Raw genomic sequence first — 72,089 nt, 5'->3', positions numbered from 1 at the left:
AGCTCTGTAGCTCCCCTCCATTTTGGTTCCATTGCTAGGACCGACGAAATTGAGCCTTGAGCGCCATGCGCATCGAATCGAGCATAGTAGTAGGGTTTGCAGCCTGAACCGGTGCTCGAGATAGTTAGGAGATTTAGGAGGTTTTAATCCCTGGAGCAAGTAAGCATTGAGAAAATATTATGCTAAACTTTCTAGTTAGGGGAGAACCATGCAAGAGTAGGTATCATTGATTGCGATCTCATATAGAAGAAGACTTGGATGATTAGCAAATCAAGTTTAATAGAATTGTTAATGAACATTTTTGAAAGCTTATAATTGTTTTGTTTTAGTTTTTCTTCAAAATTATACTCAACATTATTTTAATTTGTGTCTAAGTTGGCTAACATGAAGTTTACTTTGTTTATTTAAACATTGTCTCTCCACTATGAGTTTTGATTTTAAAAATTAAATACGTGTGAGAAAGTTTAAATTTAGAATGAGTTTAATAGTTTTTTGGTTGAAAATGGCATACGTAGGTAGCTTACATGCAGCTACACTCCATAGCAGAAACTGAGCACTAGAAAGCACGAAGCACAAGTTGTGGATAAGATTGACGACGACTGCTTCCAATAACAAGGAGCTCATTAGGAAACATAATAACATCAAGGAACCCACTGCTAGGAGAAGATCCCAAAACATACCTGGCTACTAGAAAGCCCCATCAGTAGGACCCTAAGAGGACACGAAGATCCGGAAGGCAACAACATAGAGGACCGGACGCTGCCAGAGTTACTCAAATTGATCGATGACCTTGTGGAGTTGGAAGTGGGAGCAATGTCAGGATCACGAGGTGGACAAGGAGAGGACTGACTGGACTTGGGAGAATTCCTAGTCATAGTGCAGGAGTTAGTCAATGAGTATGACTTGTTGACTAGGACGGTAGTTCAAGGTAGGCCAGTAGAGGAAGTGGTAGCAACCCTAGAAGAGGAAAGAAAGGCGATCAAAAGGGCACTAGAGAGCATGATTTCCTATAACGATGAGCAAAAGGCTAGGAAACTCCAACAAGATGTAGACATGTACAAGGCCCTGTGCTAGCCCTAGCTGGAGCAACCAAAGCAGGACCAAATGCAGAGAGAGAGCAAGTAGTAGAGGCCGACTTATCATTGAGTGAACTTATAGCCAGGTGGCTCATGGACAACATGTCCGCTGAGCAGAGTGCAACCACCTTAGCCACAACATTACTCTCGGGATTAGGGGTCACGCAAGGGGCAAAGGGGCAATCTAGGATCCCTGTTGTAGCAAAGCAACTAGACAAGTATGAACCTAGCAATGACCCATATAACTTTGTGGAGTAGTTTGAACAAGTTTGCGAAGTAAACGGTCTCACGGACCTTGCACAATGCTCTCAAGCCTTCGGGCTGTGTTTAGGTGATAAGGGGAGAATTTGATACACTAGTCTAGATGCAGCCGAGCGCACGAACTTTGCTCGCCGTCTTAAAGACCATTTTATCAAGAAGTTCTCTAAGGCAGGGTACTCTGACAACCTCATCATCCAGTTGATGAATGTCAGTCTCAGAGGGAAAAGGAAGACGTAAGAGACTACGTCACTCATGTGCGTAGCCTCTTCAAGAGGATCCCGACCAATGAGCGACCTAATAAGAAGGTTGTGTCTATCGTGTTTATAAATGGAATCCAAAGCAAGGAGCTCTACAAGGCCTTGGCTAGTAACTCCACCCTACACAGAGACTTGTTAGCTAGATTTTTTGAAGAGGCAATAAGGGTGGATGATCAACTTAGGGAGCGAAGCATGAGGAACTCCAGTCGGGACAGTACAAGCCAGAGAGCTTCAAAGTGGACAACGGCGTTAGGAGAGAAAGAGAACTCTAGCATACAGGATAAATGAAAGGGTGTTGACCAAGGCCAGGAGCTGGCTAAGGTAAGAATGGAGCTTGCACGATTGCAAGAATAGATGAGGAAGCCTGCGGAGACTCACATGCAGTGTATACACTGTGGTGGAAACCACCTCCCAGTCGAGTGTCAAGATCCTAGATCTAGGCCGTGTTCGAACTGTGGTAGGTTCGGTCATGATGTGTTGCACTACAGATTGCCCAAGAGGTTCCCATATGCGCAACAATACAACCCTTCATACTTAGGCAACATGCCACCTAACTTCTTTGGTAGGGGAGCCCAGCTGGCGCTTCTAGGCCCAAATGATGCAAGACCAGCCATTCCTAGGCTAGAAATGAACCCAACATGCATACCCAGACCACCAAGACTCTATGTAACCCAACCACCGAGTGACGCTCCTGTTCACTATGTGGAAGAACCTAGTGAAGAGGAAAGCTATGTGAACCCATACATCTCTTATGATGAGACGAGGAAGGCAATCTAGTCCATTAGACTATCGACGGGTACCGGTGATGGCGTTGGGCAGAGGAAGAGGTAGAGGCCTTGAAGGACTAAGTCAAGATCCAATCTCATACTGAACTTGCGGTCATCCAAGCCATATTTCATCACGCTGCTCGGAAAGGGAACATGCAAACCAGGACAAAGCTAACCTTCGATGCACCGAGTGTGGGATCACACACCTATTTCTTGACAGTCCTAGATGGAAGCCATCAACTAGTTCTGCCAAGGTGCCCTCCATGCCCTTGGGACTATTCAGTGTGTGGAGACCTTTGGCAGGGAGGATACGCCCATCCCACTGCACGAGAGCTTAGACAAAATGAATAGGCATCTCGTTGCCTGGGCCAAGTAACCTACATGCAGCCTCATTGGGAAAGAAAAGCCAAAGGAAAAGGAGAAAGAGAATAGACACAAAGATTACCCTTAAGACTAAGGAAGCTACAACCTTAGTGGTAGGAAAGGGGGTCACTGATGCCGAGACAGAGACCTCAGCTCCTAAGATAGCAGAACTAGGAAGTGCCAAGGTAGGGGAATACCCCCATCCCAGACGGCAACTCGAGGCTATAGCCAAAGTTAAGGAGTGGGTCAAGGATGCCCAGGAACACCTTAAAGATGTAGAGCCCATACTATAAGACCAAATGAAAGACTTTTCTAGTGTGAGCACACCCGTTTCACCATCACAACCTCAATCGGGGAACGCACCCACACCACGAGAGATGCCACAGAGGCAAGACCAAGGAGAAGCTTGTCAACAAGCTAACCAGGACATATGGCCAAAGAATGGTGACCAAGGAGGAAGCCAACCACCCACCAACCTCCTCACCACTTTAGTAACCACCCCAGTAACCGTGAGCCTGGGAGATTTTCTTAGGCAGCACCCTCCATTATAGCAAGAATTAAGGCACTGGATGGAGGGAAAGGGGGAGCATACTGCCGTTGACTTGCAAGAGCAGGATGCAGTCACGCAAATTCCAAGTCTAACGTTGCACTCAACTCCAAGGTCACTGCACATCAACACTTTATGGGAAGGCACGGAGATGCATGCAGTCCTACCTATCTTACCCTTGGGGGACGCAACACGAAAAGGAATCGTAGACACTGGCGCCAAGATCAATGTCTTGATCCACGCAGTTCTACAGGCCTGGGGAAACCCACCTGTGGAAGCGGCTAGGTTCATTGTTACATTGGCCAACGGAATGAAGGTCAGTCCATTCGGGGTCCTAAAGAACTGGCCAGTGAAGATTGCAGGAGTGCAGTTTTTCGTAAACTTCATTGTAATGAAGGGTGTGGACTACGACATACTGCTAGGCCGACCCTGGATGAGAAACGCGCGAGTTATTGAAGATTAGGGAAACAACCTCATCTTCTTGGGGAATAGGACGGAAGCGGTAAGGGTTGAGATGGACACCTAGAAGACTACCCCATCCGACCTCGATGCTATCTCGACCATGCTAAAAGGTGATGCCCAGGCAAGCAAACCCTATGGGTCATTGACCAAGTACATCCCCTGCCCTGAGGACGAGAGGGATTGGATGCATGTCTTGGCAATCGTTGACCTACCATTCTCAGATGAGGAAGAGCTGTATAAGCAAGCTGCTAAATTACCAAGCATGCCAGCAAAGGAGCCCATTGTGCCACTCTGCATGATGGCAAGAAGCTCATATGACCCAAGGAGACCGGTCTCGTTCCATATCCCCACCAACAAGCTCCAGCTTCAAGAAATCGTAGAGTGCTTTTGACCGATAAACTGAAAGGCAACAAGGCGCCTAATCTAAAACCCATAAGTGATCTCTTGGCTCGGCGTGAGTGGAAATGGACCAAAATTCACGATCTTAACCTATTATACAATTGGGCTTTGGTCACCGACGAAGAGGAGATTGGAGAGAAAAACCTAGGGGATGATGAACAGTCAAAGGGGCAAGATTCTGATTATGAGGGGTACGAGCACTCTTGCTCTAAGGCGGACGAGAGTGAAGAGGAGTTAGACACGATAGAATATGACACTGAAGGGAGAGCAATCGAACAAATTAAGGCAGACTCTAGGCCTAGAAGGGAAAGGGTAGGCTAGAATGAAAAAGGAGTCATGCTGATGGATAGGACCTGGCTGGAGCACATGGGAGCCATGGATTACGAGCAAGCAGGGGTGGCGCAGTCACTGGTAGCTCCAGTACTAAAGACGGATTCACCTACTTCAAGCAAGGGATGTGAGGGATGTGAGTTTAACTCAGAGTTTGAAGTCAATACAGAGAGTGATCCTAAAATACCCCAACCCTCTAAGGTCAGATGCACCAAAGGGGACTTGCCAATCCACCTAAGGCGCAGACGGTTAAGAGAGGAGGCCAGGAAGCAAACTAAAGACTCAGAAGCAGAGAGGAAAAAAAAGCCCTCCCCAAATGCTTCACAAATTTTAAGAAGGGTGATAGGGTGGTGGTTTTGCTAGGAGCAAAGAGACAAGGGCAAGCCAGTGAACAAATTGAGGGACCCGCCAGGGTCAAGGAAGTCGTCCTGGCAAGGGAAGGCAAGAAGCCTCGACCTTTGTTCATCGCTGACAACCTGACTAAGGATGAGGAGGCGAGACTTGTTGCTCTCCTGAAAGAGTATGTCAATGTGTTTGCCTGGTCCTTGGAGGAACTTAGAGGAGTCAATCCTAGAGTTGTGACCCATAATATTCCAATGGGTCCAGATGCGGTGCCAACAAAGTAGCGACCTTACCCTATGAATCCCAAACATGCCCAGGCAGTGAAGGAAGAAATCGATAAGCTCATGAAGGCAAGATTTATATATGAGATTGAGCACACGGATTGGGTATCGCCCATAGTGATCGTTATGAAAAAGAATGGTAAAATTCAGGTGTGGGTGAATTACAAGAAGGTCAATGCCGCTACAAAGAGGGATAACTACCCCTTACCGTATACTGAGCACATGCTGGAGAGGGTGGCAGGCAAAGAAGCTTACAGCTTCTTGGATGGTTTCTCTGGCTATAATCAAGTGCAAGTGCACCCTGACGATAGGCACAAGATTGCCTTTGCCATGGAATGGGGCGTATTCTCCTACATCGTTATGCCCTTTGGGCTGATGAATGCACCTGCAACTTTCCAACGATTAATGTGCGCCATCTTCAAGGATATGCTACGATGCGAGTTAGAGGTGTTCGTAGACGACTTGTGCATACACTCTAATTGGGCCGAAAGAACACTTAAAGAGGTTGAGAGCAGTCTTTGAACGATGTCGGTTATACAAACTCTCGTTGAACCCCTTGAAGTGCCAGTTCTGGATGAATCACAGATGCATCCTAGGGCACGTAGTGGCAACGAATGGCATTGCCACCGACTTCTCAAAAGTCAGGGTCACTGTCGACCTACCACCACCCATTAACTACAAGGGTGTTTAGTGTTTCTTAGGCCATACGGGATACTACCGACGCTTTGTACTGAGCTACGCACTGATTGCTAGACCGTTGTGCAAGCTGCTGATCGTATTTGAGTGGACTGAGGAATGCCAGTGTGCGTATGAACAGTTAAAGAAGGCTCTCACTATTGCACCAATCTTACAAGCCCCAGACTAGAGTATGACATTCCATGTACACATAGATGCCTCTAAGGTTTCTATCGGAGCTCTTCTATGCCAGCCTGGTGAACATAATCTTGATTACCCTCTGAGCTTTGCTAGTAGGCAACTCACCAAAATAGAGATGAACTATTCCACTACAAAAAGGGAAGGGCTTGTCAAGATTGTGGGAGAGAAGAAAGGAGTCTCACTTGTAGCTTTCTTGCTTGCACAATGGGGGAATACACACAAAGATGGAGGCTGAAAAAAAAAATTTTCTCTTCTTAGTTGTGTAAGCCAAAAAGAACTCTCATACAAAGAAATAGAAGAACCCTATATATGGGTCTCAAACCAAACTCAACTAACTAAGGTGGCATACTAACTGAGCCACGAACTAGAGTAGATAAGGATAGCTATCATCTAGCTATTATTCATGGGTGGTGTACCAACCGCATTTGCAAACTGACAAGTCGGTGACATAAATGCACAACAGTCACCCTGGCATATCACGAGTGGAGCTCGATATCTCAACACTCCCCCTCGAGCTCAATCCCAATTCCTGCACACCAAGCAGGTCTCTGAACTTGCGCAGCTTCTTTGCGCCCAATGCCTTTGTAAATATGTCAGCTACCTGATCCTCTGTGCTAACATAAACTAGATCAATAAGACCTAGTAAAACCCTCTCCTGCACATAGTGATAATGCACCTCAATGTGCTTTGTTCTAGCATGATAGACTGGGTTATTTGCCAAGTGTATACTACTCATGTTGTCACAATAAATGACAACTGGCCCATCTGTAGACTGATACATATCATAAAATAGCTTATGCAACCAAGCTACCTCACATGCAGCCATTGCTGCGCCCATATACTCAGCCTCTGTGCTCGACAAGGCAACTGTAAGATGTTTCTTGCTGCTCCAAGTGACTGCAGCACTCCCAAAAGAGAACACATATCCACTGGTAGATCGTCTATCAGAAATACTACGAGCCCAATCAACATTAGTGTATCCATGCAACTGTATCTGAACCCCAGTCTCATAAAGTAGTCCATACTGCAATGTGGACTTAACATACCTGAGTATGCGTCTAGCCGCATCCAAATGCGGTTTCCTTGGAGACTGCATAAACTGACTTACCAATCCAACAGCATAGCTCAAATCTAGCCTGGTAATAGTCATATAAATCAAACTTCCTACTATGCATCTATACATAGTAGGGTCTTCCAAAAGCTCACCTGCATCTGCGCGCTCAGCTTCACATTCTACTCCAAAGGAACTGAAATAGGCTTACAGCCTATCATCCCATATTTGGACAGCATGTCCAATCCATACTGCCTCTACAGGAGCCGTATCCCACTTGGTGATCTAATCACCTCAATGCCCAAGAAATAACGCAGCTCTCCCAAATCCTTCATCTCAAACTTCTGCTTCAATAGCATTTTCACATGAAGGATATCTTCATCACTGTCACCTGTCATAATCAAATCATCAACATAAATGACAAGTAGCATAATACCTTTCTCTGTTTTTCTCACATAAAGTGAAAATTTTGCCTTGGAAATCTGAAAGCCAATAGTGACAAGATACTATCCTATCTTTTCAAACCATGCTCTAGGTGCTTGCTTCAAGCCATATAAGGCTTTCTTCAACCTGCAAACAAACTCAAGATGAACAGCATGCACATAACCTGGTGGCTGCTCCATATAGACCTCTTCTTGCAAATCACCATGCAAGAAGGCATTCTTTACATCCATCTGATGTAAAGACCATCCCTTTGATGTAGCCATAGCAATGACTGCTCTTACGGTTGCCATCCTTGCAACCAGACTGAATGTTTCTTCATAATCAATGCCATATGTTTGTGCATACACCTTGACTACTAATCTTGCCTTGTATCTATTCACAGAACCATCTGTATTGTGCTTCACCTTATAAACCCACTTACAACCAATTGCATTCTTATCTTTAGGCAAAGGTACCAATTCCCATGTAGCATTTGCTTTCAAGGCATCCATTTCTTCATCCATGGCTTTCTCCCATTTTTATTTTCCCATGGCTTGCTCAAAAGAAGTGGGTTCTGGTTCCTGTATCACTTTGACCATATAGGCATAGCGAATGGCTGTAAATCCATCATATTTCAGCCTATCCACAGGATACCTAGCTCTGGTAGACTTGCGCAAAGTAGGTTCACTCCTAGGTGCTCTCAAAACATCCCTGGTCTTCCTTACTCCAGGTGTAACAATAGAAGGAATATCCAACTCATCATCAATGCTCTATTCTGAGCCACTGGATTCACCATCCACATAAGAGTGACCTGCATTCACATCAAGCATGGGTTGATCTACCTTCTCTTTTCCTTTTTGTGATACCTGAATACCACTATCTACATTGCTTTGAGAAGATTCTCATGATCTCAATCTGCCTATCCATGGCGAAGAATGTAAACCACTGCTAGAGGACGCTGCAGGTCCACTAATATTTTGTGATTGCTGCTGTGAATTTTGTGCAGCATTACCATTTTGTGCATCTACATCATCAATCACATTTATTGGTTTATACCAGCTACTCATCTCATCAAAAACAACATCTCTACTCACTGTAAACTTACGAGTAGAAGGGTTATAGCATCTATACCCTTTCTGCCCCTGTAGAGAGTAACCAATAAAGATGCACTTCTCAGCTTTTGGATCCAACTTGGATCTCAACTCATCTGGCACATGAACATAGGCAATGCAACCAAAAATCTTCAAATGAGAAATATCTGGTTTCCTACCAGTATACCTCTCCTCTGGAGTCATCCCATATATTGCTGCAGTGGGAGTCCTGTTCATTATGTAGACTGCTGTAGCAACTACCTCAGCCCAGTAAAAATCTGGCAAGTCTTTTTCATTGAGCATGGCACGAGATACCTCTCCAATATGCATGTTTTTTCTTTTTGCAATTCCATTTTGTTGTGGGGTATGACTGCATGAATATTGCTGATTTATGCCATGCTCCTACAGGAACCTTGCAAACTCATTTGAGAGGTACTCTCCCCCTCCATCTGACCTTAGGCATTTTATTTGCAGGCCTGTTTCTTTTTCAACCATAGCTTTAAGAGTTTTGAAATGCCCAAACACTTCACTTTTCTTTTTCATAAAATACACCCAAACTTTTCTGCTATGGTCATCAATAAAAGTGACAAAATAATGATAGCCTCTAAGAGATGCAGCTTTAGTAGTCCACACATCAGAGTGGATTAATTCCAATGGCTTCTTACTCTCTTGAACATGTCTAGGAAATGGTTTCCTTGCCTGTTTTCCAAACTGACAGGCTTCACATACCTTATACATTTCTGCAACCTTGAATTTAGGCAATCTTGCAACAATATTTTGGGCCTGCATTGATTTAAGTTGTTGTACATTAACATGACCAACGCGTTTATGTTAGATATCAATATCTGCAACTACACCAGTCCCATGTGCAAACATTGCTGCACTCAATTCAGGCATGTTTGCATCCAACGTAAACATTCTGCCCTTCTTCTTTCCTTTTGCTATCAAGCGACCTTTATTTTTCATATCCCGCATCCATGAGGATTAAATCTGACCTGCAAGCCCTGCTCAACCATTTGACCGACAGAAACCAGATTCTTGGTGATATTCGGGACATGAAATACATCGGACAGGTATTTCTTTTTCCCATCCTGCATAGACAAGGGAATTTTTCCAATCTGCACAATAGGATGTGCAGTATCATCACCAGTCTCCACAAATCCTGGTTTTTCCATTTTCCTTGCATCCTCCATCCATTCTGCATGACCTGTCATGTGGTTTGATGTACCTGAGTCAACATACCATACATCATTGCTTTCTTCTGCACTTGTCACAGAATTGTTCATGTGCTGCACCATGAACAAATGTTCATTTCTGTCATCACCCTGTCTATTAGAAGATGCATAATTCCCTTGTTGCAGTTTTCCATTCATGATGTCATTCTGCTTTTTATAGCAGTCTTTAGCCATATGACCCATTTTACCACAGTAGTAGCATTCAACATTACTGTTTGCATTTTGACCTCTTTGCCATCCACCGCGACCTCTTTGGCTCCCCCTGCCTCTAGAGTTACCATGTCCTCCTCCATAGGACTGGTTTTCTTGAGTTTGCTGCATATTCTGATTTCTACCACGGCCTCCAAATCGGCCTCCTCTACCTCTGCCTCTACCTCTTCCAGCATTTGAGTAGAAGACAGCTTCTTTTGAAGTTCCTCCTGAAGAAGATGCACCACCATTTCTCTGTTCCTCAGAAATTAGAAGAGCAATCAACTCCTCAAAATCAGGAAATCTTTCGCGGACGGAAACGGATGTTCGAAACTGTGCATAATCCTTTCCTAGACCATTCAAGGTCAGAGAAACTAAATCATCATCTTCCACTGGCGACCCAATGGAAGCAAGTGCATCTGCAATCTTCTTCACCTTCATGTGGTAGTCATTGATGCTCATATTTTCTCTTTGCACATTGTGCAACTCTTGCTTGAGCTGCATTTTCCTGGCTTGCGTATTTGTGCTGTACATTTTTGACAAAGTATCCCATGCCTCCTTTGGCGTACTTGCATCTTGAATATGCACAATCATAGAGTCTGAAATGCTGATAGACAGTCAGTACATAACTTTCTTGGCTCTCTCATGCCATGCTTTAAATGCCTGCATTTGCTGTTCATTGGGAACATCAAGAAGAACTGGTTCTTCTTCATTTCCTGCAACGAATTCCCAATATCCTTTTCCCATAAGGAAATTTGTCATTCTAAACTTCCATTCTTGGAAGTTGTTCTTGTCAAGCTTTTCAGTGACAATCTGTGAAAGAGAATCAGACGCCATTACAGAACACTGCAAAAAATTCTGTCACTACAAAAAACACAACTTCAATCTCACAAGGGCAAATCTACAAAATTGACAAAAGTGGTATTTGACTACATAGTCACTTCCTAGTGATGATTTTGCATCAACAGGCAACAAGGATGATTCTATAACTCCCAATGTCTCTGCGCACAGGCATACGATGCAATTTCTACAGTAATTTTTCACCGACCTGTAGAACAGTGGTCGCACAGCATAAAACTGGGCCTTTTCTTGAGTGCGTGCAGAAAACTTCCGCCTCCAAAACAGGCCCCGAAATGGCCTCAAATCAAAAAAACAGAGCATATACTGCCCTCTTGCTACATCGCGAAGGGCGTCTCAATCTGAGACAATGCACTCTTGCACTTCTCGGCTGTGCTACCTCTGCAGAGACTTGCTCCCAAAACAGAAAAATGAAAGCAACACTGGTCCTCTTACCAGAACACCGCGAACTTCGTTTGCTTTCTTGAGCTCCTTACCACGAACAAGGCTCTCATACCATGTCAAGATTGTGGGAGAGAAGGAAGGAGTCTCACGTGTAGCTTTCTTGCTTGCACAATGGGGGAATATACACAAAGGTGGAGGCTGAAAACAATTTTTTTCTCTTCTTAGTTGTGTAAGCCAAAAAGAACTCTCATACAAAGAAATAGAAGAACCCTATATATGGGTCTCAAACCAAACTCAACTAACTAAGGTGGCATACTAACTGAGCCACGAACTAGAGTAGATAAGGATAGCTGTCATCTAGCTATTATTCATGGGCGGTGTACCAACTGCATCTGCAACTGACAAGTCGGTGACATAAATGCACAACAGTCACCCTGGCATATCACGAGTGGAGCTCGATATCTCAACAGGGCTAGCCATGGTGTTTGATGTAAAGAAATTTAGGCATTATCTGTTGGCCACACCCTTCGTCTTTTTCATTGACCATCAAGCCCTGCTGTATCTTGTGAATAAGCCGTGCGCTACAGGTCGCATAGCTAGATGATTACTTCTCATGTTGGAGTTTGATTTCTTTGTGGTTGTTTGTAAGGGAAAGCAGCACTACATGGCGGATCACATGTCCCGCATACCCACAGGGGAAGCTGTTGGACAAGGCATACCTGATGACTTACCAGACACTCATCTCTTTGGCATGTCTAGCAAAGGAGACTTGTTTAGGGCTGATTTGACACCATATTGGGCCAACGATTTAGTCCAAGTGCTAGAGAACGGTTTGCCTGAGAGACCTATTGAGAAAGCCAAGCTAAGGAGACTTATCTTAAAAATCCAACCATATCAACTGATCGTTGGCCAACTCTATAGGTTGGGGTAGGACGATTTGTTGCATAAGTGTGTGTGCGAGCATGAGATGCATGATGTATTGAGAGAGGCACGTGGCGGGATAGCTAGCGGGCACTTTAGTGGGGATACGACCGCCCGTAAGGTGCTACAATCCCAACTATGGTGGCCCACCCTATTCCGTGATGCTGCTAAGTTTGTCAAACACTGCGATGAGTGCCAAAGGACTAAGGTGCCCATGTGCAAATATAAGATGGAGTTGACCCCCGTAATAGCGCGATAGCCCTTCGAAAAATGGGACATTGACTTCATTGGACCTATCAGTCCTATGGTGCAATACTCCCATGCATGCTACATCATTGTGGCAACGAATTACCTGACGAAGTGGGCGAAGGCAAGAGCCATTAGAAAGAAAGATGCTAGAACCACTGCGAAGTTCCTGTGGGAGCAGGTCTTTTCACCATTTGGTTGTCCAATCGAACTAGTGAGTGATCAGGGCACACACTTCATTAATGAAGTGATATCCCACCTACTCTCAACCTTCCTAATCATTCATAGAAGGTCCTCTCCCTACTACCCTCAAGAAAATGGCCAAGCGGAGTCCACAAATAAAATCCTAGTCAACGTGCTTACTAAGATAGTATCCACATCACAAAGAGACTGAGATAATAAATTGATGGCGGCCTTGTGGGCCTATCGAATAGCTTATAAGACGGCTATCAGACAAACGCCCTTTAGGCTGACCTACGAAACGGAAGCCATTATACCTTTAGAGTTCTTTGTCCCTAGCTTAAGAATAGCAGCTCAGGAGCATTGGGAGGGAAGAGAAGCTTGGACTGACCGCTTAATGGAGTTAGAGCGTCTCACGAAGACTCGACTTTTAGCCACCCACGCTCTGATTTGTGAGAAGGCACGACGAAAGATGTGGTTTAACAAGCATGTCAACCAGTGTACCTTTGATCAAGGAGACCTTGTCCTACTCTATTCGATGAAATGTCACAAACAGAAAATGAAATTTCGAGGACTGGGACCTTTTCGGGTGCATGCAATTAGTAGAACGGGCAATGTCGAGTTGGAGATGCTCGAAGGGGAAGGAATAGGCTTCTTCAATGGCAGTCGCATGAAAAAGTACTATCCTCCTTCCCATCCATTGCACGAGCCACCTATGTGTGAGGCTCCTGTCAACGTCTGTGTGGCCACAATTACTGAACTAATAGATCAAGATTAAGAAGCAGTAGCACCCGCCTACCTATGAATCATGGTCACCGTAGAACGGACGTATTCTTTTGATGCCCTGATCGACAAAGGTGTCGACCGTAATATCTTTACGCATGACCATTGGACATGCATCGGTCAGCCTAAATTATAGCCCACAAATGCGAAACTTAGCCCATTTGGGGGCAACACTTACTCTCTTTTAGAAAAATGCCAAGTGGCTGTCTTCGTCGAGTCTAAAAGCGTCCCAGTCGTCTTTTATGTGTTACCAAATACTAAGATGGCCGGTGATAAATCACTACTAGGCTGCACTTTCAAAAAGCAGACAAACTGCAATGTGGACTACAACCTAGATCGCATCCATCTTGCTATAGGCAATGTGCACATAGTAACTACTTTCAGCAAGGGCCATCTTGCGCCTCCTACAACTGCAGAGCCACCGATAGAGATCCCCATGACCAAGCCTAAGGAGAAGGGCATGGATATCTCACCCCGTGCTCCAACTGCGAAAATCAAACCCACCCAAGCCATTCACATGGCCAAAGAGCCCGCGCGCATATGGTGCCAAAACGGCGAGGGCCACCTCCTGGTAGACCGTAGAAACATGCTTCTAAATGCAAAAAAAATCAGTCGCAACCTAAGAGGCAACCCAGATGCTATCGACATAGGTGCATTGCCACGCCACGATGGATATCGAAAGATCTCCTACGAGCACAAGGATACTATGATGGCAACCCCTGAATATGGGTGCCTAAGGGTGGACACTCAAGAAGCTCAACTCTGAGCAACCCCACTCCAGCTGGACAGGCTGGCATATACAAAGCACAAGTCACAAAGAATGCCGAACTAGCACCAATGATGATTAAGGACCCCCAACACATTCATTGTCCCAAGCTAGATGCCCCAGCACCATCCAGGTTAGAGGAGTTGTGCACCCCTATGCCGGCTCGAATAGAATGTAGCACGCCTCCTATGCCACGGAAGCCCACTATAGCATCTCCAAATGCTCTAGAGTGCAAAGTCCCATTTGTGACACCAACAATGGAGTCACCACTATCCAACCCAATTGTGCCATCACCACCAACAGGTCTTAAGCCTTCGTACGAAAGATGATCTTTCCTTTCAGTGTGGCCAAGAATCTCGCTGAGACCTCGAGGAATGATGTAGTAGCATGCATCAAGGAGTTGGATGACACCTTCACTACATTCACTAGGAGCTATGAGAGGCTTGACCTAGGACTTCTTGATGAACCCCTTGCTTCTGATGTTCGCGAGTTGCCGTGCACCTGGGAAGACTACGAGTTTATGACCATCAAATTTTCCAAAATTGTGGCCGATGCCAATCGCTAATGGAGAAATCTCAAAGGTGCAAGCTGTTCTCAGACGACTAGTCACCTCTTATCGCAAGCCTGCTCGCTCTACACCTGAACGAGAACTGGAGGAGCTCACACAACTTGCCAGCTCTACTTCTCTATTCTTACAACTATGGTATGCCTTATGACTCCAATGGGAGAAAAAAGGCCGTCGTATCATGATCAATGCTAAGCAAAGGAGGGCAATCAAAACGATTGAGTGCGACCCTACTTATGTGGCACCTCTTTCATTTAGAGTTTTAGCCATTACACGCAACATACACTTAGATGATCAGGTATTGGCCCACCCGTACATTGGCTAGTTCCTCACGGAAGAGGAGTTTCACATTGCTAGTCGCCTCAACTCCGAGGACATCTTTCATGATGTCTTGACCTGCATCACTCAAGCTTCCATACAATCATGTGAACTTGATCGTCATGCCCAGTTTGAATATAACCATAACCTTTAAACTTGGCTGTTGGCCAAGTAGCTCGCCCCACATAGCCCATGCAAGCCTTCCTCCTCCCCTCGCAAATCCTAAAAAGGATTCCCTTAACACTTGGGAAAAAGGGGGGGGGGGGGGAGGGGGAAGGGCGAATGACAACAAGTGACGAACTAGGTGATGTAGCAAATAGTATAAAAGTTGAAAGTGATCAACTAATTTCAAATAGGAAAGAATGCAAGGAGGAAATAGATGTTGGTTGTGAATTATTTCTAAGTTTCATTCCTCTGAATTCGCAAGGCAAACTGTCACACACATTCTTTCTTGGGTTTTGTTAGGAATGAATCAAGTTATAACTCTAACGTTGACTTGGGTGATGACATGCACCTACCATGGTAGGACAGGGTAGACTCCCATTCACTAAAGCAGAGCTGATGAAGTATGGAATCAGCATCAAGACCCGTGGATTTAGCCAATTCACATTCAAGCATACCATGAATCTAGATGAAGCCATCTTGGAAGAGCCAGCCATGAGAGAGCTGGTGGACAAATGTAACCTCCAAAAGTACATAGAGAAGGTCGGACAGGCAGTAAACTACAGCATGTGCGCGGATTTCTTAACAAGCTTCGATGAAGGACGAAGCTATGGCATGGTCACATTGAGGGCAAGTGATCAAGAAAGAAGGGTGCAAGTGCCCCTTAACGCAGACATTGTCGAGAGAGCCCTGGGGCTTGTGCCCAAAAAAGAAAGACGCCCAAAAAGAGATGTGTATGCCATGCTGGGAGTCAGAAAAGAGGACGTGCACACGGTCGATGGAATCAGTCTGGCTAACATTCCAGACCCTGCGACGAGGATGCAAGCTAAGATGATCCACGCTCTTTTCTCGGGCCACAGATACAACACATTCATGAATAGAATCAGCATGCCACTGCTGGAAAGCATTGTGGTAGGAGTTCCGGAGGAGGTGGAATGGAATGGCTTTGTCCAGAAGACTATCAGGAGTTCAGCCTCCCTTCTAGATCCAGCCGCAGCACTAGCTTGTGGGGAATCTCCGGCCTCTACCGCATGATCCACAAGAAAGAAACCTGCCACAAAAGCTTCTACAGTCAAATATGGAGGTGTCCTCACTGCAATCATTGACGAGGCTATCAAGGATGTCGGCGTGGAGGAAGAGCAAGTTAAGCACCAAAGCTCACCACACCATGAGGAAGAAGGCTTGAGCGAAAAGATGGCAAGTGACAAAGGAGAGCCTGAAATACCACCCACTCAAATGGCTGAGCTACAGAAGCAAATGAAGACTGGCAAGAGCCAGAAAAAGAAGGAGGAGAGGCTGAGCAAAGAGGAGCAGGCCGAGGTGAAGAGGGCTCGAAGAGAGTCAAGGAGGGTGGAGGAGCAACGACAGAAGAAGGAGGAAGAACTCGAAAGAGTTAGAGAAGAGTCAAAAAAGGCAAAGGAGGAAAGGCAAAGAAGGGCAAAGGAGGAAGCCAACAAGCTGAGGATGAAAGAACTGGCTGAGTTGGTAGCCACTCGCAGATCTGTTGAGGAAACTCATGGAAGAGGAGAGATCAACCCCTTGAATCCCCACCATGAGGCTGAAGCAAGTGGCAACGCAAGAGCAACCCCAGTGATCGTAGGCAAGGGAAGTCACTGTTACACCCCCTACCTTCCTCCTTCGTGCCGGTGCCAACTGACACCACAACTGCCCCGCAACCCACGCCCTCTCTAGACATGGCCAAGCTGATGAGCATGATACAGATGCTCGTCAATAAAGTGACTGAGATTGTCCCAAAGACTAGAGTGAAAAGACCCGCCACTATGGATGTTGAGTCCAGGAAAGACCCAAAATGGAAAAAGCTAGAAGTGTCAACCACCACAGCTCCTATTCCCATGCCACCTGGTGCGGACTACAATGATTACGTGGTTGAGCTCCTGGCATAGTTGGATAAAGCAAAGGAAGAAAAGAAGATGTCCCTGTTGAGCCGGAAAAGGAAAGGGAAACTTCAGCTACCTTGAGGCTCGAAGTTTCAAGGCAAGGAGCCAACCGAAACAGGGAGGTGAAAGTGTTGCAAGGTCAACTGGAGGCAAAAATGAAAGATGCCTAGGATAACAAAAGCCGCCTGAGACAGAGGCTAGAGGACAAAGAGCAAAACATGGTGGTCGAGTAGCAGAGCTTAAAGTTGCTAGTGCAGCAATATGCTGACTTGGAATAGAGAATAGCTAGACTAGAAGAGTATGGACAGTTGGCAGCTCAAGAGGGCGAGCGGCAGGAGAATACCATTGCAAAGCTACAATATGAACTCGAGGAACAAGATAGGCTAGAGAGAGAGATAGAGTTCCTAGCATGGGAAAGGCCGGAAACCCTCGCAACAGAAGCACAAGGGTAGCAACAAGAGACACAACGACTGCAAGGTGCGTTGAAAGTTGCCAAGGAAGACACAGAGGCCCTCATGGCCATGGCCTTCACGCAACGAAGACTGGACCTTGCGGAGATCCAAAGCCACGAGCAGCTAGCGCAAGAAAAGTCAGAACTAATCGCTAAGGCAAAACAAAGGTTCAATATTGCAAATCAAGTGAAAGAAATCACCGAAGAACAGCTGGCTCGGAAATCCAGGGAGTGGCACCAACTCTGGGTCTTAACAAATGAACAGCAGCAGTAGGTGGTAACCACATTAGCAAGTGAGCTGGAAGAGGGAAGGAGAAAGATAGATGAAAGAGCCAATGCGTGGGAAGAGAAAAACTTTGAAAGAATCAGGCAGTTAACGGAGCGCTTAGCAGTGGCCGAGTGCGAGAGAGTGCTTGCCAAATCCAGGGCTGAAGCAGCCGATGTATGCACCAACGCACAGAGGCAAGACTGTCTCAACACCGTGCTACATGTCACCCAAGTAGAGGGCGATGATTCAGTGGAGAGGGTGAGAAGGAAGCTGGAGTTGAGTACCCGAGCGCTAAGATATGGCCTTCAGGAACAGGAACTTCCCACCGGCATGGGAATCACCAAGGAGCAGCAATTCCACTACCTGCGCCGTGCCGGCCTCTCCACCGTTGAGCTCAAGGAACTAGGGTTCAAAGAATAGGACTGTCAGAAGTGGAGCAGCGGTGGAAGCATAAACATGTGCTGAAATAAACTACTGAAACACAAGACAAAAAGAGAAAAGAAAGAACACGATATAGATGAGAACTCAGATGTATGCACGGGAAATGGAATCCATATATCTGAACACGAGACAGTCGCATACAACAGTGAGTCACTGGTTGCGTGGGCACTGGCACTGGATACCATGGATACCCAAGCAGTGGGTGATCAAGCCACCACCAAGGTGCCTCGAAGAGAACCTGATGTCGATGTCGATCGTACCAAACACCTGAAAATAGAGAAGATCATAGCATGTCTCTGTGTCCATCATCAATGTCTCGCAGTAGCATACAAGACCATCCTGTCAAAAATGCCTCTGAACATAGGTGACCATGGATTCCCCACCTTTGGCCAGACCACCAAAGTGTCCTCTCATGTGAGCTCCAGACGAAAACCTCCCGCTCTCTGTCAGATGACCAGCTCATCATGAACCTGGATGTCAATCCTAGCTCCAGGATTTGATTCCACCAGACTGAAGTCGATGCGTCAGGGACGTCCCTCTCTAGAACCTGTGCACCTGTATAAAAGTATAGATGAGGCGTGGCTGCCCCATCTGAACACCCGCTCACACTTCCTCTTTGGCACAAGAGAGTCGTGAGGGATGACCTCATTACCACCACTAAAAAGCAGCCGAGGAAGGGGCCACCAAGCCCTTCCCGCGATCCGAAGAAGAGGATCCCTTCCGCGCCTTGGACTTCACCTTGGTCGGAGGATCGGAGTCGGAGTCTGATGAAGGAGAGGACTCATCGGTAGAGTCAGCATCCCGCTTCGTCTTCTGCTCCTTCTTCCTGGAAGCCACTAACTTCTTGCAGTCCTTCCGCAAATGTCCCTTCTTGCCACAGTGGTAACACTGGGCCTTCGACTTCTTCTTCCCATCACCCCTCTCTGAAGCTACATAAGCCTCACCTCCATAATGTGCCGGAAGCCACCCCTGTAATCTCAAGGATGCCTCATGCTCAAGAAGCATCGAGGTCATATGTGTAAAACTGACAGGAGTCGATGATGTCTGCGCCCGCAAAGCATTGGCTACTCCATCAAACTCCGGGGGGAGCTTGTAGAGGACCGTCCCGACAAGATGCACCTCGGGAAGAGCAGATTGCATGTGCCGAAGCTGGTCCTGTACCTGCATAACACGAAGAAGAAAAGACTGAATAGTATCTTTCGGCTCAAACTTCATCTGCTGGAGCTGGCCATAAAGTGTGATGGCCCGCATGGTGGAAGGTGCCTCGTACATCTACTGCAACTTCTGCCATACTTCAGGAGACATCCTACAGGAGGTAACTGTAAAATATTACACGGCGCAGCGAACAGAATCTGAGAAAGAGATAGAGAGTACACAACAGATAAGAGGAGAATCAGTAAATTCTTTAACTCCAAACAACTGATACAAAGATGCCTCTGTCCACCCGTGCGCTTCCACTGTGTGAAGCTTAGATGGCGATCTAGACAGAAGATAGGTGAAGAGTTTAAGGCTAGCTGGAACAACAACTCTGACTGGGTGAAAGATGAGTGAGTGATGGCTGCGAAGGGGTTTAGCTTTTATAGCCCGCGAAGGTCGTTAGGTCGGCCTGCTGACCGACCTACCATATGAGCCTCCACTAGTCGGCCAGGGAATATTCCAGGGAATATTCCCTTTACCATCGGGCCAGGGGCGTTGCCCCCGGACCCCCAAGCCAGGGGCCGCTTCCGCAGCCCTCGAACCCCACAATAGGGGCCCCTTTTAACTCCCTTACCACGCAACTCAATGCAATGTGCCTCGAGTTGCTACCAGCTTAACCACTCCGTCTAACCCAAAGATTAGACCCACAACAGTTACCTTTTTGCCATCCGGTCACATAGACCTCATCTGATATACAAGCCAGGACTCAACCAATGTTCGGGCTCACATTTGGCTTCTCCTCATAATGGGGGCCTTACAACTTTGAGCACCATGGATCATTGGTAGCACCTAATGAGGGTGGGGCATTGATCATATCTAACAATAACCGCCGGTAAGACCATTTTAGAAATACACCGAAGCAACACCGAGTAAGCACGGGCATCGTCCGAGTCCCATGTGAGCACCGCTTCCTCATGGTTGTCCTCATCAAAGGCTTCAAGAAGAGGAAAAGGACGGAGAGGTCGAGCAAGAGCTCCACAGACGATGTACCATAGCCGCTTCTACACAAACCAAGGTTTCATGACAGCACTCCATGTGAGATAATTAGGTCCATGCAACTTATCATCAGTGGAAGTGCACGGAGGAGCCATATGGAGAGGATAGGAAGAGAAGTAGAGAAGAGATGGAAGTTAGAGAGGAAACACAGTCAAAACACAAGCACAGGCTGTAGAAAATGAGAGTTCACATGCAATAGAACCCAAAATTTGATCAATAGAAGACAAAATGTGCTGCAGAAAGGCAAAAAATCAGTGAAAAACTGCCAAAAACAGCAAAAACGGCCTGAAGTAACAGTCACCCAGCCACAAGAGACGCTGAATCAGCAAAACGCAGGCTATAAACTGGAGAAAAGCAGGTAGGTAACTATCGCCAGCAGCTGCAGATGAAAAACCCAGGCAGTAGAGGATGCATAGGCAGCAGGCGATGGCAAAACTGCAAAAAACGCAGGCTGAAAATAGCCCCAAAACAGGTCGCCTGGCTGCGACAGCAGTCGTCTGATCAGCAGGGGTACAAAACAGTCCTGAAATCAGCAAGAAAACACAGCAGAAACACAAATCCTGAAAACTAATACCATGTCAAAAGTGGAGCAGTGGTGGAAGCATAAACATGTGCTGAAATAAACTGCTGAAACACAAGACAAAAAGAGAAAAGAAAGAATACGATACAGATGAGAACTCAGATGTATGCACGGGAAATGGAATCCATATATCTGAACACGAGACAGTCGCATACAACAGTGAGTCACTGGCTGCGTGGGCATTGGCACTGGCTCCTCTCTCCACAGAGTCTGCAGATGGTGAAGATGATGTGACTGACTAAGGAGGAGCCACTGAGTATAAATAGGCTGAAAAAGTGGGGAGCAATAATGCTGGTCGGACAGCATTAATGCTGGCCGACTGGTGCATAAAATGTCCCACTGGCATAAAATGCCACACTAGAAAAATACCTAAAATACCTAATAAAAATGCCCAGCCCAGATCAAGCTCAGACTCACACATGAGCTGACAAATACTCTGCTAACAGGAGCAGCCCGCACCACCACCACAAGTGACCCCGCCAGTGACCGAGCAAAATGTCGAAGAGGGCCCGGACTTGGAGCAAGATGCCGAAGAAGAACAACGAAGAACGCCCAATCCGCCTCTACCAAACCTCCCACAGAAGACCCCGAAGATGCCCACATGCTTGAGCACATTGTGGCAACTAGAAGAAGAAGGCAGGAATTGGCAGAGGACGCACAACACAAAGCACAGTCACCATCCAAACAATTCCCTGACGAGCCGGTGCCACTACGAGGGGATCCCAACCCTATTGATTGGCCGTAGGAATTGATCATATGGCATGACCAGGAGTTCCAGACAAGACCATTTAAGTTGTCAATTGCCTATCCACGCTTGCTGGACCGTGCATTGCCTCTAGGCATCCTATCCAAGATCAAGGACCTGGCGAACAGATGGATAGAAGAGAGGAGCCTTATTATAACTAGGTGGAGGCAAGAGCCTGTAGATTACTGGCAAGACAAGGTGAACCGGGTTTAGCCGAAGTGGCAGAGGAGGATTTGGGATGCCAATTTTGACGCCTGGACCGCCTTCTGCAGCTCACTTCTCGAAGAACGTAACGACCCCACCTACATGCCCTACCCCCGTAGGCATGGAGTTGATTATGACCGCACTATTCAAGGGGATTTTGATTTTCCTAGAATATATAATGCAAATGCCCGAACTCTCGAGGAATGCCTAGTTTTTAGAGTAGAGGATCTCCTTCCATCCATCAACCGCTTCCTCGCAGACTTTTCTTCTTGCTCGGATCCCACCTTCCTAACCACCTGCAATTATCTTAGGCTGATCAAATTCCTATTAATGCAGAGGCCTACAGCCGAGGAAGCCCACCTTCCCCCCCTCTTTTTTGACATCAATCTAGGAATAGATAGTAGGGCTATGACTAGATTAATGATGAGGGAAACCCTACTTTCCTCCTTTTGCCTAGAACTCTTAAAGAATATAAATGGCACCCGCTTCATGAGGTGTAACCATACTTTTTTGTCATCCACACCTCTGAAGGCCTGGGCTGCTATTAAAGAATACCTACAAAGCCGCACCTTTCTATCCCAATGCTTGTGACCACCCCGTGCTTCGGCTGAAGGTGATAGGCACTAGCCAAAACGCCTTCTATGTATACAATCTCCAAAAAAAAAAAAAAAAAAAAAGAAAAATGCACGAAGCTTCACTTTGCTCACCACACCTAGGGTTCACTCCTAGCCCCTCTCCCCACTTCACGCTTAGGGCACGTCAAGGGCAAGACTTCCAGACCTGTCACGCTAAGCTCTGCACTGCATTTCCAACAACACACAAACTGGGTCCTCAAGTGTGGGACATTACTGAGGGCGTGCCCAAGGTTAGACCCATCTCCAAATTCCACTGCACATGCACTTACACCACACCGTGAGACACACACACCCCTTAGGGAGTGCATAAATTTCTCTTGTAGGCTGTTTGTAACTCAGATGGGACCCACCATTGGCATAGATCTTGGAACCACGTGTTCTTTAACTAATTACAGAGCCCTAGTTTTGACAATCATCGCAGAAGAAAATTTCCAACTATGAGACAAAGGCTGAGCATCTTCATGAAGATCAAAGCACGCCGGAATCTCTCCAAATCATCAGGAGTCAACACCCCATCATCTCTCATTCACAACACCACCTTTTTTATTGTGGTCATCTACCCGCCAATTCCACTTAGCACCAACCCCAACTACCTTGATGCTCCCCACCCTAGTGCCATGGGACTGACACTCCACTAGGAGAGGGGTAATGTTTACCATAGCACAGAGGAACGGAAAATGGAGCAGAAGTGTAGGAAAAATGGAAGAAGGAGATAACCAAAAAGGCATAGGATAAAGGAAGGAAAAGGTGCCCTAGATGGAGGTTAGACCATGAATATTTGAATGATGATGTCACCTCTAGGAAAGAAAAGAGTAAAAGCGCGCCATTAAATATGAAGGCGCTCCTGAATCCTTGTAAAAAGAGCACCGGGCTCACTCCTGTGCAAATTGTATGCATTAGTGGGAACGGGATAAGTTAGAATGGTGGGAAATAGGAAAAGAGGGCCTAGGCTAATGGACGGCCATGTAAAAAGTGGGGATGACCATCCAAAAAGTAGGGCATGTATATAAAGTTCAAAAGGAAATGAGAAGTTCATTCTTGTGTATGGCCAAAGCTTCTTCTTCTTCTTCTCTTATTCTTGCTTTCTTGCTTGTGCTTGAGTGAGGGATTGAGGGAGTGTGAGGGAGTGAGGGAGTGAGTGTGTGTGAGAGTGAGGGATCGTGGAGAAGAAGCTCCCCATCTTCTCTCTCAATCTTCTCTTCTTCTCTTCTCTTGCACGGCTATGGAGGATGGAGCTTGACGGAGGGGGCTTGAGCTTACTTGAGCTTGCCACAAGGATCGTGGAGCTACCGAGTGCAAGAGAGAGGAGGGAACTCGATCGAGCATCAAGGTAAGCTCACTACACCCGTAAGGTAGGCATTGCGCGTCGGCTATGTGAGAGGTAGCCATGGCCACTCGACTTGAAACGCTTGATCAATAAGCAGTCCGTAGGTCTCGGGGTAGAGCTCTGTAGCTCCCCTCCACATTCTCAGCTTCCCTTCAACTCCCCACCCCCATTGGGTCTCCTTCCCGATAGCCATAGCTCATTCTCTTGATCTCCCGTCACTCCCCGCCTTCCCGAGCTTCTTCCTAGCCTATTGAGGCATCATCAGGACATTGACATTGAGGTATTGCTTCATTATTTCAAAGATTTATTTCAGTCCATAAGTCTAGGTAAACAGGGCAGCCACCATTGAAGCTTCCAATCTTCATATCTCTTTGCCACTGGTTATGGGTTGTTAGAGGCTTGTTCCAAGGCCTCTTTGGCTCATGTTTGAGCCCTCCAATCTCTCCAGACCTGCCATGTGGACCAGCAGGAGCAGCAGCATCATCACACAAATCTGCGCTTGATTCTAGATAGCCACCATTCAGCCACTTCAGCTCCAGCTCTAGCTTGGCATTAAGCACTTGTTTGGGCTCCATTTCGGGCTTTTTGCACATGTATTGATACTTGGCATTGATCCTTTGAGATTAGGCATTGGTTTTGGTGGTTGAAAACAATGTTTCAAGACTATTATAAACAGACTACAGACATTTGATGCTAGTGCTACATTCACAGTTTATGTCTATGCTTGTTTGGGCATGACTACATAACCGGTTTGATGCCTATTGCATCCCGATTAATTGGGGGATTGAAGCTACATGTCATGCTATGATTTTGGCCTGATTGTGGGGCTAGAAATTCACACTTTATAATAGTAAATGCATGCTGAATACTCTTGGGTTGAAGCTATCTTTCATGCTTTGACATATGCCTATTGTTTCCGGGTGTATGTCTTGGGTTATGCTATGATGTATTGATCATTGAGGGACAACTTCGAGCTTGTCATTGGATCTGGATGCTTTTGGAAGCTTGAGCTTATTTTAGTCCGCACTTATTGACATCGGTCTATGCTTGACAGTGGTCAGTGCTTTGACAATTATATGCTCTTTCGATCAGTGCTTTGACATCGGTCTTGGCAGTAGCTTTAGTGCTCTCTGAAGACTTGGCTTGGATTCTCATTTGCTATTCCAGAATTTTGTATTGGATGTCATTTTGGTTGTCAGAGATCTTTATTGGGATGTATGTCTTGCTCATGGATGCTACCTACAGTTGCTTTGTAGCCGTCATGCTCTTGGGATGCTATTGAGGCATTGTCTTGGTTACCTATCTTTGGTACTTTGACTTGGTTTGATTGAGCTATTGAGCTCATTTATCCGCCTTTGGTACCGGTGGGAGCATCTTGTATGCTTGACTGACATTGAGCAGGAGGTTTATGCTACTTGAGCATTTTGCAGATACTTGAGACTTTGGGATCTCTTACACTTAAATGTTGCATGGTTCATGCATTGATATCTTGGAGTTGCTTTTGACTTGAGCTTGGGCTTTGCACTCTTGTGAGCATAAACCTAGTGGTGTCAAGTCTTGCCAGTGTTATGTATACTTTGCCCTACTGTCCAAGGGGTATACCTACTCGCTAACGGATGCTTTGGTGACATGTTTGGGTGTTTGCTCAGGGTCTTGATGTGACTATTTGGTGTTGATTTATGCCCGTTTATGGCTTGAAGCAAGCACCTAGGAGTGGTATCAGAAGTTTGATGCCTTTATGTAGTCACAGGGCTACAGTAGGAGTGCTATGGATTCGTGTCTTTACACGAAGAAAGCTCATGATGGTTCTTTATTGATTTTGGCACTCTATGTGGATGATATGCTGATAGCAGGGAAAGCTCATGATGAGCTAGATGCTCTTAAGGCTCAGCTCAAGAAGAGCTTTGAGATGAAAGATTTGGGATAGGCCTCTCACATACTTGGTATGCGCATTAGACGTGGCAGGTATCAAGGACTCCTCTACTTGTCATAGAGGGAGTACATTCATAAAGTCCTTGAGCACTTCCGCATGCACGACATAAAGTCTATTAGATGTCCATTGCCTTCTTATGTGAAGGTATCATAGGCTGATTGTCCACAAACAGATGAGCAGAGGGCCGAGATGGCCAAGATTCCCTATGCATCCGCAGTGGGCAGTCTTATATATGCTATGATAGCCACTTGTCCAGATATTGCCTTTGCAGTAGGTGTTGTGGCACACTATATGGCTACACCTAACAAGAAGCATTGGGATGCAGTGAAGGGTATCATGAGGTACCTGAAGGGCACTACAGATATGTGCATATGCTATGGCAACTAGGATACAGGAGTCATAGGGTACATTGACTCTGATTATGCAGGACATGCAGATAGTAGGAAATCCACTTCCGGCTATGCATTCACCTATGCTAGAGGTGCTGTTTCTTGGATGTCCAGGGTGTAGAAATGCACGGCCCTTTCTACTACAGAGGCCAAGTATGTTGCAGCCCACTAAGGCTTGCAAGGAGGCCGTTTGATTGGGTCGTTTGGTTGCTGACCTTGGTATTGATGATATCCCTACCCTGCATTCGGATTCTATGAGTGTTATTCAGTTAGCCAAGAATCCGGTCTTCCATGCGAAGACGAAACACATTGAGGTGAGGTATCACTTCATACCTGGGGTCATTGAGGACAAGTCTGTTGACCTTGTCAAGATATCGATTGACCAGAATCCTGCAGATCTGCTCAGAAAAACCTCTCTACAGAGTGCTTTGCCTTCCTCAGGAGGTTGATGGGCGTGGGATGAGATGACGTCTTTCCTCATCCTGTTGTACATGTGTACATGTTGTACTGTCATTTTTCCTTTTTTCTTTTCACTCCTCAATAGGGCAGATTCACCTTTAAGTGGGAGGTTGTTGGGTGTAAAGGCGCCTCCGCCTAGCCGCTCGTGTATTACTACACTGATAGTCACCGCCACTGCACACTACAGGTGGCGGGCACCCTCACCCTCACCGTCACTTTATTCTTTATTCTTTTAGTGACAGTTTGAATAAAGGAAGGCCCGATCACACATTGTGACTGTTGGAGTTTCCATTTCTTGTCTCTCTCTTTCTTGCTCTTGCTCTCCCGCCATAGCTCTCGCGTGCAAGCTTCGATCCTTCTCACCTTGTTGTTGGGGGTAAAGGCGCCTCCGCCTAGCCATCCATGTATTACTACACTGACAGTCACAGCCACTGCACACTACAGGTGGCGGGCGCCCGTCACCGTCACTTTATTCTTTATTCTTTTAGTGAAAATTTGAGTAAAGGAAGGCCCGGTCACACATTGTGACTATTGGAGTTCCCATTTCTTGTCTCTCTCTTTCTTGCTCTTGCTCTCCCGCCATAGCTCTCGCGTGCAAGCTTCGATCCTTCTCACTTTCAATGGGGCCACAATGATAAGTTGGGGGTGATCCCTTTGTTTGTGCTACAAGGGGCTAGACACTGATGTATTTGGGTACTCCAATTTCTTGAATTCAAGAAGGACATCACGTTGGACTACAATCTAGAGATGTTATCTATAAACGCATTCTTTGGATAAATTAGTTCATAGTATCTATACACTCCTAGCCACAAGGCCGTGGAGTTGTGTAGGTGAGTTTAGGAGGCCTAGCTAGAGCCCTTGAGCCCATTTTTGGTCCTGACACACATTGAATTAATTGACATTTGTTTTTGTTTGTGGCATAGGTCATCACACTTGACTACAAGACCATCATGACCCGGCAATATATAGATAAGGAGTTCAATGAGTTTTTTGCATATACGTTTCTTGATTAGATTGGCTTGCTTCACAAATAGAGTAGATATTGAATTATCTCCTCTGATGTCATGACATTTTGCCTTGGTACATTCAAAAGTTTTGGTCTCCAATAGGAATAGCCAATGCTCTCGCAGGCTATAGAGGGTGCCTCAAGCACACCTTACTCTATTGGTGGAGGTGGTAACTCTAATGGATGCTGTGGAGACACAGACATTGTGACTCTAGCACTCTTCGCTTTGCTATAGGTGGCTCTACGGGGTGCTATGAAGATGTGGATGCTATGACTCCGCAACCCCTTGGTACTCCTTGCTCTCATCAAAGTGCTAAGGAGGGTGGTTGCGGTGGATACTGTAGGGACATAGATGTTGTGATCCCTTCTCATTGATCAAGTGGATGAACATTGCCACTTCGGCCACATCTGTAGATATTGCCTTCCTTAAGACACCTAGATTTAAATTTACTTAATTGTTTGCAATTGCCACTCCTATGTGTAAACCTCTTGCACAAAGCTCTCTTGGATATACTTCACAATGTACTCCTAGGTGGGAGAGGTCTCATGCTAGACCTTGCCCACTAGGCTACTCTTACTTAGTGGGAGTAAACCTCTTGCACAAAGCTCTCCTGGATATACTTCACAATGTACTCCTAGGTGGGAGAGGTCTCATACTAGACCTTGCCCACTAGGCTACTCTTACTTGGAAGATAGTACCATTGGTGTGAACTTGATGAATGATGAGAGGAAGAGGCTCATATCACATATGCATGGGTTGTGTCTGCAGGTATCTCGACACAATATCTTAGATAAAGTAAGAATGTGCCACATAATAACAAGGCTTACATGATAGAGCCTTTGCATTATGAGTTCCCTCCTATCGTTTTGCTGTAGATCAAATCTCCAATGGGTGGATAATTGAGTAGATTCATGCTTATATATCACATAGATGACCTAATGCATGCAAATCATTAAAGAATGATCGAGGAAGTTTGAGTCATTCAATAAGGAGGACTAAAATAGGATGAGGGAGGAGGCTATGTCCCTTTTATAGAGATGCAAATAGGAATAGAGGGGGATAGTGAGGGCACAATTGGAGGTAGGAGTTGTGCATCAACTTGGCTATGAATTGGCTAGTACCGACCCTACTTAGAGGAATTTGTAAGTTCTCTGGATCTAATATTCAAGATTTACTATTTTCTATGTTGTTTATAGTATGAACATGATTCTAACAATGCTAGTTCATATTCTTTGATATAACGTTTTTTACTATCAATGAGGTGGTATGTTGATGGACACCATGCTTGAATTGGACTAAGGAGGATACCTATATGGGATGCACATGAACATAAGAAGAGTTCTTGACATGGATGTTTTGGCATGTGGATCTGAGCTTGGATGCATGGGTTGGTACATGGTTCCCTTAAATGTAAGGATGTGACATATATGGGAACCATAAGGATGAGCATACAAATCCACAACTCTAATAGTAGCTCATGCGGGTTAAGTATTTGTAAGAGAGAGCCAATAATATACATGGGATACCTATAGATGGAAATACCCATGATGACAAGGAAAGATAGTCCAAAATGCTTGGTGTAGTGGATAGAGGCCTTTTGCCAACACGATTGGTTAGATAAAGCATTCATCTCATCGTGGATATGGCGCCAATTATGGTGAGGTGGTGTGGAGTTAAAACTAGTTGAGAGGTTGTGACCAGCCTGATTGTGTGGGTAGACAATGATGAACTTGCAACGTGTATGACAACATGGAGTGAGAATCAATGTGAAATCTAGGAGCATCGCGATGTGGGTAACTCACATGAAGTCATTGGCTAATTCAAGGAGACACATGGAGAGGATGCTTTTATTAACGCTTATTCAAATGGAGCATTAAGGTCAACTTTTGGTAAAGCAGTAGTTTATCTCCCACTTTAGCAAGTACAAGAGATTGAAGTGGCTAACTTTAAGGGTGACATATTTGGAGCATGAGAACACCATGTGCACAAAGGAAGCCAAAGAGACCTACATAAGGGAGGGCCTTACATAACATAAGGTGCTATTTTGGAGGAGGGGACTCACATTGCATAGTGGGCAACATATTGTGGAGGAGAATGGTATGTTTGAAGGACATAAAGAACTCTATGTAGGAGAGAGTGAATGCTAAAGAGTTTATATGCCTATGGGGCTATTTTTGGAGATTATGTAATGGAGGGTACCAAGTGAGTGGGGACAAGAGGAGTATGGAAGAGAGATGAAGGTGCTAAATGCAAAGATGGGAGAGGATGATTTGAGTTTGAAAGAAGAGAGGAGGGAAGTGGTTGATATGAGGGAGTTATTATGTCCTCCAAAGAGGGCATGCTTGTTTTCCATCCCCAATGACATGTCTTCCCCCATGTACTTCCCTCATGGAGTAAAGAGCATCGCCTACTTAGCTGAATAACTGATACAAAAACTTACCCTTATATTCCAAATTTGTCATTTAGTGATCAATAAAATAATTTGATGCTCTTAGACAATTCATGAGCTTCAAGGGGCTTAGATACTTTGGTATCAATTTACGATCATACCTATTTCCACTCAAATATTTGGAGGTGGCTCTATTGTCTTTTATAGTTTCTTGCCTTTGTTTTGGATAGAGTAGCACAATGGGTAGTGCTAAGAGCTAACAAAGGAACTTGTGAGATCTAGGAAGAAAATTGCAATTTTGAACATACCCATTTCCACATATATCTTGAGGTGGTTCTCTTAGCTTGTATAATTTCTTGGTTTTTTTAAAGATAGAGTACCACAATGGTTAGCGCTAAGAGCTAACATAGGAACTTGCAAGATCCAGGAAAACAATTTCTGAGGTTGAGGGTTTTTGTATCATGTCATTGAAGAATCTACCAAATTTAGAAGAACTTGCCAGTTACTTTAAAAAATATGCACAATTGAGAAATGAAAGACTAATTATGTCACATGAAGACCATGCTTTAAAAAAAAGAAAAAAATTAAATTGGTAGTTCTAATAAAAATTTCAGAAGAAAAAAAAGACATTTTCCAGCATAAAAACAATGTATAGTTAGAGATGTAATGGATTTGGGCTTGAATGCATGGGCTAGTACATGGTTCTCTGTACGAAAGGATGTGACACATTTGATGATTATGGGCTAAGCATATTGCTTCACAACTATAACATCAACTCATGTGGGTTAAGTACTTGCAAGAGAGAGCCTATGCATTTGGCCAACATGATTGGCTGGATAAAACATTGATCTTGTCATGGATGTGGCTCCAATTATGCTGAATTGGTGTGGAGTTAACAAGGATGAAAGGGTGTGACCCACCTAATTATGCGGGTAGAAAACAATGAACTTTGCAATGTGTATGACAACATGGAGTGAAGATCCGTGTGAAATCTAGAAGTATCTTGATGTGGATAACTTGCATAAAGGCATTGACTAATGCAATGAGATACGTGGAGAGGCTGCTTTTATTAAGGACTTATTCAAGCTAAACATAAAGGTTAGATTTTGGCAAATACAAGAGATTGACATGACTAGTATTAAAGGTAACATACCAAAAGGATGAGAGCACCTTGCATGAATGGAGCCAAGGACACCTAAGTTAGAAAGGGCCCTACATAAGACATGGTGCTATTTTGGAGAAGAGGGGACACATATTGCATAGTGGGCAACATATAGTGGAGGAGAACAATATTTTTGGATGGGATAAACGGTTTCATGTAGGATAAAGTAGATGCCAAAGAGTTTATAGGTCTATGGATGCCAAAGAGGTGGTTCTATTGTCTTCTATAATTTATTGGCGTTGTTTTGGATACAATAGCACAATAGATAGTGCTAAGAACTAACATAGGAAATTGCGCGATCTAAGAAAACAATTTGTGAGGTTGAGGGTTTTTGTATCATCTCATTGAAAAAGCTGCAAAATTTAAAAGAACTTGCAAATTACTTTTAAAAATCTACAAAAATATGGAAATTAGAGAGTACTTGTCTCACTTGAAGACCATGAAAAAAAGAAGGAGAAATCAATTTGGTACATCTAATAAACTTTTCCCAAGAAAAAAAAAGGAGATTTTCTAGCACAAAAACGATGTATAGCTGCACATGTTTCCCTTGTATGTAAGGATGTGACATATATGGTGGCTATGGGGTTGAGCATATACAGCTCCACAACTATAAGAACAACCCATGTGGATTAGTACTTGCAAGAGAAAGCCTATGATCTACATGGGATACCTATAAAATTCAATACCCATGATGACAAGAACAATAGTCAAAAACGGTTGGTGCAGTGGATAGAGGCATCTGGCCAATATGGCTACCTAGATGAAGCATTGATCTTGTCGTGGATATGGTGCCAATTATGGTGAGATGGTGTGGAGTTAAAACTGGATGAGAGGCTATGATGAGCCTGATTATATGGGTAGACAACAATGAGCTTGCAATGTGTATAGCAACATGGAGTTAGGATCAATGTCAAATCTCGAAGCATCTTGACATGGATAACTCACATAAAGACATTGGCTACCATAATGAGATACTAGAGAGGTTGCTTTTATTAGTAGCTATTCAAGCCAAGCATAAAGGTTAGCTTTTGGTAAAGCAATAGTTTATCACCTACTTTAGCAATATAAAAGTGATTTTCATGACTAACTTTAAGGGTAACATACCAAAAGCATGAGAGAACCATGCATGAAGCGAGCCAAAGACACCTATATAAGAGAGGGCCCTACATAAGAGAGGGTGTTAGTTTGGAGAAAGGGGGCACACACATATGTGTAGTGGGCAATATATGGTGGAGGAGAATGATATTTTTGGAGAAAATAAAGGGTTGCATGTAGGAGAGAGTGGATGCTAAAGAGTTTATAGGCCTATGGAGGTATTTTGGGAGATGGTATAATGGAGACCACTGAGTGAGTGGGGGCAAGATGAGTATGAAAGAGAGATGAAGGTGTTGAATGCATAGATGGGAGAGGACAATGGGAGTTTAAGAGAAGACATAGGAGAGAAGTGGTTGATATGAGGGAGTTATTATGTCCCCCAAAGAGGGCATGTTTGTTTTTAGTCCTTGATGACATGTCTTCCCCCATGTATTCCCCTCATGGAGCAGAAAGTTGTCACCTGCTTAGTTGAATAACTTGTACAATGGACTCATGCTGACATTCTAAGTTTGTTGTTTAGTGGCCAATAAAATATTTAGATACTCTTACTTCATTCAAGAGCTTCAAGGGGCTTACATACTCTTGTATCAATTTTATGGGCTTATGAACATACCTATTTCTATGCATATATGTCAAGCTTGTGAGACGTGCAAAAGAATTTGTAGTTATGATCATACCCATTCGTCGACTCATATATCTTGAGGTGGTTCTGTTGTCTTGTATAGTTTCTTGGCCTTGTTTTGGATAGAGTAGCACAATGGGTAGTGCTAAGAGCTACCAAAGCAGCTTGTGAAGTCTAGGAAATTTTTTTGTGAGGTTGACAGTTTTTGTATTAGCTTATTGAAAAATTTGTAAAAATAAAAAAGAATTTGCAAAATAATTTAACAAAATCTGGAAATTAGAGCGCAATCGTCTCACCTGAAGACCATTAAAAAAAAAGGAAAAAACAATTTGATACCTCTAATAAAATTTTCTCAAGAAAAAAGGAGAGATTTTCCCGTGCAAAAAACAATGTATAGATGCACTCGTCAAAAGAAAAACTACAAAAATTATGGAAGGTAGAAAGTGGTTGCATACGAGGAGCTTCTTAAGGTGGCACGATGACTCTCTAATGCCTCTTCTTCAGCGAGGTGATGCTGTAAGAAACCTCTCCTCAAGCATGGCTGACAAGGCCTCTACATGCTCTAAGAAGCCTCTCTTATTTCTTATTAGCCCAGACCTCTTGATGCTGTAAGAAACCTCTCCTCAAGTATGGCCGACAAGGCCTTCATCGTCCTGCTGTTCCTTCTTCTGGCCGGGTCCTTTATCGCATCCGCCTTCCGGTCTGATGAATTGCCAGACGACGACGAGGAGTGGGGCATCACGGGGTTTCCTTCTCCCAGAATAGAGCAGGTGATCCGAACTCCCAGCTCGCCTCCTCCTCCTCTCCGCCGACCGAGTGCCGGCGATGGCCTCTCTGCTGATGCCAAAACGGTGCAATCTGAGCTGGAGCACTCCATCGGAGGTGCCGAGTTTACCAGTGCGGGTATCTTCAGTGCCCGTCTCAGAAATCTGCACCATGGCGGACAGGTAATTTTGATTTTGATTTTTATATTTCTTTTGGGGGGGAAGGGGCTGGTTGGATCAAAGAATATTTACATGTACGAGTGACCTTCTTGCGAGCATTGGTGGAAACAGCAAAATTGTATCGAGAAAAAAGAAAGAGACTAAATATTTTTATATGCCTTTTGTCAGGAAGCTTAACCCACAGTCCAGACCTTGTAGTTTTAGTGACATATTTATGACCATATAGGCTATAGTGGTTACATGCACCCGATTGTAATCAGTTTATTTGATTGACTGTCTTGCCAGCATTGGAATTGAAGCACTGTCACATACGGACTTGTACTTATGAATTGCCATTCATCTCTCTTCTAAAATAGATTGCCATAGTCATTTCACAATTTTGAGAGATTGCCATCATGATTTCATCTTCTTGAGAAGAAAGAGTACAACAAGAAAGAGCCAATCGTGTTTTTAAAATTTTTCCTTTGATCCTTGTTTTTAGTATCATCACTTAATCAAGCACCTTGGTGTGAAATCTAAGAGGTTGAACTGATCAGATGTTCCACAACCATCACTTTGAAACCTAGTTGGTGGCGAGTAATGGCAAGACAGCTGGTCTTGCCCTTTTTGACCATTGCAAGTGCTTTGGATGCAGCTGTGTTCCTTGAGGCAATATTTAGCTTAAATGTTTTTAGTCTACCTAGACTTTTGAGACCTATTTGCGCTCTTGCTTGTTTAGATGTGTCCACATGGCCCAAAAGCCAAGGGGTGCACATGATGTATGAGAGCTCTAAATGTGACGATATCAATCATGACTAAAGGAAGAGAGAGTCCTCCCAAAATAACCTGCCTTTGGCTGCATGCCTATGCTCAATATGTGGGCCAATTTCTTCTACCAAAATGGATCCAAAGACTTTGGAAAAAATATGGCCAAGCATGATGGTGCATGTTCTTGGTTTTAAACATGTCCTAAGGCCTATGAAGTTGTATGAGCGTTGGTATTTAGAGTCCAACAAGGAACAATGCCTTTAGTTAGAAGAATGCCAAACTTTTCAATTAGGATAGGGGAGGAAAGGATGTAGGGATATCACGAGGATGTTTAATTAAATGTGCTAATGTGACTTGCACATATGATGTGTATGTTGATTATTTCATAGTGTGGGACCTCTAGGACCTCGAGATATCGGTTGGTGCCAAAGGCAAAAATTGTAATTAGTTATGCCTAACAGGTACTAGGTGGTACCAGGTGTTAGAACTTGGCCTAGAACATTTAATTATCCATTAGCGTTAGTACTAGGAATTGATATTAATTAATTAATTAATGCTAGTTCTGGGCTAATGAGTGCTTAGGATCACTTGGCTGATAAATTGGGATAGACAATTTAATTGTTGGATGGTTAGATTGTTTTTTTGGGCACATAAATAATTACTAATTTAATGAGATGGATAATGTTGCAAATTCAATTTAGAAGGTTGGGACTTGGCAAAACTTGTCCATGTAAGTTTGGGAAAGCTGAATTGGGGCTGAAGGGAGAAGGAGATTTCGTTTTTGCATTTTGGAGTTATTGGGAAGAGAGATTGGGTAGTTGCTCCTTGCTTTTGGTCACATGTAGGTTGAAAACTTAAAATGCACATATCTTTGAATAAAAAACTCATATGAAGATTTCAGTATGGGTTTTGTAATGTATTTGTAAAGAGCTTTAACATGGTATCCAAGTTGGGGGGTCCCTTAAATGTGGACATGCTTAGATTTTAGGTCCCTAAATTTTAGGAGTCTCGGATTAGTCTAAAAATGCTAATTCTAAATAAGAGGGATGACATTTTAAAAAATAGTAAGTTTTTTGTTTTGGTGGTGCTCATTAAATTTGGTTGTTTCTATTTTTGATAGTACTTAGCTTGAAAAGGAAGGCCATAGTCACACAAGCTTCCAAGTATTCTACTTGTCACATCGCATGATATGTGGTGGGACACTTGTCTTGTGCTACTCCATTTTCTCTTTTTGCACTACTCTCTCCTTTCCCCGATAAGGAGAGCTACAACAATTGAAGATAGTGTAGAGTTAGGCCCATCCATCTATATCATCATCCTCCACTTCTACACTATTGAATATCCCTATATTTCCTTTTTTTTTTGCTATTGTTTAGTGAACAACAAACTTTTATTACAGCCCTTTCTCCTTGAGGTATTCTTCCATTTCAAGAACAAAAACGAGGCCATATCAATGTATTGTGAATCAATGATGGAGAAAGGCTGATTTTCTCTCTTTCTACTCGTTTCTTGTAAGAAATCTCTTGTTTTATTGCATAGTAAGTAATGCATGTGTATATACATCTTTTCATAATCTTGTGAGAGCGAGAACTACTTCTCACTCTTTGGTTGATTGTAATTGAGCTCTCCCCTAGAGCTCTCCCCTAGAGGACTCGGGTCGAGTAGAAATAAAGTCCTTTAGGAAGGGGGGGCGGGGGAGGGGGGGAAGGGGTTTTGTCCGTATGTAATACTTAATGTTGTCTCCATTACTTTTACATTGGAACGGCTATAAATTGTTGTATTTAGCTTTAAGTATTTATCCTCTCCATTTCTTAAAATATTAAGTCTTGAAAATATATGAATATTATAATTGTTGAGCATACTATGTTGTTTGGGGTGTTTATAAAGATGGCTACTATAAATAGTTGCAATTAGGGAAATTGGCCGACTAGCTACCAAATACGGTGAAAATGCTGGTCGACTTGTCAATTAGTCTTCAATATTGGTCGACTAAGCTCTACTTGGCCAAATTAGCACCCGGTTTGCCACGTGTCAAAAATGAAATGCACTTAATATCATAGTGTAAATACAACTATAAATTGACCGACAAGGCTGCAAAATTGAAATGTAGATGCATTGATTGTTGTCCGATTTTCTTTGTCTCGATTAGGCTTAGCTAGAGCTCATAACCGGGAGATGAATAACATGAATACAAGAAAGGGTAACAAGTCTGGCAGATTTCTAGCATAAGTATTGTTACATATTGTGTTTCTTTGTCCGACCAGGCTGACTTACTTGTTGCTCTTGCTCGATGGCCATTTGCCTACTCGCTACTTGTCCAGGAAATGTTTATTTAACAATAGGGGCCTCATTTCTTCCTTGATACAAAGGTGCAGCTGTATCCCAAGTATCTTTAGTTGTCTTGCATTAGCAAATGTGTGGGTTTCTAGTATGTTTAATAGATAATGCAATCAAGCTATGAGCCTTTGCATATTTGCCATCTCAACGAATCTGCTTAGTAGTTGGTGTGGTGGTGTTCTAGCATTAACTGCAATGGAATTGGAGCCTACAACTTCTCAACACCACCTGTTTTTGGTGTGCTTACAACTTCCATAGCCACAACAAGGTGTATATCAATTTGTTGCATAATGTTTCACAACCCTTCTGCAAACCCCATCGTTTTCTCTTTCCTGTGAGAAGGTGTCCCCTTGTTCCAAAGTTCTCTTGATTCTGCATGTCATTATAGAATTAAATATCTGTTAGGCAAAGGCTGCAGTAAGTTGTTATAAACAACAAAAACAATTGAAGGCAAAGCTTGAAACTTTTTGTAGATTGCTTTTCTACAATGAATTAACTAGTGGAGAACTTGTATTGAGCTACGAAATGCATTCTATGCTGATTAGCCACTTAAACAGCCCCAAAACAAGCTTAATTTCATGAAAACCCTAAAAGGGGGAGTGGTTCGAGAGAGTTTAGTGAAACTCTAATTTGGGAGGGTCCATCCTCATCTATAAATAGACAAACTGCCCCCATTCAGCCTGAATCCCATTTGTGCAGGTTTCTCACCCTTGAGTGCAAATTTTAGCCATTAGTCCACACACATGTAGCTGTCCAGCCTTAGCGACTGTGCCACACCTTCCTTTGCATCTAGCGCTTCTCCATCAGCATTGGCGACAATTTTTTGACCCTCCTCTGCTTACGTTTGGAGCTGCTTGACCTTGGCGACTGCATCTTCAGCTTGTGTTTGGTGCCTCCATATCAGGCGACAGCTGCCAACCCACTTTCTGTCAGAGTGAAGCAGTGTGGAAGCGTATGAGCAAGACAAAGAGTAAATAGGGAGAGGAGAGAGAGTAAAAAACAGTGGAACGCTGAAAATCCGCAGTGAAGAATGCTGTATAAGGATACAAATATGTACATGGGTTTAGAGAGTATTTCAGTGTATGTCTCCACCTCGAAGATCTCACACTTCGTGAACCCTGAGGGTAGTCTCCATGGTTTGCAGCTTGGAAAACTGAGAGCACAACTCACCAAGTGTGTGGAAACTGGGGCCAATAAATAGGCCACAAATAATACATCAAATAATGTAGGTTGGCTACATTAAATGCAGTCGACTGGATAAAAACAGTCCAATCTGCTATAGTCCAACCTGTTGCAGGCTGTTCAATTTGCCATGTGTCCTGTCACCTGCCGATGTTAGCTGCCTGCCATGTGGATTGCTTGATGCAGATGTGGAAACTACTCAGATCTGTACTTTCTTTGCCAATCTCTAACACCCCCTCTCAGATCCTAGACATGGCAGAAAGCTAAGGGATCTGGAGTGCTGTTGAAGTAAAGGTTGTGGAAGTGCCTTCGTAAACAAGTCTGCAAGATTGTTCTTTGTCTTGCAGTAGACTAGGGCAATAGTCTCATCCATAATCTTCTCCCGAATGAAATGGTATTGGATCTCAATATGCTTCGTCCGAGCATGAAATATAGGGTTCCTAGCCCAGGCAGTGCAACTCTCATTGTTGCACTGAAGAATAGTAGGACCTTGCTGCAAGGGTAGCCAAGCTCCTCCAAGAGCCTGTGAAGCCACACTGTCTCACATGTAGTAGAAGATGCCGCCTGATACTCTGCCTTAGTCAAAGATAGGGCAACTGTGGGTTGCTTCTTGCTGCTCCATGAAATAGCACCAACGTCGAAGGTAAAGCAATAACCTGTCGTGGATCGCCGACTATCCACATCACCAGCCCAATTTGAGTCACTCCAATCTGTTATGTACCAAGTCTGTAGCACTTGTACCGCCTGGATAGTAGATCCCAAGATCCGGTGTCCCTTGTAGGAACTGCAAAATTCTCTGAGGAGCTTGCCAATGCACCATATTGGGTTCACTCATGAACCTGGCTAGCACACCTATAGCATAACATAAGTCAGTATGAGTATTGAGAAGCTAGATCAAGGAACCAACTAACTGCCTATAACAGAGGCCGAGGACACAAATCTTGTGCGCCGAAAGCAAATGGTATCCCAAAGTTGGCACATAAAGCACCTTGGATGTATGAGCACCATTTGTCCATCTGGAATAAGATGCATGTCACTCGTGGCCCCGTCCCTGAATAGGGATAGAAGAACTATCACCAATGAGAATTAGGCCATGTGAAAGCGGCAAATGAGCAACACCTGTTGAAGGAGTCATGTGCGGTGAGGCTTCACTGTCAACAATCCCCTCTCGAGTATATGGGTCTACCAATGTAGCATCAGAGGCCTTTAGGATCAATTTCTCAACCATCTCCAAGTGGAGGAAAGTGGCTGATGAGGGAGCAGCCACACCGCTCCGGAATGCTAGGAAGATTTCTCCTTTTTCTTTTCCTCTTCTCCTTGTCGAGGCAATCTTTCTTCCAGTGACCTGTATTGCCACAAATGGGATAAGTCGACTCCTTTTCCTTGTCCTCCTTCGATTTGTCCTCCTTTTTTTGGTCTTTTTCCTTCTTTTGAGAAGATTGACCAACCATTGAACTAAGGCCTTAGATTTAGATGCATTGGCCCCTTTCAATTGCTCCTCTTGGTCCAAGTCCATAGGAATCAACTCCTCCCACACTGAAGAGTCTCAGACCCCCCTGAAGCAATCAAGGTGGAATAAAAGCCACTGAAACAGGGCGGTAACCATGAAAGAAGAGTTATCACCGTGTCTTCAGAAGTGAACACTTTCCCTGCATTTTGGACCTGTATCTGAAGCTGCCTCAGCTTGTTAATATGCTCCCGTATAGAAGATGACTTGTTGACACTCATGGTCCTCATCTGCACTTCCAAAGAAACTTGTTTCATGATGGTCATACAATTATACATCTGATCAAGCTTGAGCCATATCTCGCGGGCCACCATCAAATGCTCAATATGAGAGATAACAGTTGTGTTGCATGAGAAAAATAAAAACGAGTGAATGCGAGCATTGAGTTTGTCCCAATGTGCATTAGCCTCTGTCAACTCCATCTTATCATTGGAAGAGAGTCTAGACTTGTCTCGGGAAGGAGGGAGATGAATAGCCTCCATTACAAGTTTCGCCAAATCATAGAACTCCAAAATGGCAAGCATCATTACCCGCTAGATGTGGTAGTTCTCGCATATCAAGCTTTTGATCTAATGGAAGTGCCTATAACAACAGAGGCACCTTTCGGTCCATGATCACTTGAAACTCTATCTCGGTCTTAGAAGACATCTTCACCTACAATGCCTGCACAAAACACAAAAAGCATTGCCCTCTGACTGTGTGAAAGCAGCCTGCTAGAGCTCTTCATTGCTCCTCCTGCTCCTTCTTCACCTGTTGCGGAGGTGATGAAAATGTAAAATCTGCACTTGAAGGCCCATACGTAACCTTCTTCCTTCTCTGCTAACGGCAAAAATCGGTAGTAGCTTCAGCTAATCTACTCCTTTCTTGTACACCCACGCTTGGCTTAGCCTTGTTTTGATGCGCAGCCCTCCTGCCCACCCTTGAATGTTGAAAATGCAGCCTTCTGTCGTGCTGAAATCTCCTCTTTAGGTAAGTCCATTGTAGTCCTTCAATGCTCTGATACCATGTTAGAGCGAGGCAAAATAGAGAGAGTAAAAAATAGTGGAACGTAGAAAATCTGCAGTGAAGAATGCTGTATAAGGATACAAGTATGTACACGGGTGCAGAGAGTATTTCTGTGTATGTCTCCACCTCGAAGATCTCACACCCCGTGAACCCCGAGGACAATCTCCATGGTCTGCAGCTTGGAAAACTGAGAGCACAACTCACCAAGTGTGCGGAAACTGGGGCCAATAAATAGGCCACAAATAATACATTAAATAATGCAGGCCGGCTGCATTAAATGCAGCCAACTGGACAAAAATTGTCCGACCTGCTGCAGGCTGTCCAACCTGCCACGCAGACCTGCCATGTGTCTTGTCGCTTGCTGATATCAGCTACCTGCCACGTGGACTGCCTGATGCAGCTGCTGGAAATTGCTCAGATCTGCACTTGCCTGTCTAGATGCCAATCTCTTACACTTCCACACCTGTCTTGCTTGCGTTTGGTGCTCCAGGCCCGTCTGACACTTGCGTTTGCTGCATGCTCTTCATCCTACACTTTGACTTGTGGTCACAAACTTGGGATCCGTCTCCGGTGGATGTCACTCTCCAACACACTGCTCTACCCTTGGGCACATTGTATACTCTTACATTCATTTACTTTAGAGTTATTTTCTTTCTATCCCTTTTTCTATTTGTGTTTAAGTTTTGAGTTTTACTTTCTGTGTCTGTGTTTGTCTTGTTGTGCTTTTGTCGTGGTCATACACTTTATGTTTCCTCAATGCAAACCTTAGCGATGCCTCCACAGTCTTCTTCACATGGTATTAGAGCTGATGCTCTTATAAAGAGTATCTTGCGGATATTGTGGAGTGCTAGTCTTTGCACGAGGCACATAGTACACAACTCATAACCGAATCACAATGTCATGGACACCTTCTCGTTACCCCATGATGACTTATTAGGCTTCTTCATCACTGGAGGCCCTAAGGAGGCATTATGGACTCAACAAGGAAGACGATACTCCACATTCACCCTCACCATCACCCTCTATGTTTACACCTATACCAAATATTCCAGATTTCATTAATCTCACAGAGGAGGAGTTTGAGGAGTACCTACACAACAAGTATGGACCAGAAGACATCCCTTCTTCTAGTTTTGCTACTCCTTTCAGACCGGTTGGTGAGGTTGGCAACCTTTCTGATCATGGAGGCAATATGACATTTGAGAGAACTAGCAATCCATCTTTATCATCTTGGCCAGGCCCTATGTTAGGTTCGTACAACCCTTTTGAGTTGTTTGAATTAAAACCCTTTTTTGTTTTGCCTTTTGGTGTGTAGGATTTGGATGGTCAAATGTATGTAAATCTTAATAGAGGGGGCCAAGAAGCAGACATGTATCATTAGGTATACCTACATCTTCTGTTTCATTTGAGAAAAGTTGATTACTCTTCTTCTCTCCCTCCCATTTCACCTTCTTTTCTTGAAGCCATATCACACTCATTTCAAAACCTTGGCTTACATTCTACACACGCCTCTACTACACTAGGAGTTGGACCTTGTGTCTCCGCTCCTAGCAAATTCTCATTCTCTATTCCATATTTGTACTTCTCTCCCACTTCCCATCAAGGTGCCTCGTTAGGGGGCATTCCACCTCTTAACATTGTCATCTACCCTTTTCCATAAGCCATTATGCACTATGGGACTTCGTTACAGGGAATGACACCCTCTAACATAGTTCTCTCTGCCTTTCCTCATGTAGGCACCTCTTTTTTCACTAGGACGGCTGTGATGGGCATTCCCCTCACTACCCCCAGCTACACACATACCATGACTTCTTAGATGCAGGGATTTCCATCCTTTGCTTATGGTGCGTCATCACACTTTCCATGAGTCACTCCTACGCAAGGCTTTCCATCCTCCGCTCCATGCATCCCTATCTCTTCACCATGGGGTTCTCATGCGGTGACAATGCCCATACCGTCGTCTTGTGTAAACATTTGGATCCACCGTGCATACTTCTTGTATGCCTGGTGGGTACTCTGGGATCCATTCCCAAGGTGTACTCCTTACCCCATAGTACCTACTCTATCCACCTTATCTGAGTACTACCACTCCTGTTGCCTCGGCCAAGAATGCCTTCACGGACAAGACTCGTTTCAACGGGTCTAATTTCACTTCTTGGTTAAACTATATGCAGTAAGTGCTTGAGTTTCAGGGTCTTTGGAACCTCATTGTTGGTCTTGAGCCTATGCCTGACCCTCAACTAGCCCACCCTGATTACATCTGTCAATGACGAGCTCGCAATGTCACAGCCAATGTTGAGTTGATGCAGGGTTTGCTTCTTCAGTTTCACTCTCAATTTATAGCACTTCCCTCTTGCATCGGAATGTTGGAGTCATCTCATCGACCGCTATGCGGCTAGAGATTATACTTGGCGTATAAACATCGACTATTAGCTTCAGGAGTTTTCCATTAAGGAAGGGGATGATTTGAAGGTTAAGTTGGCCGAATATCGGTGGTTACTAGGCGAGCTTGCTACTACTAGCTCTCCAAAGTTAGATGATGATCAGGTCACATTCTTCTTGAACAAGTTTTTTGACAAATACTTTTATTTTATCAAGCACATTATCTCATTGTGTAGCTTGCCGACCTTCTACAAGTTTGAATGTTAGTTTTTGCATTATGTGATGTTGCATGATCAAGTCCACAAGAAGTCCTCTACTCACATCTATTCAGAGGGGTGAGGGTTGGTTGTCTCTTCTTGGGAGCAAAAATCACCAGTGGCAAAAACTTGCAAGATGCGCAGGAAGCCAAAACAAGGGTGACACCACTTTCTCCGACAGAAACAAAGAACCACGACCCCTTCAGTAGTAAATTCCTAAGAAAAATAGGTTTTTCACACACTGCTAGAGGTCGGGCCATGTGGATGAGGAGTGTTGTACCAAGGCCCAAGGTTTGCCACCTAGAAGACCACAACTGACTACTTCGACTACATAGTCTAGTAGGGCTATATCTCTTGCTGTTGCCCCATTTGCTCCTTTAGCCTCCATGACTACTGAACATGTAGCACACGAATAGCCTCAGTGGAGCCATCCTTCCCTACTCCTGAGGGGTTGGCTGATTGGTCTACTAGCACCGATCCCATTGCACTTTATGCATCCACATCACATTTTCCTTCTTCTAGGACTACCGCACCACCTCGTTAGGCATTTCATTGGCAACTATATGTTAGTGGACATGTGCGATGGTGGCCATCCTCATAGCTTTTTCTCATTATCACACTCTTAGGACTTTAGGCTATAGAGTCGGGCCCATAGGAGTCTTGTCTTTTTCTCTTTCATTCTTAAGTTTTCCACTGTATTTACACACACAGACATTTGCATTATTGCACTTGTTCATTTCATTACTTTTTCATTTTAGTTTTGTTTTTCAAGCATCTCACTACTGATCTCTGTGATTGCAGATCTTGCTCTCTTTTGCAGAATTTGTTTTCAATGTAGGGCTAATATATAGGTTTATCTAGTCCTACCTGGGCTGGAGACATGGGATGTGCGCCATTCCCTTCATGGTTTCATCTTCCTAGGAGTTTTGCTCTTTAACGAGTACGGAGGCTTCTCCTCCCAAGGCGGATTGTATAGCATCTCTCTGGATGCTATCATGGCGGTGACTTCTATCTCACTCTTCGAGTCAGGATGCTTCTTCTCATTATGGTTCTCGGCACCACATGAAGACCAACATTTGACTCTTCCTCCTTTGGCGTCGCCATTCAAGGTTGAGAGGGGGTTCCTACCCTTCTTGGTATTCCACAAGTTTTGGCACTTGTCTTCGATATCGGCCTTTCCCCCTATTGTACTTTCACCCTTTGCATAGCATGATTTCATCATCTTCGTACTGGGGCGCTTGGGCAAGTAAACAATTTCCCCAAGAGGGGCACTATCCAAGTGGCACATGCTGTATGAGCATTTCACAACATGTAGCACACTCATTGTGCAGAGGACCACTAGATAGATCCTAAGTTGTTTCCATTGGCAGTTTGTATACCACCCCCCATTACTTCATCACGATTCCCTTGTCATTGACATCCTCGAGTGGATGGGTAGCTTGTCTATTTTGTGATGGGTTGGACCTAGCCATTCCTTCTCATTCTCCTATCTTTTTGTTAATTGATCGCAAACCATCTCTCCCTTAAAAAATAAATAAAAAATAAAAAAATCAAAGTCATTGTAGTTCCATTTGCCTTTGTAGGGCTTGGTAGGCCATTGGGCAGCTGAGGAGCACCCTTTGTCCGATGCCTTGTCCTCTTTGGGGTGACTACTTGATCTCCCTTGGTAAGATACCCATCACCTCTGTAGGTTTGGTAGGCCACTGGGCAGCCATTGTGCACCCTTTGTCCAATGCCTTGGCTGCTTTGGGATGAGATGCCTTATGCAAAATGGGTTGGCCTTCCTTGCTCACCCTATTTTAGGCCTGCGAGGGGGTGTTGAGCTTTCTATGTTGATTAGCTACTTAAATAGTCCCAAAACAAGCTTAATTTCATGAAAACCCAAAATGGGGAGCGCTTCGAGAGAGTTCAATGAAACCCTAATTTGGAAGGGTCCATCCTGATGCTGCTCTCATTCAGCGTGAATACTGTCTGTGCAGGTTTCTCACCCTTGAGTGCAGATTTCAGCCATCAGTCCACACACACGTGGCTCTCCGGCGTTAGCGACTGTTGCCACACCTTCCTTTGCATCTAGCACTCCTCCATCAGCATTGGCGATAGTTTTCTAACCCTCCTCTGCTTGTGTTTGGAGCAGTCTAACCTTGGGGATTGTAACTTCAGCTTGTGTTTGGTGTCTTCACATCAAACGATAGCTCCTCCACAACAGGCGAAAGCTTCCTTCACATTAGGCGACAGCTGCCAGCCCTCTTCTACACCTATTCTGCTTGCGTTTGGTGCTCTAGGCCCTTTTGACACTTGCATTTGCTGCATCCTCTTCATTCTACACTCCGACTGGTGGTTGTAGACTTGGAATCCATCTTTGGTGGACGTCACTCTCCAACACATTGCTTTGCCCTTGGGCACATTGTATACTATTACATTCATTTACAACATTCATTCACTTGAGAGTTGTTTTCTTTCTATCCCTTCTTTTGTTTGTGTTTGAGTTTTGAGTTTTGCATTTAGGGTTTGAGTTTTGCTTTCTGTGTCTGTGTTTGTCACGATGTGCTTTTGTCGTGGTCATACACTTTGTGTTTCCTCAGTGCAAACCCTAGTGGTGCCTCCATAGTCTTCTTCATACTTGCGAGTGTCGCAAGAGCCATTATGCATTTGAATTGTCCATGTAGTCCATAAACATAATGAGCATTGAAATAACATAGAGACATAATAGCATAGAAGGCTCACATGATCAGTTGAGTGGCAGGTGACTGATGTATGATTCCTTGATGGTTGTATCAATGAAAGTAAGGTTACATGAACAAAAAGCTCAAGCATGACATTACACAATCCTTTCAGCATTTGCATGTCTTTTGCCTTTTGATTCTCAACCCCAAATCAACGGAGGGTACAGATATAGGATACAAACAGTGAGACCCCTCAACGAACAGCCACTTTGATGATGGTGAATTGTGTATAGTGCTCAGGAATTTTGGACAGCCAGAAATAGTTCTTGTGGATAAATGGTCCTCAAGAGGGAAAAAAGGGTTACTGTCTTGCAAAGTTTGCTGGCTGTTTCACTATCCTGACCCCCTACTGTTGCACCGACCTGATTTTCTCCTTTGTGATTGTGCAACCTATGGCTTGCTCTCTGGACCCTGGTTTCAATGTGGACTGTTTTCTGGAGGTTTCCATGTGGATGTGTCTCTGGATAGATCGCCTTTGTACAATGCTTGTACTATTGAGTTGTACACAATGCACGGGCACTTTTGGGGCATTGTTTCACCATCATCAATGGATGTTCCATATTTATTGGGGAATCTTGCTGTTTAGCCTATATTTCTACCCTTGTTAATTTGGACTAATGGATTGAAGATTATTAGACATGCAGATGCTGAAAGCATTCTGCAATGGCATGCTTGACACTTATGTGCTCTTGTGATCTTACTTTGATTTATACAATTGATAAACAATTGCAACCAGTCTAGTGTCTGTATAGGCTTTTAGGTCACTGCCGCCATTACAGTTCTGTTTTCAGGTATTTTATGGATATCTTAGATGTTATAAATGTTTGATGGCTGTAATTTGGCTGTAAATAAAGATGTTGCAACAGTTGTTCTTTATCATTTTTGACAAATATACTAATTTGTATATCTATTTGCAGGCCGATGAAAATAGGTATTTCAATAGTAAAAATAGGGAAGATTTTGTCTTGTCAACTTGCAACGTTTCAAGCAATGAAGATTTGTGCAAGTCAAATAAGGAAGGGACTCTTTCTGACAATACCACTGTTGATTTTGGGCTTATTACTCTCAAGCTACCTGATGGTACAATGCTGCAGCTCACATCAGAGTCCACTGTTTGTTCGCAGTGCATTTCTTTAGTCCCACTGGAAATTCGCAGTCACAAAGGGCTGGAGGTTTTGGAACTGGAACGGAAACTTTTGGGCAGCGGTGCACATCGTGAATTAAGCACCAAATTAACAATCCGTTCACAAGATATGATAGCATGTGATTTGATGACATTGGAGAAGCTTTCGTCCAGTGTTTTCGTTGATGTATTTCAATTGCAAGGCCTTGTTGCACGTCAAGGTATGTGCATCTGATCCATTGAACCTTTTAGCTTCTCATAGTTTTGTAATGAGTTGGTTCTATTGCAGAATGAATTAAGGTGCCACTGCATCTTGTCACAAGTTAACAATGTAGTAAGGATTTTACCTTTAATGATACCATCTACAGAAAATAAATGTGACAAGTTAGGTAGATAACACGACCATTCAAAGACAAGAAAGGATATTGGCGCATAGAAGAGGATCTCAAAGCCAGAAATAAAAACTAAACCGCATTTTGAGTTGTTTGTTTGGCAAACATGCATGGAAGGTACAGTCTTATCTTGTTGTGGGATGGTATAAATTAGTGTTAGATAAAGTGATGCTTGATACGATTTTACTTGACTATTGTTGGGCTTGCAAAATTGGACTTTGTATAGCAGCAAACTCTTGAATTCAGCACCTCCAATGGTTGTCACAATTGAGTTTTGCCGAGAAACTTTGGGAAATGGTTGGGAAATGAGAAAGAGCAAAGGAGAGAGAAATCTCCGATTTCTATTGTGAGAAAGTGTGCAAATTTTTGCTGCTCTGCTCTATGATTTCTATCGTGAGAAAGTGCTCAAATTTTGTTGATACCCTATTTGAAATGGTTGAATGATTGAAGTCCACCATCAAAAGGGGCTCCACATGTCGTAGCTTGCCCCTCTAGGCACCAAAATTGCTATCGCCTACTTGTAGAAAGCCTATAGGGGTTGTCACTTGCCTCTAATGGTCCCTTGATCAGTTGGCAGCAACTCTTTGACAGTCTCCAATGGGCGGAAAATTGTAGTAGCTCTCATCTCCTCTCCCAACCTCCAAAATGTTGGAATTCGCCCCCAATTTGCATGGGAAGGTTTACTAAGCAGCAACCATCTAATTAGATTTTTAAGCCATTTAATTAATTTTAAAGTTAATAATTTTAAAAATTAGTATTAGCATTTATTCCTGCCTAGAAAATTTAAGGTGCCTATCCACAATTAAATTGGCTAGGCCATTTTGACCTCCCAAGTGGTCATGTGTATTAATTGACCCTTGAACTAGCATTAGTTAGATACTTGTTGGGCAATTAAATATCCTAGGTCAAAACTGGCACCAGACAACCACATAGTACCTGACCAATATAACTTATGATACCTTTGGACTTTGATACCCTTTAATATCTCAGGGTACTTAGCCCATCATTGTGACTTAATTGATTTTCACATCAGAAGTGCACTTTACATGTGCACATTTCATTAATGCCTAAGCCAGAACAATTGTCTCCCAATTGCACTATAGTGACCATTGGAAATGCATGCATGCATCATAGTCAAACAACATGTGCACCTATTGCTTAACCATAATGAATCGTGAGGGCTCAAAATTTTGGATGAGAGACTAGCTTTTTTGGGATTTTGTTTAGTTATTGAACTCTGTCAATCTAGTATCTATTCTTCTCTTGAGAGTTGATTATTATATGACATTAGTCTCATTTATGAGTTTATGACATGTTATGATTCATTTTGGATTTTGACATTTTGTTAATTTGTTTTGAAGTGAGAATTATGATGTTGCAACTAGACTTAGTTGATATTGTGCATAGACTATTTACATGTTTATTTCAATTTTTTATTTGTGATACATATGAATCATAATGTTTTGAGTTATAAATTATAGTATAGCTTGTCCAAAGACTAACTTTGACATAAGTGACAAGTCAATAATGGACATGGATATATTATCACTCAAGCTCAATTGCCATTTTTTTGTTTAAGAGAGAGTTCCATAGAGCTTTAGAACCTCTTGTCCTAGTTAAAAGTATAAAAAATCCCTATAAAAAAAAACCCGTGTTTCTTATTTTACCCCCTCGTGATAGAAACTTACGAAATACGTTTCAAACGTTTCATTTCTAAATGCTTTTAACGTTTTTGGCTACTATGGCATTTTTTGCTATTTATAGCAAATGGGCTAGTTGGGGCAAATCATTTTGCTCTTTCTTTTGCAGGTGCACAGTTTGACTTCAGTGTTCTCCTTCGTCTCTGGTACTGCCTTTATCATCAGTCTAATCTGGTGCTCTCACTGACGCTTTGGGCTGTGTGTAGAGACTGATCAGTTCATCATTGTATTCAACATTTTTCTACATTCAATGTAGATTTCTCTTTCATTCTTATAGTCTTTTCTCTTTTCCTTTTGCTCTCCATGTTCATATTCCTCTTCCATTGCGCACTCTCACATGGTATCATTGCCTAAATGAGGACATGGAGGTTTCCTTTAGCGAAGACTACCGTATTGTTGAAAACACAATTTTCAGTGTATTGTTTGCTGCAATAAACTTAGGTTTTTGGCGCTTTATAGGTGCTTTCGACAAATGTGGGACATCTATTACTATTTTCTTGTAGGTGTAGCTGATTATACTTCCCATTCAGGCTCCTCTAAACAACAAATTTAATGTGTTTGCAAGTCTAGAGACATGGAATATCACCAGTTCCAAGGCTTTGATGACTTAGATGAGGAATCTATTTATACTCTCTCTATAGTTGCGAAGGGTTTCGGAAGCATGAGGTATGAAAGGAGTTTCATAGGTTCCATATGAGTTTCATAAAATGTTAGAAGCGGGTTTCATTTGAGATGAAAAAAAGTATGAAAGTTTTATATACATATATATAGATGAAATCAGTCTTCTTTCTTAGATAGGGTGGTACTAACTTGATTTAACACTAATTATAGGAAGTGAAAAATTTACATAAATTGAAATACATACTTTACGACTTTAATCTTTGGCAAAGGATAGTTTGTTGGCTCTAAAACTAGGCTCTCTTGTAATATTTTTAAAACTTTTATTACAAATGGATGGAGTACAATAAACAGAAATTGCTAGATTTTGAGAAAATTGAGGGTTTTGTGTGTTTTTATGGTTCTTATAGTGCTCGTATAGGGTCATATAGAGTATAATGCTAGTTCTTGATTCATGCAAGATTAACATGTTTGAAAATTAGAAAAATCAATAATAAATAAAGCAAAAATCAAGAAAAATAGATTTTACATAAGGAAAAACTATAAAAAAGTGTGTATTTATCACTTTCCATACACGAAAAACAAATTAAAAAATACTATTTACACCTATCAATGCAAGCAAAACCTTAAATGGTAGGGGAAAAGGGGTGTAGGGAGTTAAGAATTCATTGAAATGCTGATTTTATGCTTACTTGACATATAGGATTCGTTTAGTTTAAGTCCAAGAAAGGCAGTAGCACAAATTATTTTGGTGATGCCTTAGCAACGACGCAGTGCGTTAGTGGAATGAAATCATGAAAATAATTGTTTATGCACGTTTCAGTCAATCTCTACTGTAAACCCTAATTTACAGCAGAAATTAGGGTTTGATAACTATCTCAGGATGTGTGCTCAAAATTGAGAGCCTAGAACTTGGATTCCGACAGTTGAAATTAAGGAATTTCAGGGAGATTTAAGAGGCCAACTAATCAAGATCAAATTTGGACTAAATTTGTCTTTCAAGGAGCAAGATGCAGACTACTCCTTGAGCAAACGAAGGGGCAAATTGGTTTGGAGGCTTGTCGGTCAGTTTTGATAGCAAGATGCGCTTGGATTAACACAGGAGATCATAGGATCTCAATCTTTTCATTTGGTGGCTCAAATTGCTGAAAAATACTGAGGTAGCTCGAGAGATGGTTGGAAGAAGAGAGAGAATGCTATAGAGAAAGAAATTTTAGGGTTTCATCGTGAGAAATGCTGAAAAACTGTTGTTGCCCTACTCAAACAGCCATAGAAGTTATCACCTATAGTTTGGGACCACCTGAAAGATTGCTGCCCTTTCTTGTATGCTATCACTTGCACCAGAAGGACCTTGGGCTGCTGCCATCTACTCTTGGAAGACTCTAAACTGCTGGCACATGTTGTAGGATTAATCCTTGGTGGTCGCAAATCACATCAGCAGTCTCTCCTTGCTTTCTAATACCCTTTTTAATTCTCACAATGGTTGAAATAGATTTCTACTAGCCTCTAAAAACGTTTTTTTCACTTGCATTATTTGGAAAATTAATTTAATAAGTTGGATAATGCTGAAAAATGGGATTAGAAGGTTGCCACTTGGCAAAACTTGCCCATGCAAGTGAAAAAACGTTTTTAAGAGTTGGGGGAAGTTTATTCTAGTCATTATGAGAGAGGAGGGGGCTATTAGAGAGCAAGGAGAGACTGCTGATATGATTTGTAGCCACCAGAGATCAATCCTATAGTATGTGATAGTAGTTTGTGGAGCCCTCCAGAAGTAGGTGACATCAGCCCAAGGTCCTTCTGGTGTAGGTGACAGTATATAGGAGGGGGCAATAGTCTTTTTGGTGATTCTAACCTGTAGGTGACAACTTCCATGGCTGTTTGAGTCCGGCAGCAGTAGTTTCTTAACATTTCTCGCGATGAAACTCTAAAATTTCTCTCTTCTATAGCATTCTTTCTCATTCCCCAGTCATCTCTTAAGTTGTTTTAGCATTTTCCAGCAGTTTGAGCCATCAAAGAAAGAGATTTCCGTCAATCTTTGTTGTAAACCCTAATTTACAACAAAATTTAGGGTTAGATGGCCACCTCGAGATGTGTGCTCAAAATTGAGGGCCTAGAACTTGAATTCCAGCAGTTGAAATTGAGGAATTTTAGGAAGATTTAAGAGGCTAGCGAGTCAATATTAGATTTGGGCTGAATTTGTCTTTTAAGAAGCAGGATGAAGATTAATTCTCGGGCAAACGAAGGGGCAAATTGGTTTAGAGGCTTGCTAGTCAGTTTTGACAACACAAGGCTTTGGATTAGTGGGAAAGATCAGAGGATCTCAGTTGTACTTCATCCATTTGCAATAAAGTTAAAAAAATACCACAAGGGGTGGCAATTTTGGGCCAATAGGCTCTCATTGTCCAATATTAAAGTGATAAAGTATGCATTTCAGTTTATATGAATTGTTTACTTGCTGTAATTAGTGTTAAATTAGGTTAGTTTCACCCTATTTGAGAAGGAAGGTTGGCTTCATGGTTCCATTGCTTGGATATCGATGCAAGTGGGAAAAACGTATTTAGGGGCTGGTGGAAGTCTATTGTAGCCATTGTGAGAGAGGAGGAGGTTGTTAGAGAGTAAGAAGAGATTGCTAATGTGATTTGCAGCCACCAGGGATCAGTGCTACAGTATATAATAACAGTTTGGAACCCTCCAAGAGTAGGTGACAACAACCCAAGGTTCTTCTAGTGTAGGTGATATCATACAAGAGGGGGTAACGATCTTTTGAGTATCCCTGAGCAGTTATTGACCCTTAGATTGACATTAATACTAGTCTCTAATGTCACCATTGACATTAGTGGCCAATAAATTGGTCTAGGTCTAAATCTGATACCAGGTACCACCTAGTACTTATAAAGCATAACTTATTACAGCTTTTGCCTTCTTATTGGATACTTATGAGAGGAGATTTTGTTGCAAAACATGGTTGAACAAGAAGAGAATGGATTATGGGGAAAGGAAGAAGAACAAGAATGAAACCATAGTGGCATGAAAGAGACTTGATTGATTTGATGGTTGCAAATACATTGTTTTATAGCTTTCTAGCTTGGACACATTTCTGTCTCTTTGCTTATGGGATATAACATTTTACATGTGCTTGTAGTACAGCCTATAGTACCATACATTTTAATACCTTCTCTTAGTGCTAGCTTACTTTGTGAACCAAAGATTTTATCGAGTTTTTTCCATGCTTCTTTTCCCTTTTTTATGCCCAAAATATGGAGTATATTGCTTGAAAGGCTACATGTAATAATTCCTAATGCTTTATTATTTTTTCTCCTCCATTGTGGGTCATTAGGATTTTCCGCTTCTTCAAATAACGTGGAACTGGTCTATGACTCACATAAAGCAGTAGTCCCTTCAATTTAATACCTGGTCTTTTCACATATACACAAATAGAGACCTCACTCCCTCACTCAACACTAGATTGGCCCCGAAGACCGACGCCCCTCTCGGTTTTTCTTTACTAATTAAAAGATGGAAAGTTACAAAAATGAAATGTTCCAAAATACAAAATCTATGAACAGTTGGCTTTCATCTTTTCTGAGTAAATCTTAGCTGCATAAGGACAGTACAGCATATCCAGAACAACATCCCTTTTTGAGTAAATTTCAGCTGCATAAGGACAGTACATCATATCCAGAACAACATCCCAAGTAAGGAAAACAGTTTCTGTAAGCATAACTCAATAATTCAATTGTAGAATTGCAGTTTGCAGAACAGTGTATTTACTGTTTTTCACATGTTTCTTGACCTGTTCTCAGCCTTATTCCATTCCAGATATGTTCCATACGAGTTGGACTACAAACCCTTTGACCCTGACATCATTCCAACAGTAAAACAGTCCCACAAACAACATTAAATCAGAGCTGAAAACACTGGTCCTGTGTGGCGTGGTCATCACTTTCTTTAGTTCCTGCATTGGAGAAGCAATCAATTGCTCTTGAACCTGGACAGTGAGGCTCTTGCCTCAGCAGAAGTGCAAAGAAAACACAGAACTGTACATTCAATGGAATCAGCCCATCATGCAGAGCATTTCCTTTGAGAATAGAGAGAGAGTTGACCAGAGGGAGCAAGCTATATCTCCATACATGAGTTAGAGACGAAGAAGTACTCTCCATAGCTGATGTACTTGCAGCAATCTGCCCTCAGCCCCTGAAAACTTCACCCTCAGATCTGTCCCTCCTGTCTATTACGTTTAAAAAAAAAAAGGCTCTCTCTCTCTTTTGGAAATTTGTGCCCAAATTATGACATATATCATACATGTAACAATTTTTCTATTTAAACGTGCCGGTCTAAAATTCTCCATGATCAGTGCAAAATTTGATCTCGTCATAGACCGGAGATTTAATCATTGTGCAAAAACGAAGATAATGATGTGAACAGATTTTGGGGTCCAAAAATAGTAACTCCCTAAATTTTAGGGATGGTGACCCCTGCATTCCTCAAGTTGTTCTGAGCAACTTTTATAATTGCAATCACAAAAAAAATGTGTAATGTGGCTTAGCTACGGTGACTTTTATTCTGCGAGCGTTCTCATATGTGCATCTTTTGTCTTGGCTAGGCTTATTGTCCTGCACCATCTCTAGTGGCTAAGCATACAATCCCAAACCACTGGCATTCTATTCTTCAGTGCCCATTCAATATGGAACTGGTCCCGAGGCTCAGACAAACCATTAGTCCAATTTGTCCCAATGGTTGTCTCTTTTGGCCATGCAAAGATCCCGGCTTAATCCAAGAGAACTCCGGGGGCAAAAAGCAACAGCAACTAAAGAAAAGAAAAATAAAATACTTATATAAGTAAATAGGAAAAGCAACTGCAAAAAGTATCACCATCTGGTGACATAACCTCCGTAAGTCCTTGCCCATGAGATGATATATGGTTTTCATTTTCCATGTATGCAAACCGTTATCATTAAAATTTGCCACTGTTTTTGTTTTCGACATTTTTAGAGCGGAGAGATCTTATCGATGACTCACACGACAATGTCTAACTCCAATTTACAAATAGAAAGGAGGGTATTTTTGAAGATTACAAGAGAGTTTGATTAATAAGGAAACTTGCATATAATACCCTTTATGCTTTTACTCTATCCGATTTAGCCTTTCACGAGTGTGAATAGCCTTTTGACAAATAATTTGCATAGTTAGTGTAAATAGTACTTGTGCTGAGCTGTTTTAAAAAATGTAGTAGTGTGATGTCAAAATGACTAAGTAACAAGAGAGACACTTTGCGAGGGAAAACAATGTGTACGGCAAATACTGAGAGAGAAAAGAAACATAGAAGATGATGAAAGATGAATCATGCTGATGAAGTAAATCTGATACAAGGGTACCGTAGCACAAAGGAAGCCCTAGAGTATAGGAAGACTGCCAAAGAAGCCTCTGAGTCTGTAAACACAGGATGAGGAGCTATCACCTAGGGATTGGAGACTGCCGTCAAAGGGTGAGGAGCCTCTGAATCTGCAAACGCAGGGATGAAGAGTGGTACCTACGAGTAGGGAGATAACCAATGAAGCCTCCGTTTGCAAACGCAAGCTTCATGAGGAGACGCTAGTTTCTGGGAGTGACACCAGGTGGTGAGGATGAGGCAAATGCTGAAAACGCAGATGAAGATCGTCTCTGGGGGAGTGAAACGCCAGTTGTGGAGTGACGTCAGAAGGGTGGGAAGTAGCCAGGAACCAAACGCAAGGTGCAACTGTCTCTGATGAAGGTGATGCCTGTTGGAGAGAGACGCCAGATGGTGAGGAACCTCCTTGGCAACCAAATGCAAGAAGGTAGAGCCACCAAAAGGGTGGAGGATGATGCCAGATAGGGCGGATGCTGACGCCAAGAGAGTGTGGACTCCAAATGCAAGGTATAGGAGCATAGAAGATGCTGTTGCCAACAATGGAGGATGGACGCAAGTTGAAGAGGAGCACACTGCCACCATAAACTCAACCAACTGGAGATGAAGGCTGGTGCTAGGAGTGTGGAGATGGTGGTGGGAGAGGAGAGAGATGATGGAAGAGAGAGAGTGTCAGAAGACTGACGAAGAGAGAGTGGGAGTGACAATTGAAGGATCAGCCGTGAGGTATGAATGAGAGAGTGGCCTATAAATAGGCACAGTTGGTCTAGGGTGGTGTCCCTTTTTGGGGGCTGCAAACCCTAAATGCAAAATACAGAAACACAAAAATGCAAATTGCGGGTGAAGGGTTTCTCAATACCCCTTCTCAAGCCCTTAAAGGGGAACAAGAGAAGAGTGAGGGGGAGATACAATGCTTTATGCTGAAGAATGCTCATGCAGCAGGTGTCACTTGGACAGTGTCCCTCGTGGGGAAATTGTTCACTTGCCCAAGCGCCCTAAAAGTAGGTCCTCTAGATCTTGGGTATGAGTAGAGGAAATAATTGCTCAAAGAAGAGCTACTCCTTGAAAGTGAAAGGTGGTGGTTTGTGAAGAACTTCATGGCACATAGGGCCCTCTCAGAATCGGAAGGAATAGAACTAGGAACTCCCTTTGAAGCGGAAGAGAAGAACTGGAAGCCCCCTCTGAGGGTGAAGTAAGAAAATCCTCCTTTGAATCCCAGTCTAAGAGAGAGAAAGGGAATCCAACCACTCATGGCTCACGGATTGTGAAGCATCTGATGACGAAGGAAGTGCCACTGGTTGTGCCAAAGAAGGTATTTGGGGCTTGGAAGAAGAAGCTGGAAAGTACCCAGAAGTGGCCTCTTGAACTTGAGTGGAAGAGGGTGGGGAACAATTGCAGGCTCTCAGCAGAGTGGATTGTGGAGGAGATGTGGGCCGTGGAAGCCACTGTACCCGGAAGTGGGTGGGGAAAACCTCTGCGTAGTGGGGCGGTCTCTAGGAGGGCTTATCACCTCGTAGGGTCTTAGAGCCTTTGTGTGCTTGAAAGGACTTAGTGCGGGTTGGTTGCGGCTTATTGCCTTGAGCATAATACTTTGATAGCCGATGTAGAACGATCTCTGTGGCCCAGAAAGGAGAGGTGGCACAAGGAGTGCTTGGTGGAAGATGCATATACTCCGGAGGGGTGGGGAGCAAAGGTCGATGTCGACAGTCTTTGGTGGAATGACTGTTTGTGCCGTAGTAGTAGCATCCAGTAGAAGGGCAGTCTGTGGGTGGAGACGCCATGGTACCGGGGTGGCAAATTGGAGAAGGGAGGGTGGGAGGGAGAAAAAGGATATCTCCCAATGTGCAGCGGAAATGATAGAGAAATCAAATGTTGATGTCGAACCCGCCATCGGTCTTCATCTTCTCTGATGAGGAGGATCTTTGTGGCTCTTTGAGTACCTCTGGCTCTGATACCATGTCAAAATGACTAAGTGACCAGAGAGACAGTAGGGTTTGCGAGGGAAAACACAGTGTGTACGGCAAACACTGAGAGAGAAAAGAAATACAGAAGATGATGAAAGATGAATCATGCTGATGAAGTAGATTTGATACAAGGGTGCCGTAGCACAAAGGGAGCCCTAGAGTGTAGGAAGACTGCCGAAGAAGCCTCTAAGTCTGCAAATGCAGGATGAGGAGCTATTGCCTAGGGCAGGGAGATTGCCATCGAAGGGTGAGGAGCCTTTGAATCTACAAACACAAGGATGAAGAGTGGTACCTACGAACAAAGAGACAGTCGATGAAGCCTCCGTTTGCAAACGCAAGCCTGATGAGGTGACGCGAGTTGTTGGGAGTGATGCCAGGTGGTAAGGATGAGCTAGATGCTGAAAACATAGATGAAGACAGCCTCTAGGAGTGAAACGCCAGCTGTGGAGTGATATCAAAAAGGTGGGAAGCAGCCAGGAACCAAACGCAAGGTGCAACTGCCTCTGATGAAGGTGACGCCTGTTGGAGAGAGATGCCAGATGGTGAGGAACCTCCCTGGCAGCCAAACACAAGAAGGTGGAGCCACCAAAAGGGTGGAGGATGACGCCAGATAGGGTGGATGTTGACGCCAAGAGAGTGTGGACTCCAAATGCAAGGTGTAGGAGCACAGAAGATGTTGTCGCCAACAATGGAGGATGGACACCAGTTGAAGAGGAGCACACTGCCACCATAAACGCAGCCAACTGGAGATGAAGGCTGGTGCCAGGAGAGTGTGGAGATGGTGGTAGGAGAGGAGAGGGAGAGATGATGGAAGAGAGAGAGTGTCAGAAGATTGATGAAGAGTGGGAGTGATGGATTGAAGGATTGGCCATGTGAGAAATGAATGAGAGAGTGCCCTATAAATAGGCACAGTTAGTCTAGGGTGGTGCCCGTTTTTGGGTTTGCAAACCCTAAACGAAAAACACAGAAACACAAAAATGTAAACTACTGGTGAAGGGTTTCTCAACATGTGAAACCTCTTTTGTAGAAATTGGTTTGAAGAGGGCAATGTGAACATGGACTTAAAGGAAACCAGTTTTGAAGTAGTGAGTTGTGAAAGGGGGTTTAGGGGTTAGTTCTTTACCTTAGAAAAGAAGATTTAGAATAAGAGATGATAAGAAGTGTCAAGTTGTAAGCAGCCACCTTTGTCATGAGATATTGTCATGGTGTTCCAGATGCTCGATCTGATCCACAATGTCTTGAGGCAGCAATGATTGGCTATGGAGCTTCAAACCAGCCTTAACTACTCTCTCTTGTTTTCATCTTCTCTTCTCTATCTCCATCTTTGATGACGGAAGCTGCCCCCAGCTTGTTAACTAAGCTGCTCCTTTGCTTATGACACAAGCCCGCCCTTTGCTTATTTGCAAGCAAGCCCCTTTGCTTGAAATACAAGCAGCCAACAATACCGCAACAGATTAAACTGGTTACAAACCTCTCCTTCTTGGCAACGGGAGCTCTCCAAACCAACTAGAATGATAATGACCAAATGAATTGCATCTACCTTGCTCGAGTGAAATGACCAAATGAAGATGAATCGAGCCTTGGACTTCTTGGATAGCACCTCCTTTTAAGTGTAAAAGTGTGATGTGGACACCTTGTGTCTTGGGACTTTAATGTGGTGATACTAGGCCCTAGAGTTAGTTAAATTAACTCTAGTTAGTTTGTGGAACGGTGGTTAGATCAACCTTAGACATTAGTTCTACTTTTATTCAATTGTTTCATTGTAGTGAATGCATTGTCTTTTGATCTTATTGTTACTATCTATTGTCTCTTGTTTCTCTCTCCTCCATAGCTAGTTCCAACAGGGTTTCCCCTTGGCCTTTGGCCATTGGACTTTATTTCAACTCAATATAACTCTCCTCTCTTTTTGCCTCTCTATGTGTATAGCAAGACTAAAGCCATCTGCTTTTGTTATGTTTAAGTAGAGGATTGTTTCACAAGTTCATTGTCACCAAAGTGAGAAATAAACTTAATGATTTAATTAAACATCACAAAGATTTTTAATTAAAACGAACTTATATTCTCATATCCCTAGCTCTTGGCATGGTGACCATTGCACAAGCAGCGAAGGATTTGACATTGGGCATGTAGTGGACAATTGTACAAGCTATGTGATACTTCACCTGTATATGGTTTGTCTTTGCATGAAAGATGGGGTTCTGTGCTAGCATTATAGCACTCTGACTATCACAATGGAGGATTGGGTTCTCAGTAATGCCAAGCTCTCCCACCAGACACGAAAGCCATAAAGCCTCCTTACATGCCTTAGTGGCAGTCACATACTCTGTCTTTGTAGTAAACAATGCAATATACTTTTGTAGCTTGGAAATCCAAGAAACCGCTCTCCCTGTGAAGGTGAATACATATTGAAACCAACCTTCCTCCTCGAATAGGGTGGTAAATAACTTGATTTAGCGCTAATTACAACAAGGAGAAAATTCACATAAACTGAAAACGCATACTTTACCACTTTAATCTTGGACATTGAACACCTTGTTGGCCCCAAAATTGGTGTCTCTTGCAGTATTTCTTCATCTTATATTGCAAATGGAAGGAGTACGACTGAGATCCTTTGATCTCCTCTGCTAATCCAAGTGCCTTTTGCTATCAAAATTGACCAGCAAACCTCCAAGCCAATTCGCCCCTTGGTTTGCTTGGGGATTGGCCTTCACTCTACTCCTTGAAAGACAAATTCAGCCCCAAATCTGATTTTGGTTGGATGGCCTCTTGAATCTCCTTGAAATCCTTCAATTTTAGCTGCTAGAATTTGTCCTAGGCTTTCAATTTTGAGCACACATCTTGAAGTGGTTGTCAAAAACCTGATTTTTGTTGTAAATTAGGGTTTACAGTAGAGATTGATCGAAATCTCTTTCTCGGATCCCTTAAACTGTTCAAAAACATTGAGACAACTTAAGAGATGGTCGGGGGATGAGAGAGAATGCTGTAGAGAGAGAAATTTCAAAGTTTTATCGCAAGAAACACTAAAAAACTTATGTTGCCTTACTAAATAGCCATGAAAGTTGTCACCTACAGCTTAGGACCACTAGACAGATTGTTATCCCATTCTGTATGCTATCATCTGTACCGAAAGGACCTTGGGCTGCTCACCTCCTGGAGGGCTCCAAACTGCTGTCACATGCTGTAGGATTGATCCCTGATGGTTGCAAATCACATCAACAACTTCTCCTTGCTCTCTAATAGCTTCCTTCTCTCTCACAATGGTTGAAATAGACTTCTACTAGCCTCTAAAAACGTTTTTTTCACTTGTATGGGCATGTTTTGCTAAGTGGCAGCCTTCTAATCCCATTTTTCAGAATTTTCAGCTTATTAAATTAATTTTCAGAATATTAATTCTGAAAATTAATTTGATAATTATTAGTGCTAAAAAAATTAATTTCACCAGTCGATAATTAAATTAGCTAGGTCAATTTGTCTTCCAAGTATCCTTGAGTAGCTATTGACCCTTAGACTGCCTAGTCTCTAATGTCACCACTGACATTAGTGCTAATAAATTGGTCTAGGGCAAAATCTGACACCGAGTACTATCTAGTATCTATCAGGCATAACTTATTACAACTTTTTCCTTTGGCACTCATTGCATCCTCGGGGTCCTTGGCCTATTACCATGAAATAACTGCCATGTGCATCACATGTGCTAAACAACCTTGCACATTTGGTTAATATCTTAATCAAATGTTATCGGCTAGATTAAGGCATATTAAAATTTCACGTCCTTGTGACATATACCATGAAGTAGACTTGCGATAGTTAGTAGGACTGGCATAGTCTGCACTTGTAAAGCCAACAACGGATACCTTCTACTTTCCAAAGCAAATGTACAAATCCTTTGTGCCCTTAAGATATCTCACGATACCTTTCACTGCTTCCCAATGCTTTCTACTAGGATGTGCCATACACATACTATCTACTCCTATTGCAAATGCTATGTCAGGACGTGTAGCAACCATAGCATACATCAAGCTACCCATAGCTAAAGTATATGGAATCTTGGCCATTTCAGTCTTTTCATCATTTGATGTAGGGATGTCCTCTGCAATGAGTTTCACATATGGAGGCAATGGTACGGTAATTGCTTTCCCCCCTCCATATTGAAGCACTGTAAAATCTTTGATATATACTCTTGTTGTGACAGATAAAGAAGACCTTTCGATTTGTCCATGAGTATACGCATGCCAAGAATGTGATTTGCCTCACCAAGATCCTTCATGCCAAAATTGCTGTGTAGGTTCTGCTTCAATGTGTCCAAAGCCATGAACATCTCTATCACCAATTAGCATGTCATCCACATACAAAACCAACATAATAAGGCTATCATTCGTTGCCTTCTTGGTATACAAGCAGTGATCCACTTGACTCCTTTTGAATCCTTGAGATTGCATGAATGTATTAAACTTATAATACCATTTACGCGGTGCCTATTTCATATACAAAACCAACATAATAAGGCTGTCATTTGCTGCCTTCTTGGTATACAAGCAGTGATCCACTTGACTCCTTTTGAATCCTTGAGATTGTATGAATGTATCAAACTTATGATACCATTCACGCGGTGCTTATTTCAGCCCATATAAGCTTTTGTTGAGTTTATATACTATCTTTTCTTGACCTTTGGCCAGAAAGCCGTTTGGTTGTTGCATATATATATCCTCGTGTAGATCACCATCTAAGAAAGCAATCTTTACATCCAATTTGTACGAGTTCCATACCCTCACATGCAACCAAGCCCGATGTGGTTCTTAAAGTAGTCATCTTGACTGTAGGAGAAAATATCTCATCAAAATCAATCCTATGTTCTTGCTTGTACCTACCCCTTTACAACAAGTCGTGGTGAGGAATTAGAATTGACCTTCATCGGGCTTGGAGAAAATTTCTCATCAAAATCAATCCTATGTTCTTGCTTATTTTAGCCCATATTTGCACGGTAGAACTTTCTACCCCTTGGGAAAATGCATCAAATCCCAAGTACCATTCTTTTTTGGAGATTCCATCTTTGACATTATAGCTTTACGCCATTTCTTGATGTTCTCTTTGTCCATTACTTCCTTGAAGCATGACTGTTCACCACAGTTTGTCAACATGACATAATCAACAACATAATTTGCACTAGGAACAAACCTATTTGGCTGTTTGGTATTTTTGGTCGACCTACGGACCCAATGATCAGTGTTTGTTGGTTGTTTAGCTTGCAAATCTGCATTAACAACTTGTTGTTCAAATGGTTCAGCACGCTGCCCTGCTTGTTCCGGTTGTTCTAATGGCACGCTTTCTTGTTGAAGCTCTGGTATATCACGGGCAACTTCTTGCTGATCAATTTCAGCATTATTCCTTGCATTAATAGGGTCATTTACAATAGGTATTTATTGCTACATAGTGGGCACTCTTTGTTGTCTGGTATATCACGGGCAACTTCTTGCTGATCAATTTCAGCATTATTCCTTGCATTAATAGGGTCATTTACAATAGGTATTTATTGCTACATAGTGGGCACTCTTTGTTGTCTTATATGTATCTCTTCTCAAAACACAATCCTTTTGACTTCCTTAGTCTTTTCAGGTATGTTTATGCATGTGATCTTCCTAGAAGATAACATCATTGCTGTGTGCAATTTTCCTTTTTTTGGGATCCCATAATCTATACCCCATTTCACCCTCATTACCATATCCTAGGAAAATGCATTTATAGAACTTTGGCTCCAATTTATTGCGTTGTTCCATGCCTATGTGCACAAAAGCCTCGTAGCAAACACTTAAAGTGTACATACGAAGGTGGCTTGCTCAACCATACTTCTTGAGGGACTCTTCTCCCCAAAGGCCTGTTCGGTGACGGATTTATCAAGTGTACATCTGTCATAATAGCCTCTGACCAAAATCCATGAGGTAATGCAGCATGAGACAGCATGGTACAGACCTTTTCTTGAATAGTCCTATTCATATGCTCTACAATACCATTTTGGGGTGGATTGTAAAGGGCAGTGAACTTCCTCTTTATCCCTTTGCTGTCACAAAAGGCTTGAACGGCTTTTGACACATATTCCCCACCATTGTCAGTGCGAAGACACTTTAATGTCTTGTTGGTCATATTTTCAGTGAGTACTAGGAATTTTTTAAACTTATCTAATGACTCGTCTTTACGACTTATCGGATAAACCCGTACTTTCCATGTGACATCATCAACAAATGTGGTAAAATATTTCTCTTTCTCTAGAGACAACCCTGGGATCTCACATACATTTGAATGTGCCTCAAATCCAAGAAATAATCCAAGAAGAAAGCACTTTCTTTCCAGTTTGACTCATGTGTCTCAACTGGCTATGCTATAAAGACACACTCGGCTGCTTGATTATGGTGATAACATGATCATGCATACTAGATATATGTAATGGATACTGAGTGTCACTCTTAGAGCCTTTAGCAACAATCCTAGTTCCCTTACATATTTTCCATTTGCTATCCCCAAAAGTGATGTGATAGCCTTCATCACCTAGTTGCCCTGCGCTTATCAAGCTCTTCTTAAGCTGGGGTACATGTCTCACATTATGCAAGGTGAACATTGAACCATGCTGAAATGCCAACTGCACATTGCCAGTCCTTGTAATGTCACATGTATAGTTGTCCCCTAAGTGGACAACACCATGTCTACTACCATTGTAGTTAGAAAACCACTCACGCTATGGTGTCACATGGAATGAAGCACTCCAATCAAGAATCCAAGTGTGCATGCCATCATGAGAATCTGCGACTGTGCACTAAAAGAAGAAGCAAAGAGTGCCACTGTGACTCTCGTGATTGATTACATTGACTTCATCTATCTTCACGCTGCTCTTCTTTGCATGTTGGTTTTCCTTTATCTCATCTTTGCTATTATCAGTGCTTTTGCCCTTGCTCTTCTCTTTCTTCCACTTAAAGAAATCTCGCTTGAAATGCTCTTTCTTGCCACAACGATGGCACTCTATATTTTTTTCACGAGACTACTTGTTTGCTTTGTTTCCAGAATTACCCTTTTGCTAGGATTTGCCTCTAGTATGCAGTGCATTGGAAGACTTGTTTGCTGAATTAGTTTGCTTGTTTAGCTCTTCCATTAGTAAAGAGCTCTCCACTTTTGAATATAACAGCATGACATTGGAGCTACTCATTGTTGTCCTAAAAGCATCCCAACTTTCAGGCAGAGTGCATAGGAAAAATGTTGCCTTGAACTCTTTATCAATGTGTAATTTCAAAGCAATCAATTGGCTGAAAATAGAGTTAAACTCATTAAAATGTATAGACATGGCAGTGCCTTATTTCATACAAAGGTCCATTAAATTTTTCAACCAATATACCTTGCTTGCTGCACTTTTCTGAGCATATAACTCAAGTCTTTGCTACATCATAAACAAATTTCAATTTCTCTATGTTAAAGAGCAAAGTATTTGACATTGAAAGCTCTATGGTAGAGCGTGCAAGTTCATCTAACTCATTCTACTCATCTTGATCCATGGTTGCTGGTTTTATTTCTTTTGTCTTTATGGGCTTCACTTGTTTCTTTTGCACCAAGACATTGTAGCATTGTTCTGCCATATAGCAAAGTTGTGTGCATCCTCAAGCTTCTTAATGTGTAAAATATTGCAGCTATCACTGCTGCTAGCCATGATTTACAGCTCAAAAGTGACTCAAAAGTCAACAAATGTAAGCCCAATTGTCACACAAATGACCAAGGTATAAAATAAGTACCAACTAGCAATGAAAAACCAAGTAATTGCAGAAATTTCAGATCTGCAAATTAATTTTCAGAGTCACAGAATGTGTGCTATCACATCACAAGTAATTGCAGCTGTGCCACGGGCTAATATGTCAATTGCATGAGAAAGCTCCAAATTTGACCCATAAATTTTGCTCTGAATGCATCCATGGGCACAAATTCGACTCACATAGTTAAAAGCCCCAAAATTTCTACTCAAACTTCTCAAATTGCATCAAACATAACTCCCGATTAGATTTCATAATCCAATTTTACCAAAATTTCCCAAATTTTGTAAAATCCCCAATTTTTTTTTGGGGTCTAGTATGCTCAATTTGCATAGAAATTACATTGTAAGTACATATTAAGACCAAATTTGTCACAAATTTCGCAAAAGCCCCAAATTGTGCAAGGTTCAATGCGTCAATATTTCAAGGAATTTTACATGTCCCACTGTAATTTTCACAAATATATAAAAAGTCCCAATTTCTGAGACTCGAATGTGTGCAAATTTCACAAATTTTACTCAGTCGAGTAAAATCTTTGGACATTACTAGAAGCCCCAATTTTCAGGAGCAAATGCATGTCCAATCTCTTAGATTTGTCAAAATGTGCTTACATGCAAGTGACAGGTCGTCAAAATTTTCGAAGGATAAACCTTTGAAAAAAAAAAACGTGTTTTTATCCTTCGAAAAAAAAAACGTGTTTTTTTATTTTGCTTGAAAAAAAACGTAGACTATCGAGATGTTGGTTGCGACCTGCGCCGACCAGAGAGTTGCCACGATGTTGTTGCTTGCTTATTGGGCTTGCGCTGACCTGCGGATCTATGACTTGTTTGATGCCTAACCTGGGATCTATACTTACGATCAACAACAGTCTATGACTTGTGACTTGCGCGTTGCCTGTGTAACTGGTGTCCGATCTAAAATGAAGATGACGTGTTATTGGCACAACTCGGATTGGTGCTTGGTTGTTGGAAAATATGCAATAATGGCAATATGCTTAGTTGCTAGAAAACATGCAATACCGGTAGTATGCTTTGGTTTTTAGAAAACATGTATTTGTCGTTTTTTATGCCATGTTGGATCTTAAGTATGTGTAATCAGGGTTGCTTGTAATGTTTCAAGAGGAGGATATATCAGGAGAATGAGAAATGAGCTTAGTTATTTGATTAAACTTCACGAAGATTTTTAATTAAAATGAACTTTAATTTTAATACCTCTAGCTCTTGGCATGGTGACCATTGCATAGCAGCGAAGGATTTGACATTGGGCATGCAATAGACAATTGTGTAAGCTATGTGATACAAGAGTAAGGCAAAAGTAACAAGGTGCAATTTGAAACTTTTATTAAATTAAAAGTTGGTACCTTAGAATTGATTCGCATTGAAACTTTTGTCCAATAAGTAGCTCACATAGGATACTTAAGCTATTAAGCATGCCTTGAGCTTAAGTTTCATCTAGTGAGCAACTTACTTATGATTGATGACTACGTCATCATTAATTAGCCCTTAATAAAAAACAAGATCTGATCAAGGGATAACTGGCTATTCATTTGGAGAGTTTATATTGGCTATTTGTGGCTCCTCTTTTACTTTGAGCAACCCAAGTTTGGAGACAACCAGTTTTCTCTTCCTCGCTATATAAATTACAGGTTTCAGCCATGGGATATGAGTTGACAGCATGGATGGAGTGAATAAAAGACAATATTCTCCTCCTTTCATAGTAATTCTATTGGGCAGCCTTATAACTCTATATACAACATCATATGCCGTTGTTTTTGAACCAAATATTAAAAAAAAAGGTTATTATAGCACTACGAATTGAGTTCCTCTCTTCTCCTCTAAGATCTCAAGTCTAATGCACTTTACGAGCAGTTTGTTGTGAAGAAATCCCTTTGTTTGTGAGAGGAATAGCATGGGATTGCATGGAAACTATGCAAGATAGTTGTTTAGGCAAATGCTCTACAAAATTGGTTCAAATGCTAGTTGTAATTTTTAGGGTTTGCTAGGCTAAAGTGTTCGTTTGCATTTTTGAACACACTATGATTGATTGAAGACCAACATTGAAGGTGACAAGGTCATTGTGCACCCATGGATCAATTGAGTTTTGTGAGAAATTACTTAAATGCAACTATTTGTAACCAATTTCGAGCATACATAAGTAATCTAAAGAATGCCGAAAGGGGCCAGGGTTTTGGGCCAATAGATGTCATGTGTGGTGCAGGAATACTCTAGCTCCACTCATGTGTCAATTTTTGAAATGAATTTATTGTTACGCCGAATTTAGTGTTTGATAAACGTGGTCTATTGCCCTTTGGGCTTCTGAATGCCAGTTTCATTCATAGTCACCGAAACCCTAATTTACGGGGCGCTTTTCTTGAGTATTGGCCAAACTACTTCCCATAGTTCATCCTAGGATGTGTTACCTCATTTGTAGTGTTGTACTTGCTGATTCTTTGGTGGGGGGAGAGGAAGCTTGTGGAGTCTTGATTGGGGAATTCCTATATTTGTTCAGAATTTCTGCATTGTCTCTTTCATTGTTTGCTGTTGTTATTGCTCTTCTAACAAGAGCTCACCTAGTTAATCAAAACTAGTATGATTTAATATACATTTCACGTTTTCCATTTTCTACTTAGGACATGTAGTTTCCTTGAGTTTTAGATGTATCACTAGTAATTACTTTTGTCGCATAGGCTATTTTGGCTTCTAGTAGATGTTAATAAATCTTTCTTTCTTTCTCTCTGTGTTTTTGTGTGTGCTTCAATACAACTCGTCTCTTTTTCTCTCTTTGTTTGTGTGGCAAGACTAAAGCATCGGCTCTTTTTATGTTTAAGAAAAGGATATCGAGAGTGGTCATTTCACAGGTTCAAAGATGCTGAAACCCTAATTCATGGGAGGCTTTTCTTGTTGACCAACCTACTTCCCATAGCTCGTCCCACCTTTCTGTCTATAGGAGGAGGATGTGTGGCCTCGTTCAGTGTTGTACTTGCTGGTTCTTTGTGTAGAGAGGGAGCCTGTGGAGTGTGAATTGGTGCTCAATTGTTTCACTCTTTGATTATCATGGTGGATTCCTATTCCCATTCGCAATTTGTGCATTGCCTCTTTCATTATTCCCTGTCGTTATTGCTCTTCTAACAAGAGCTCACCTAGTTAGTCAAAACTAGTATGATTTTACTACCACTTGCCGATTTTGTTTGATAAAAGATGAGGGTTGGCTGCAACTTACATTGGAAAGTTTTGAGGAATGTGTTTATTGCAGAGATGTTTGAAACTTTGCCAAGGTTTTCATGTGCCTAGTAGCTGTTTTTTTTTTGAGGTTTATGATGAACATGTGCTGACAGCTTTGCTTCTACAGTCTACACAGATGTGCATGTCTATGGGGACCATAACCTAGAACTCCCAGCCATGCATTCCTCTCAATCTGTTGTGGTTGTACATACAACTTTGAGCCCAAAAAGTTCACAAATGCAGGAGCATAATATGCTACAAGCAGAAGTAACACTACCATTGCATGCTCGATATCCGGTAAGAGTTATATTTCCTGTTCCTGTTCTACTTCCCTCCTGGTTTTTCATCCAAACGTGAGTAGCATTCTCCATGACATTGAAACTTCTTGAGAGATAGCTTGTGGAATTTGCAGGAGTAACTTGTTTCGATTTAGAAGTACCTGTTTGTGCTAATTATGTAGATTCTGGAATTTCATATATACTTTGTATAGGTATGTTTCTTCATAACACACTTTTACGCTTGTGATAAACAGTATTTAGTATGCCATACTGGATTTCCTTCAGTTGGAACTTGGAAGGGTTCGTTTACTTGTGCTGGGCATAAAGACAACATGCCCTTCAATCCATATCTGGTTTAATGTGAAGCTTTCAACACTGCTGGGAAGCATTATTGACTCAGATGACACGGACAAGACAAGAACAATATCAATACTTGCAGAATAACTCTGTTTGGCTAACAGAAAAGTGGGAGTTCTTTTAGATTCTAACATAAACTTTGCGGACTTTGCAGCCACTCAACATGAAGAGCCACACAGTTGTGGATTTAATATTCCCACATTTATTGCTCCAATGTGCACCAGTTGAGAATACATCATTGACAAAAAATGATAAGGGTGGAATAAATCAGAACCGTGTTCCTTGGATAGTTATATTTTTGAAAAGCAACTCCTCAACATCATTGCAATGGGCTGTGCCTGCAGGGAATCCGGTTCTTGCACAGTTTGTGGCAGTTACTACGGCTACTACTGCCTTGGCTGGAGTTGTGGTTTTACTGCTGGTTGCTAGTTGCTCTTCCAGCCCAAAAAGGATGAAAACTGCATAATATTTGGAAACAGCTGTCAGATTTGACGTGAAAAAGTGACAAATATAAAAACAGCGCTCAATCAAATGTACTGTGGAGACAACAGAGGAAGATTTGAATGTGCCTGCTTGATTAGGCACTTGGGGTTATCTTTGATTTCCTGCGTACCTAAATGGAATTACAAGGTCTTCTAATTAATGCCATCAAAAGGAGTCATTCTTCAATGTACAAACTAAGGTCATATTAATGAAGCTTACAACCTAGCACCAATTTGATCAATACTGACTAGCATGTGAGCACTAATAACAGTTTGTACCTTGCCGGTCTTGCACCTTGCCTTGCTCAAACCATTAGACCAGTTCAACCTCAAGGTTTTCCTTTTAGAGACCTATGATGAGTTAGATTATCTACGAAGATCCGTCATCAACCCAAATAAGATCAAGCTTGCCTTTCTTTTCCTGTCACAGTAACATCAAATTTTCAAACTGAAATGGCCAAGACATTCCTGGTAAGAAATTCAAATATCAAGACAGCAAATCCGTATCGACGAGCAGGAGAAGCACCATATTATGTGGGTGGATGGATTGGGATGTTGCAGGGTGGCTGGTATTGCTACAGTGAAGAAGTTGGGAAAAGTCAATCAATATTCACAAAAAACCATTACTTTTTTCAAGCATTGTAGAAAGGAGAATTTCAAGAAATTAAACAAGGTAATGTACTCACAAGTTCTTATCATAAGGCCAAAGGTTAGGTTCAAAGTCTTACTAAAGGGAAAAAACTAATGACTAGAGACAAAAGTGAATGGCAAATATGAGAAGAGAACAACAAACACACATATTAAAGTAGTAATAGTAATGATCGTAACCAAAGGTAAAATTCACATGGCAAAATTGTAGTTGTAAAAAACATTTCTAGTATTTTTTAAGATGCCATGTAAAATATTATGATGTTTTACTTTGAATATATATCAAACAATAAAACATAATAAGGTGCCTTTATAATTTTCTCTATTGAGATATGTTTCAGAGCATTTAGTTTAGCCTACCTAATGGAGATTTTTGCCTATTAGTTTGCACGATTGCATGTCTCAATAGTGAATATAGGTTGATTGAAGTGAGTTTGATGTATTGAGACTCAACAAAGCTAGAGTGTACTAGATGATTGTGTACAAAACTAGGGTGAATGCAACTAGTTGTACGCATGAGCATGTGTGCACATAGACACGTGTGTGTGTCTATATTTGTGTGTATGCACATATATATGTGTGTATTTGTGTATGTATATTTGTGTGCGTGTGCTTATTCATGTACATATATTTACATACATACAAGTATATATGTGTGTATGTATGCATGCACACCCAAAGAGAGAGAAAGAAGGGGGGGGGGGGGGGGGGGGCGGGGAAGGTCATAGTCCTTGCGCCACATGATAGTTTGATGGGGTCCTTGAGGCTATTGTGCAAAAAGCTTTGGGGTAGGACACAATCGATGGTTTGAAGCTTTGGTTTGTGTATTGGCTTTTTGGAGGGCCTTTAACAGTATGGGCGCTCCATAGCTACGGTATGTGTTGCTGGACTTGATGGAGCTCGACACCTCTCCTCCAAGTGATGATGTGGGTCATATAGTTGGTGTGGCCTTCAGGATTCCATCTAGCCTAATTGGAGTAGCATTTACAATCACCACCCATCATCACACCATGTTGATGGTGGCCCTTCTCGATTGATGCAACTCTCTAATCTGTGTATGCCATGTCGTTCTTGCCCTAATATGTTGGCGTGTACCACATGTCAAACAACCATGTCACTAGTACCATGGATATTGTCAATTTCTCCACTAGCACCATTTGTATCTCCTTGATCCTCCTTGATTCTTGACCACATGATTCGCGCATAGATTTCTTATCTTCGACATCACTGCATTGTAGCCCTCCAATCTGCCCTCCCTCATTGGTAGCTAGGATCACCTTGGACGCCATCATTATGGTTGACTCTTTGATGCTTGCATTATTGGTCAACCTTATGTAACGAGTAGGATACATAGAAGCTAGGGGTTAGACACCCAATCACATTGATTGGGATATATAAGGTGTAAGAGTCCCAATTTAGGGCAACCAATTATTATCAAGAACATACTCTTCACCTTCATCTTTAGCTTTCATGGCTTCTTGCCAAGAATCGCGTGGTGGGGGGACTTGCTCAAGATGTTACATCGAACATATAGAATACACAAGGAGAAGCTCACTCAAGAGATAAGAAGAGAGATGGAGGCGAAAACGTTTTCTTGCTGATTGCTTCTTCTTATTCCCTATACTTTTCAATATGCACAAAGTATAGATAAGATACAACATAAAGGAAAGTTGCCTACTAAGTCAAACAATGCATAACCGACTACACTAGTGGATTGACGCTATAACTATGCTAGTTGTAAATAGGTGTAACAACCTGAATATAATAAGTAATGAGTCAGTGGCCATGTAACTTTCATAATGACCATCGACATGCTAAGTGTAGACGTGTGGACCCATCTAACGAGGCGGTCCATCATCGATATCCGCATGTGTTGAGCTTGTCATTTCAACACTCCCCCTTAAGCTCAACTGCATCTCTGTAACTCCAAGTAAGCTTCGAAACTTTTGAAGCTTTTTTGTACCCAATGCCTTCGTGAAGATGTCAGCTATCTGATTCTCTGTTGTTAGTATCTTCTCTCTCACAAAGTGGTAGTGTACCTCAATATGTTTTGTCCTGGCATGGAACATAGGGTTCCTAGCCAACTATATATTGCTCATGTTGTCACAATAAATGACAACT

General features: G+C 42.6%; 1 protein-coding gene across 3 annotated transcripts; it reads left to right on the top strand.

Moving 5' to 3' along the window:
* Window positions 1-33,374: 33,374 nt before the first annotated feature.
* On the top strand, window positions 33,375-69,962 carry LOC148033395 (phosphatidylinositol-glycan biosynthesis class X-like protein). 3 transcript variants are annotated; one of them, XM_087681302.1, is made up of 4 exons: window positions 33,375-33,878; window positions 46,933-47,359; window positions 68,331-68,500; window positions 69,183-69,962. In XM_087681302.1, exons 1-4 carry the CDS (start codon window positions 33,561-33,563, stop codon window positions 69,291-69,293), a joined length of 1,026 nt encoding a protein of 341 aa, XP_087537428.1. In that variant the 5' UTR covers window positions 33,375-33,560; the 3' UTR covers window positions 69,294-69,962. The 3 variants fall into 3 exon arrangements, with proteins under 3 accessions (XP_087537428.1, XP_087537427.1, XP_087537429.1); XM_087681301.1 differs by having other exon boundaries at window positions 68,993-69,956; XM_087681303.1 differs by lacking the exon at window positions 69,183-69,962 and adding an exon at window positions 68,736-68,986.
* The last annotated feature ends 2,127 nt before the right edge of the window (window positions 69,963-72,089 follow it).

This window comes from Lygodium microphyllum, chromosome 7, assembly GCF_053477565.2.
Source record: "Lygodium microphyllum isolate KBCC chromosome 7, Lygodium_microphyllum_v1.1.10, whole genome shotgun sequence".
Taxonomy (NCBI): Eukaryota; Viridiplantae; Streptophyta; class Polypodiopsida; order Schizaeales; family Lygodiaceae; genus Lygodium; species Lygodium microphyllum.
The sequence above is the reverse complement of the archived record's forward strand: the minus strand, read 5'-3'. Positions and strand labels throughout refer to the sequence as shown.

Coding starts and splice junctions, on each gene's coding strand:
- LOC148033395 (XM_087681301.1), top strand. CDS start 33,561: ATGGCCGACAAGGCCTTCATCGTCCTGCTGTTCCTTCTTCTGGCCGGG. Junction 33,879..46,932: donor ATCTGCACCATGGCGGACAG/GTAATTTTGATT, acceptor ATCTATTTGCAG/GCCGATGAAAATAGGTATTT. Junction 47,360..68,330: donor AGGCCTTGTTGCACGTCAAG/GTATGTGCATCT, acceptor TTGCTTCTACAG/TCTACACAGATGTGCATGTC.